Here is a 72,089-nt window from a genome sequence, read left to right as displayed (position 1 = left end):
CTGTGCTCTTTAACCTGATAGTGAGGGAAATGTTCCATTTGGGAATAGCAGATGATACTGTTAATCCCGAAATATTCAGAGATCCACATTCAGAATAGATGATAATCACGAAAGCCTCTGTGGACACACAAGAGTGGGCTGTACCCCACATAGCGTTCTTGAATTCCAAGTCCCTATCCTGGGGCTTCCCTGCACTAGGGACTCTTAGGGATGAGCCTCCCACCCCTACTCATTCTGCATTCTCCTTTCCCCTGCTCTCAGTGCCAAGCAAGGAACTTCTTTTGTCCTTTGGGAGTTTGGGGGGAAGGAGCACCCCTTGATGTTGGAGTTTTGACATTTGAATAATAAATGTTAAAACTTATCAAAGGCTTACTATGTGTTGCCACTGTTCTAAATGCTTTTAATTCATTCATTCAACAAGAATTTATTGAGTGCTTCCTATGTGCCAACCACTACTAAGTCTAGTCATTCATTCATCCCATGCTTGACCTCTTCTGTGTCTAGTATTATTGTAAAAGCTTTTCGTTCATGCATTTTATTCACTCATTCATGAACAACTATGTACTGTGAGCCTCTAGCATGCCAGGCACTAATCTAGGCTCTGTAGAGGTGAGCCAAACAGAGCCTCTGCCTTTATGGAGATGCACTTTATTGGGGACTTCCAGGCAATGCACAAATAAATAAACAAGAAAACATATAGTTTATCAGATAGTATTAAGTCCTGTGGAGAGAAGGAAAGCACAGTGCAAGCAGTAGGTATTGCTAGATTTAGGTCTCACTGATGGCATGGCATTTGAGCAGAAACCTGAAGAAAGTGAGTGAGCTAGCTGTGACAAAATCAATCAGAGGAAACAACAGCTCATAGAACCTGAGCTGTGAGCATGCTTGGCATACCTGAGAAAAAGCAATGGAGGGGAGAGAGGTGTGAACAAGAGAGAGGGTGATGGGATGGGGTCAGAGGTAGCTGGGAGAGAAACCACGTAGGGCCTCCCAGGGCTCCGAGTTGGAGGAACACACTAGAGAGCTTTGACCATAGGAATGGTGTATTAAAAGCTTCCTCCAGCTGTAGCGTTAAAAATAGACTATAGGGCATCAAGTGAAAGTCTGAGGACCAATTAAATGTCTAGTGCAAAGATCCAGGCCAGAGGGGATGGTGGCTCTGGTCTGTGGTAATAACAGCAAAGGTGGTGAGAAGAGGTCAGTAGCTGGTTAGATTTTAAAGGTAGAGCCACAGAATTTGCTGATGGATTGGATGTGGTATGTGAGAAGAAGAGAAGAGTTATAAATTATTCCAAGGATTTTGTCTTGAGCAACTAGAAGGATAGAGTGGACATTTATGGAAATGGGGAAATTGCCAGAGGAGCTATTTGGGGGAAGAGGTAGAATGGAGAGTTCTGTTCCAGATACACATTTCCCCCACTATCAGAAAATGCTCACTATAGAGCATTTCTGTGAAACCTTTGGAAGCCAAAATGCCCCAGCATATAGTAGGCACTTGAGTTTTTGTTGATTGAATGCCAATGTTGTGTGCTAAACCAATATACTGATGATACATTTAAATTAAAAAAAAAAAGACTTTTTCTGCTGTATTAAGCTAGAATTAATAAGTTAAAATGTAACAGGAATAAATGTATAGCCATTTATTCAGTTTCCAAATAATGAACAAGGACAAGAGGGAAGATACTTGTTTTAACGGAAGTTCAAATGAGAAAAACTTGGGAGCTTTAGTTTACAACTCGATAAGAGCCAAAGGAAGCATGTAGTAAAGAGTCGGTACGAAATTAGACTGTTTTAATTTCAGTAGCTTCTAGATCGAGGCTGGGCATCATTACATTCTGCTCTTAGGTGATTAAACCTCACCTGGAGTATTGGAGTTGATAATTAGGTGTCACATTTTAAGAGGGACATTAATATCCTAGACCGTGCTCAGAGGATAGAGGACATGAAGGGCTAGAAGTCTAAATGCCATGGTATATTATGACTTTAAAGAACTCAGAATGTTTAGCTAAAAGAATCAGTCAAAAGTGACACCAAGATTGATCAGATGATGCTTTGACATCATCAAAATTTTATGCCTATGAAGCAATGTCATAATGTACTACCAAAGGACGTGAAATAGTCAAAGTTGGTATCCCAGGCATGGAAGTCCCTAACCCCATCACCAGAAAGGATTTAGGGTGTAAATTAGAATGCTCGGCATACTATTGCTCTTCATAAACAAGGGGTTTAAGTGTATCCTTACCCAAAAATGAAGACCATACATATGCTATTTTCCCAAATAATCATGGTCTGGTCAAATGTTAGTTAATTCCACCCATAGATCCATTGATTTTTTTTTTTTTTTGCTATTGCTCCAAATAATTAACAAAAATTTTGACTACAATAAAAGCAATAAATAAATAATTTATTCTCGCTTGACAATGTTTTACAAATATCCACTCACAGAGCAACTTATTCTCTTTGGGTACAAGGTCTTTAATCATGTATGAATTTACCAAACCATATTTCACTCGATTACCATATTTTTCCATGTATAAGACACCCCCATGTATAAGACGCCCCCTCCCCCACTTTTCCAACCCCAAATTAAGAAATCAATATTTTAAACATAAAATAGAACACATTTTTATTTAGTAATTACCGCAGGTAATGTTTACATACCAGTACTATGATATTATGAGCATATCACTTTATTCAGCCTCTGTTGTATCACTGCTCTCTTCTTCATAACTATTAGTTCAGACATATCAATTTCTTCAACTTCTATTGTATCACTGCTGTCTTCTGAGTCACTGTCTATATATGTGAGATCATCCTCATAATGGTGGCATTTTCTGAGCTAACTTTGTTCGTGTTCTCATGGCCAACCCTTCTCTCCTCATGAAATTGAAGCACCATTTTGCCTTTCCTGTAAAATCAACAATGTTCATTTTGCTTGCAAACATTCTTGCCTGACATTGAATAAGCTTGGTTGATACACATAAGCCACTCTGGCGCTGCTCCATAATCCAAGTCTTAAGCCTCTGCTCCAAGTTTGCCCATTTTGATGGTTTTCCTGTTAAGCCTTCTTCATTTTTGGCATCTTAAGGAGTTGTTTTTCCTGTTTTCTCCACTGTCTGATCATACACTCAGTGGGAGGAGGTCCAAATTGTCTCTCTGCAGCTCTATTGCCATGCTCTTTTGCATAGCTGATTACATTCAGTTTGAATTTTGCAGAGTAAGACAATCGCTTACCAGTATTTATCTTTTTACTTTTTGACATCTTCTTGGGCTCAGAATGCTCAGGTCCCTGTTGCATCTGTGCACTCTCCATCTCCACCTCCACCTCCAATTATGGCATCAGCTGACATCAGTAACAATAAGGCTCCTGATTGGAGGAAGCCTGTTTGACAAGGTATGGGCAGCTACGCACCCGCTAGGCTCCCTTCTTAGCATCATTGAATTCCATGTATAAGATGCCCCTCGATTTTCAGTCTAAAGATTTTAGGAAAAGATAGCATCTTCTACACGGAAAATACGGTAATATATTTCTATATCTGTTAAAGGAACCTTATCAAATGCTTTACCCTACTTAGGAATTTCCCTTACACACTGGGTTACTAAAACTCTGAAAAAATAATGAGGTTATTAGTATTGTACGACTTGCTCTTGTGAACCCTCAGATCCTTATTTTCTAAAAAACCTCACTGTTTAATATTCAATATTATAATTTTACCAGGAAACAACAATCCTCCAGTTTCCACACTTGGAGTGCACTTTTTGGTATTTGGGAGATCCTATTCCCCATAATCTCAAAGAGTGTGACCAGGTTCTGGGACCCGCCTCTAAGTTCTTTCCCAGCTTTGTGATGTCACATCTGGAATGCAGAGGGGAAAACCAATGCAGAAGAGGCAGCTTCGTGGGGGCAGACAGGTCCAGCTGGTGGTGGTTGCTAGGGGTAGAATTCCTGAACCTTGTCCAGGCTCAGCAAGAAGTTGTGCCACCATGAAGTGGCGATGTCTATCCTTGGCCAACGAGAAGAGTGGCTGTGTGGTAACTCAGAATTTCTGAACTAGAGCTATGTGTTTTCTTACTCTTTCTTTACCATCCCGAGCTACATATGCCTTCTCTATTTTATCCCTTGCATTTTGAAGACTTTTTGCATTGTAAAATTGAAGGGAAATTAGATATGATTACTTCTATTGGGTATTAGTGGTGTCACTTTGGACAAGTCGTTTAACCCCATTTTATAGAGTTCAATGTCCTCAGGTGTAAAATTTTTGCTAAGACTAAATTTACATAATTGTGACTATTTATACCATTTTAGTCCCCTTAATAGTTCTCTTCCTGTCTATGGATTTAAACAAAGGCACTTATTACTCTTTTTTTTAAATAATTGTATTGCCATAGCTTGTTTTCCCCCAGTTTTTTTGAGATATAATTGACATATAACATTGTGTTAATCAATATGTAACATAATGATTTGACATATGTATATGTTGTGATATGATTGCTACAGTAGGTTTAGTTAACATCAGTCACCTCACATAGACAACAAGAGTGGCGATGTGGAGAAAAGGGAACCCTTGTGCACTGATGGTGGGAATGTAAATTGGTGCTGCCACTATAGAAACCAGTATGGGGGATCCTCAAAAAAAATAAAAATAGCAACACCACATGATCCAGCAACCCCACTTCTGGGTATATATTTAAACAAACAAAAGCACTCTCTGGCAGTACATGGGCACCCTCATGTTTACTGCAGCTTTGCTCACAATAAGTGTCCTTCCACAGATGAATGGCTACTCTTTTTTTTTTTTTAAATGTAAAGTCCCTTCCTTTAAAAATCCCTCCAGACTCACACTCACAATGCTGTACAGCCAACACTTGACTTCAGATCAGACTCTGGCCCCGCCTTGGCCCCTGGACTTGAAACCTGAGGTTGTCCTCTGGCTCCCGGACATCTTTGGCCCGGAACGTGGTGGGAGTTCCCTGCGCTTTCTGCCCACAGTCTGAAGCCAATCCCTGTTCACCCTGTCCTGTCACCCCACCCAGGCCGGACAACGAAACTTCCTAGAGCAGGAAGGTCACAGAGTGACATTCAACTGGCAATCACATGAGAGAAAGCTCTTTAAAAACCTGGAAACAGCTCTGTCATTGCAAAATATTCTCAATCCTAAAATGCAATCTATTTTAAGGCAGCATAAATTCAAAAAGAACGTTTTCAGGGGAAAAAATATAATAAATATGCACTTGGATTTACAAGGTATTGGATTTCAGAAACATTAAAATGTTCTGGGTTTCTTTAGCGTGTGTTAGATTTGGGGAAAAGCAGTGTTAGATGTGTGTGTTTCGCTGCCCACCCGACACTTAGTAACTGGTTAGTGAACAGGCTGGATCGGGTGGGGTGAAATCAAGAAGTAGCTTTGTGTTTCTCCCACCACAGCCACCCACACATGCTGGGTGTCATCTTGGGCAGATCTGACAGCACTCTGGTCATTTTCAAGTATTAGAAAGTCCAGCATAATCCAAATAAAAACTTCACTCTCACATCCGACAGAAGGGTCTCCCTTCTCTCCCACCCCCCTACCCCAGGTCAGGTCAGATGTGCTCCTCCTTCTACCCTCTCCCCCCCCCCCCCCCCGCCCTCTGCTGTTCTGGTTTACCCAGGGCCAAGGCCAGGGCCAAGGGCAGGGAATGGGGCCTGGGTTCTGTGCTTTTCTCTGAGCTTTGTGATGCACACCCATTGCCGACATGCACACATTGGAAAATTCTTATGGGATCCTTTGTAGGCTTATTATGTACACCTCCCACCACCATCGCTCCCCCAGTAACCCCCCAACACACTCTCCCAGACGCATGAGAACTCTACACTATTCCCAAACAAGGGCCATGCACTCTTAGGTGGCCCTTCCTCTCGAGGTTTGCTAGGGGCTCCTTTCACCCAGGCAGGCCGCCCTCCAGGCTGTGGTCCTCTCCAAACTGGGGTTTGCAGGGCATTCCTACTCCTGCCATCTCCCCTCTCCCCGCCATCAGGGGGAGCTTCGGCCAGCCCCCTGCCTTCAGGCTACCTCAGGGGGCAGTCAAGCCCCCATCTCATGACCAGGAAACCCCAGGCCACCTTTCAAGCTCTCCTTCCTGTGCCCGTCCAGCCACAGCGATAGGAAGGCAGGCAGGCGAGAGAGTTTGGTAGATGAGCCAGGACCTGGCCAGCAGGTGAGGTGTCAGCTTCCCTTTCTAAAAATAACTCTAACCTCCCCGCTGCGGTTCTCTAGGGCCCTTCTCCACTTATCTGGCATGGCTGTGGAGAGGTGGGGAGGGGGGTGGGGGGAGCTACAATGCTCTCTAGTCCTACACATTCTCTTCAAGGGAATCTTTGTTCTGTCCTAGGAGCCACACGCCTCTGCATATGCACAGGGGTTGCTGGGCACGCTTGGCTTCCTCTAAGTTCAAGGTGGATGTGGCCAGCCCCTTTATTCAAAATGTGAACGGTTCTTATCATCCATTATCCTCGGTTTGGAGGCGTTGGCAAAAATAGAACAGAGAAAGAGTCTCGTTCTACTTGTCACACTTGTTCCATTCAACAAGCTGGGAGTGTGTGCTATGTGCCAGACACTGAGCTAAATGCTGGGATTACACAGGTGAGCAAAACCTAATCCACGGCCTCAAAGGGGCACAGCTCCTGGCAGAGCTCAACCTGGATGAACTAAAGGTCGGAGGTGGGGGGTATGTGGAGGGCACAGGCTCAGAAGCCTGGATGCCTGGTTTGAATTCCCATTTAGCCACTTATTAGCTGTCTGACTTCGGACATGTTGTCTTAACTCTCTGCACCTCCATTTCCCCACCTGTAGAATGGGATGACAATAATATCTAGTTGTTGTGCTGATCAAACAAGTTCAAATACAAGTGCACAGAGCAGAGCCCAGCCTGGAGAGGCGTCTATTTGCACTTAACACAAGACCTGGTGCTGTCCTTGCTGTTTGACACACTTCAGCTCGGCCTGGCCTTTGCCTTTCCTTCGGGTCCAGGCTCCTGCTCTGCACGTGCCTCTGGACAAGGTCCTCTCCTTCCGGCGTATGATCATGTCATCCTACCGCTCACGCAACCGAGTCCGCCCTGCGATCACATAGCTTCCCTGAGAGACCTCCTTGTCTCTTCCACCAGAGCATTTGCATCATTCTGATGTGCAGAGTGCCTCACATCCATCTTCCCTTTCAGCGTCTCACGTGGGTACATTTGAAATGCACACACACCCCCATTTGAAGTCTCCTTTCTAAAAATATAAGGGACATGTCTAATTATATCCAGCGTTCCCTTTACAACACTTACAACAGGTTCAGGGCTGTAGACCTTGTGTTGCTTCCTCCCCCTCCTAAGAAATAAATTCAGGAGTAAAATCAAATAAAAATTTAGCACAATTCGATTTCTAGAAGTTCTCCTATTAAAAATGACCTTTCAGTACTCTGCTACCTTTATGACAATTTCCTAAGTAGTAACTGTAATGGGATATTAGCATGACATGCCTCCTGTATTGAAATTTGGGTGAGGCCCCGGAGCTGAGAGCTACCCTAAAGGGGGTGCTAGATCATCTGTGTAGGGGTGACAAAGGGGTGGCCCAAAGCTTGTTCTGTCACCCAGCCCAACAGTTGGAAAGAGGAGACAAGGAATTTCTTAGGAGGTTGAGGCAGCCAGTGGCAAGGATGCGGTTGAAGAGAGTTGGCAGTGGCTGGGCTTTCCCACCACTCCCGCCCTCACTCCAGCCCACCTGGCCTGGGAGGAGGGGAGTGGTGTCTCCCTAAGGCAAAGCGAGAGAGACTGCAGACCCACTCAGAGAGCTTCACCTGTGTGGCCAGAATTGCGTGGGTGCAGGCTGGCATCCACCTCCCATCTGAGAGAAAAGACTGTGGCTGGAGTGGCCCTGCCAGGGAGCAGAGGGAAGACACGGGGCTTGAGAGGGGATGGGACCATGCCATGGGTGTACCAGGGGCTATGGGTAGGAGGGTGAGGCCAGCTGGAATGACTTTGACTTATTTCAAAGAACTGGGGGTTGGAGGGCCTGTGATGTTAAGCGAGGTGCCAAGGGAAGACCCACAAAAGTGCGGCACAGGAGAAAGGATCCGCCTTCACCCACATTGCAGGGGTGGCCCCTGACCCTTGAAGGAGCCCCCCGACTCCTTCCCTGCCTTCTACCTCCGTCCCACTCTGGGGGAGTCTGAACTGGGGGGAAGGAGTGAAAACAGTGATGAGCAGCCACGACTGCCGGCCTCACGACTGGCTCCTCGCCGTGTATCAGGCCCCATCTGGCGGGAAGAAAGGCGTTTAAATTGCATGACAAAGCTGAACTCTGGATTGAACTGGACATTTTTATTGCCTGAAAAATGAGGCTATTTGTTAATTCCATAAGAGCTGACAGATTTCTTACGCAAGAAGCATTTGACTTAACACAGAAAAAGTGATGTGATAGTTTTCTGCCTCCCTCATCTGAGTCCAGATCGTGTAATGAAACAGTGACTCGCTAATAAGAAAGTGCATCCAATGTCCACCGTGGAGCTGGCCTGCAGACACACGCGATGATCTGGTTGCAGTGTGGGGAGCACGCTTCTTGCACTTAGAGGTTCCTGTACAGGAGGAAACCACCCCCTGGAGTGAGGGCCTTTGAATCCTGTCTCCTCCTAGGTTCACCCGCATGCTTGGTCATTCACCATCAGGAGTAACAGAGCTGCAGGCCCAAGGTGAATTCCTCAGCCAATAGCTGAGCACGTGGAGACAACAGACCTGGCAAATATTTGACAGAGACTGAACCCAGGAAGTGAGAGGGAAGCTTAGCTGTTCCAGGGGGAGTGGATCCCTACAGTGGGGGCCACGGAGGCAAGTAGGTGAGCAGGCGCTCAAGGGGCGGGGCTCCTGGGGTGGAGGTGGAGTCTGTGCAGGAAGGAGGTCTGAAAACTGAGAGGGGCTCTGGTGTAGGGTTGAATGAAAATACGAGACACCTAGTTCTTTGTTATGTCTGGTCACCCTCCTCTAGAAGGGCTGCTGGACCAGGGAATGAGGAACAGTATCTTGAGCCGTGTTGCTGGTAGTGTCACTCAACATTAAAGAGAACGAAGCCGTGTGGAAATAGATTGTTCTCTACGTGAATATGAGAGAGAGGAAACCTTACAAATACTAAGATGTATCAATGACTATCCCCAGAAAACAAAGTTATGTGGAAGAAATACTGCATGCTTTGGTGATGAAAAGGAACTAGAGGTGGCAAATTTACATTACCTGCTGTAAAGACTTATGGCTTAGATATAAATGAGTCTGAGGGAAGTCATATAACAATGTAAAGCCTATTAAAAAGTAAGTGCATTCGGTCTTTAATTTAATTCTGAGTCAAATAACCAGTTTAAATTTATTCCTCGTGCGACACGTAATTTTAACATTTTATTATACACAGCTGACAATTCCATTTACATGGTAAGAGTCTGTTTGGCACAATTAATTTTAATGATATTTATTATTTGTCATGTACTCCTACAAGGTGGAACATCTTGAAAAATGTGTTCAAGTTATTTCAAACCACTTTCAGAGCCTTGTTAGAGGCAAGAGCCAAGCTCGCATCAATGGGGCCTTTTGGAAAAGGGACAGACACAGAGCTGATCTGCATCAGGAGCATGGTTTTCATGTCAACAAATTCATGAGCAAGAGAGGGGTCTTGCTGTCCTCTACAGAGCCCCCATCAAGGGCCCCTTCCAGCCTTAGCCACGTAATGATGGCCCGCGCCAGACATGTTCTTAGAGCAAAAGAAAGCCACCTCCACCTCCCCAATATTTAATGGTCTAAGAGCTGGGGTTTGAGCACGAAGTGCTTCAGTTGCTCCCATCCTCTCCCACTCCACCCCCAGTCAGATGAGCTGCCAGCATCTTGAGAAATGATGCTGAACATCTTCAGTATAACAGGTAATGGGCATCGATGAATCAATCAAGAAACATTTCCGAATGCAAACACACATGCTGCTGGAGTTCAGGAGACAGCTGACATGAATCTTGAAGACCTAAACAACGCAGATCCCAGGTGGATAAAGGGGTTTACTCAAGACCAACGAGACAGAGAGATGATCCTGGGACCTGGATTGGAAATAGTGCAAAAGGAATACAATAAACATTGTCTTCCATCCTTGTCCCCCCACAAAAGTTCCCTTCTAAGGGCCAACCACTGATACCAGTTTCTAGAGTATATCTTTCCAGAGATATTGTATGTGGAGACCAGCAAAAGTAGCTACATGTGTACTCCACAGATGCAGCATACGAGGCACTTACTGCACCTTGCTATTTCAGGCATACTCCTTCTAAAACACCATCCTGCAAAAAAAAAAAAAAAAAAAACACAAAAAAAAACAACAACAACAAAAAAACAACTTTAATAGATTCCAGTGTCTGCAGAACAAGGCCCAGCCTCTTCCAGGTGTAGAACCCCCTAACTTCACAAATGAGCATCCTGCTTGGCAGTGCTCCCCTCCCCTACTCCCGCCTCCTGCTCACCCCACCCAGGCCTCCACCTCAGCAGGTCTCCAGACCCATGGGTCTCACTCCTGCTGATTTCTTGGTCTGAAGACACTTGCTTCCCTCTTCTGCTTGTCAAAATCGTCCTCATCTTCAAAGACTTGATTCCGCATGTCACTTCTTCTGTGAAGCCTTCTCCAAATTTCTCTGTCACGTTGACTGTTTGTCCTCTCTAAGAACCCTCCTTGGCAAGTTCAATATCCCTCTGTGGGTGGTTCATTTATTTTATGAGCACCCTTGAAATAGCACATGGGGTGTGGTAAGGACCAGTGAGACCACAAGAAACCACAGTCTCCGCCCTCAAAGAACTTTGGGTCCAGGAGGGGAAAGTAATGCATTCGACAGTCGTGGGTGATGAGTACAAGGTGCTGTGACACACAGAAAAGGGCCCTTCGTGCTGAGTGGGCGGGACCCACAGGGGAGGTTCCTAGAGGAGGCGGAACCTAAGCCACTGCCAGAAGGTCTAGAAGGATGAGCCATACCAGGAGTTATGGAGAATGGAGATGTCCCCAAGGAGCCAAGAGAAACACATGTGCAAAGTTCAGAAGCACCAGAGCTCCGTCAATAAGGCAGGAAGCGAGAGCTGTGAGGGCAGAGTCAGGTAACGAACATGAGACAAAGTCTTCTGTAAATTATAAAGTGCCCGTCAAACAATGGGTGTAGGAGGGTAAAACCAATGAACGTGTACTTGTAAGTTTTGTAAATTTAAAATAACAGATAATCCTCATTCACTTATAAAAGTGTCACTATAAATTTTTTTAATTGAGTGTTTTACACTGAACTTTCAAGTTCTTATTAAAAGTGGCAAGGCAAGTTGTAAATTAGAAACAGAAAACAACAGGTGTAGGAGTGAGTGATTCAACAAATCTGGCAACCGGAGGGTCATAATTTTTGACTCCCAAGGTGCAGTGGCCTCTGAAGATTTACAGATAATGTGGGGGAGGCCAAGGAGTGGCACTCAACATGTTTGCCCTTGGTTGTGGATATTTATAAGGGGCTGCCAGGAAATTTTTGCAGGTTAGCACTTTAGTGAAGCCCTCTGTAAATCCAGGTTCTAATCAAGAATACTCAGAAGATAGGGATTAGCCTGTATTAAGGTCTTACTCTGCTTCCAATTTATCGTAAGTGCTTTACACGTTAGAATCTATTGAATCCCAACCACTTAAGGGGTGGGTATACTATTACTATGCCCATTTTATAGGAGAGGAAACTGAGGCACTGAGAGGGTAAGAGGCTTTCCTAGCACCATAGCACCTGCTCATTGTAAAGCCAGAGTTAGAATGTCAGCATCTCGTCAGAGCCCATATTCCTCACCCCTGGGACCGCTGCCTCTTCCAGCTGCAGTGGGCAGGCATTTGGCAAACAGGCTCCCAGACCTGAGAACCCAAGGCTCACATTCCAGAGACAGAGTCCTGGAAATCGAGGACAGACGGACAGTAGGCGGAGTACAGGTGGGCTGGCCTTGTCACCCACCCCGAGGCAGCCACTGTCCGGAAAGAACAATTTGGGGAGTTTAATTAACAGCTCACTTGCAGGGGTGCCAGGAAAAGAGGAAGCCCATGAGTGAATGACTTGGGGGTGAAAATCAGGATTGAGGTGCCTTCGGTGCCATCTTTCAAGCTGCTGTGAATAGCAACAGGCAGAGCTGAACTTGCCGGCTCTTGACAGGAGAGCAGCCAAGATTAATTACACAGATGGATCGCTTTGCTCAGAAAAAGTCGGTGGATGGTTTGATGCAGTGGCTTCTGCAACCATAAAATCTGGAGATGTATGGCTCTCTCTGCTGAAAGGGGCCCTGACGAGACTGACCTCACATATAAAGTGAAAATGATATCCGTGCATTTCACCAGGTGGGGGCAACTCCTCGTGATACTTGCAAATAGTGATTTGATGCCCATGATGCTGGATTCAAAAGTCAAACTGGAAACGTTTTATTGAAAAAAAAAAAAAAAAAAAGCCCAGGGAACTGAATGTTGGAGAAGCACTGGATTCTGACATGAAGAAGATTAGAATTCGGTGTTTGTGTCTTGAAAAGATCCCTGATTACATGAGCTTTAAGGAGGTGGGAGCTTGGGGTTCCAGTTATTGTATAGTCAAGATATGTCTTCAGAGTAAATGCATGTCCAGGCTGTCACCCCAGCTGAAAACTTGGTGACCTCTTCCTCCCAGGGAGGGGGAGAGCGAGGCCTGTTGGGGTTTGCGGGTCAAGCTGTTGTCCTCTGGCCAGCACCCCGACTGCCTCGTCAGGCCTCCTCACTGGTCCTATGTGTGGGCTGATTTTCTGCGAGGCTCACGGTTTTAGGGAGGTTGCTGCAGGAGCTGGAAAAGCACCACTTTGAGTGTGAAGAAAAGTGTGGAAGTCACAGCTCTGCTACTGGCCAATGATATGATGTTGGGTGAGTCAATGTTTCTGTGCCTCAGTTTATTCATTGGTGAAATGGGATATTATCCCCCACAGAGATGTAGTGAGGATTGAGATGGTGATTTATGAGAGTGTATATACATTGTAGGAATGCTGGCTTCTCTAGTTAGCAGTGTTTGTGGCATAATTTACTTGATATCCTTTTAACCCCTGGTCCTTCATGTACCCTTTTTGTTTTGTTTTACTATTTTTATTGCACCAAAATATACACACATAACATTACCATTTTTAAGTGTATAATTCAGGGACATTAAATATATTCACAATGTGTACAACCATCACCACTACCTATTTCCAGAACTTTTCATCATCCCAAACTGAGACTCTGTGCCCATCCTAATATATAAAAACCCAGGGTCCGTAATGTCCAAAATGACTGAAGGCTTGACCGAATGCCAGGCTGCGTGTGCAGCAGGCTCTGGTGGGTGGGGACTGGTGAACGGGCTGAACTGCTGACCTCTTGGTGTTAGAGAGAGGTGGGTCTGATCAGTGACTACCGTGGCTGCTAGTGAGGTCCAGAGAGAGTGCTTCTCTCTCTCTCTCCAGACCCAAGGCTGCAGATCAAACCCTGCTTCTCTCTCTCTCCAGGCCTCACCAGCAGCTGTGCCTCTCTGTCTCCAAGAGAACAGCAGTTCAGCCTGCTCGCCAGCAGCCTGGGGTGGCTACTGATCAGCCCCGCCTCTCTGATCAGGCCTAGAGATAGGCCCGGAGATGCTGACTGGCATAGAAACTGACCAATCAGAACCAAATCTGGGGGGGGGGGGGGGACTGCGAGGAGCCAATGGCTGCCTAGGAGGCGGAGGTTCTGATGCTGACTGGCATAGAAACCAACCAGTCAGAACCTAATCTGAGTGAACTGCGAAGGCAGAACCTAAGGTGGGGGCTGAGGAGGGGTTTTAAGGGCAACAGCTGTTTGATGTAAGGCAGTGGTCAGCAAACTGCGGCTCTCAGTTTGCCACTCTGTTGACTAATGAGTTTGCCAACCACTGCCTTAGGGAAAAACACTTAAAAAACATTTTAATAATGTACTAATATCTTTAACCTGAAGTCAAAACTTCTGGGTAAGGGGTAATAATGCCTTACGCAGTGGTCAGCAAACTCATTAGTCAACAGAGTGGCAAACCATGGCTCGCGAGCCGCATGTGGCTCTCAAGCTGCAGTTTGCCGACCACTGGTGTAAGGTATAAGAAAGCAGTTCAAATTTTTAATAACCAGTTTGGCAGTATAGTGCATATGGCTGGCTATCAGTCCAGATATAGGGATTATGTATTTTTGTCTGCCAAGAGCATCTCCTCCTGCTGAAAAAGGGTTTTTCCCCCATTTAAGCAATCCTATCCTGTATAATCTATCTATACTGATAAAAGGGTAATATGCTAATTAGACTGGGTCAACTAGAACTGGAATTAACTTTTTGGAGGAACCACCAAACTGCTTTCCATCTTCCAGATGTCCGACTTCCTTCTGGACAAAGCCATGGTGGTGGGGGCCAAGGCAGAGGCCGCTAGGGGCGATTAGGCCAGCAGGGGAGGGCAATTGGGGGTTAAATCAGGCCAGCAGGGGCGGGCAGTTGGGGGCAAGATCAGGCTGGCAGGGGAGGGCAGTTAGGGATGATTAGGCAGGCAGAGGCAGTTAAGGGTGAGATCAGGCCAGCAGGAGAGGGCAGTTGGGGGTGAGATCAGGCCGGCAGGGGAGGGCAGTTGGGGGCAACCAGGCTGGCAGGAGAGGGCAGTTAGGGGTGATCAGGCAGGCAGGCAGAGAGGTTAGGGGAGATCAGGCAGGCAGGCAGGCAGGTGAGCGGTTAGGAGCCAGCGGTCCCAGATTGTGAGAGGAATGTCTGATTGGAGAGGGTGTGGGCTGGGCTGAGGGAACCCCCCCACCATGAACGAATTTTGTGCACCAGGCCACTAGTCTATATATAAAAAAGCCTACGCGACTGTTACGACCTAATGACCAGAACAACTGGTTGACCAGTCACTATGATGCACACTGACCACCAGGGGGCAGACACTCAATGCAGGAGCTGCCCCCTGGTGGTCAGTGTGCTCCCACAGCCAACCTTCTGCGGCTCCTCCCCCTAGGCCCCAATCAGGGGGTGGAGAGCTGGCAGGCCTACCTCCGGAGGTCCCTCCCTGCTGCAGCTGGTCCCCTGATAGGCCTCGATTGCAGGCCAGGCCGAGGGACCCCACCCATGAACGAATTCATGCACCGGGCCTCTAGTTAAATAATAACTTCCCATAATCCCCTCCTCTCCACTCCTGGTAACCTCTATTCTACTTTCTGTCTCTATGAATTTGCCTGTTCTAGATATTTCATGTAAGTGGAATCATATAACATTTATTGTTTTATGTTTGGCTTATTTCACTTAGCATAATATTTTTAAAGATATGTTGTAGCATGTGTCAGAATTTCCTTCCGTTTAAGGCTGAATAATATTCTATTGTATGTGTATACCACATTTTGTTTATGTATTATTCATCTGTTGGTTGTTGTTTCCGCCTTTGGACAATTGTGAACAATGCTGCTATGAACATGTGTGTACAAGTATCTGCTTGAGTTCCTGCTTCAATCCTTTTGGTTGTATACCTCACAGTGGAATTGCTGGGTCATATGGGAATTAACTTTTTGGAGGAACCACCAAACTGCTTTCCAGCTACGCCATTTCATATTCCCATCAGCAATGTATTTGGGTTCTAATTTCTCCACATCCTCGCCAACACTTGTTATTTCCCATTTTTATACAATAACCATCCTATTAGGTGGAAGTGGTATTTTTTTCAATGGGTATCAGTTACATCTCCATGTAATGAGAAATCCCAGGGTAGGTAAGGTTGCCTGCCTCCCAGTGGAGGGACGGGGACATATCTGGTGCCCAGAGTCCTTTTTTGTTGTTGGTGTTGTTTGTAAGAGATTTTATCCAAAGCAAAATGGTTTTCCAGGGAGGAACTGGGAGAAGGACTTGTGATCACAGTCACTTGACAATTGTGTCCATTTGTTCATTTATTCATCCATTCATTCTTTCATTTATTTATGCTAGAAATATTTATTGAACGCCCATTTTGTAGAGAGCATGGAAGAATTGTGCTTAATGCCATGGCCATTAGATTTTAGAATCCACAAAAACCAAAAATTGGCAGGGATCTTAAGAATCATCAAACACCAACCCCATTCAGGAATGTTTCCTAAAACGAGACTGATAGGAATAGGGTACAGGTTTCCAAGTTGGTGATCCGCCAGGGACAATGTAGCCCAAACCATGAGGCAGCACTCTTCCAACTTGCGGGAGAATGGGTTTGAAACAAGGGCAGGCATTTGTAAGAAGCTGTCTTTGTTCAGGTCACTGAATAGCATAGTTACTTGATCAGCCCGTGAGATTTGAAGGCAACAAAACAAGTGTCAAGAAAACCTGATTAGAGAAGCCCCGAGTACTCACACGGTCCTTACACTGTGATAACCTCCCACAGAAATGTCCCGTGCAGGCTGTGTGTGACGGCAGACACTGCTGACTTGAAATTTGAGAACCAGGCAGGAGTGTGAGCATTTGATTTCAATCTGAGAAAATTCCAGACGACTAAATTCAGAGGATTTGCGAACACCATCGTATCCATACAATTGGATTTCATCAACAAAGTCAGACTTATTTTCTAGCCCAAACTGGGTCATTCCAACTATATTAAAGGGCAGAGAGAAATAGATGGAAATGGTGGTTAGAATGCAATTCAGAGATACAGTTTCCACGTACATGTTTATTTTACGCTGGTTAATGCTCAAGCCTCAGGAGTCCAAAACCAAACTGGACTCGTGAACAGTATCGCTTCCTAAAGCCACGTTCTCTTCCATATCCTGTATACCCTCCAAAGCCACACAAAAAAGCAAGACCACCTCACGTACTTCCACCAGGGACAGAGCATGTTTTCTAAGGTTGGGGTGACGAGTTGCAGCAGGAGCTCCCCAATCTTCATGAACATCACCACAGTGTCTGAGATGATGGCTAGAAAATAAGTTCAAATACTATTAAACTTTCTATAACTTGGGGCCCAATGAACCTCGTTTCCATTCTGTCTATATTCTTTTTTAAAAAAGAGTTTTTTAAAACATATTTTATTGATTTTTCACAGAGAGGAAGGGTGAGGGATAGAGAGTTAGAAACATCGATGAGAGAGAAACATCGATCAGCTGCCTCCTGCACACCTCCCCCTGGGGATGTGCCTGCAACCAAGGTACATGCCCTTGACCAGAATCGAACCTGGGACTCTTCAGTCCACAGGTCGACGCTCTATCTACTGAGCCAAACCAGTTAGGGCTCTGTCTATATTCCTGGTGCTCTACTACATTTAATATTTAACTATTATTGTTATGTACATGGAAGTACTTCACAGAATTATTTAATGTCTTAAATATATGTAACGTCTGTCCATGTAGGGACTGTTAGGTTCAGAAAGATCCTATTGGGACCTGCAAGCACCTTAGTTATGTCCAGGTTCCTGTGCAAATACAGCAAGATGCCAGGATCTTACAAGGAAGCAGAAGGCTGAAGACTAATGGTCACCCTGCAACCCAGGTAAGGAAAGAGGATTCATTTGGTGCTTGAGCCATTGACTCTGGGTCTTCATGGGAAACTGTTTCCAACTCTGACATCTTCTCTCCTTGCCCAGGGCTCAGCAACCTGGAGCTGCAATTCCACACTCTCACCCTGGGTCCTGCTGTAACCTCACCAACAAGTGAATATTCAACCCCGTCCCATCAGCCTAGTCCTGTCTCAGATGAATCCCCCCTCAGTGGCTCAGCAAGGAGAACCTAACTCCTTCAGCATCTTTCAGAGCGATCTGTAATATCACAGGCACTTAAAGGAAGGAGCAAGGCATCAGTGAAGCTTAAAATGAAATTAAACACAATCCTGCCACAAAGCACCCAGCTCGTTGAGATCGCAGTCCAAAAACTAATACGGGACCCAGTGCAGTTGCTAAAGGAGGTGCTGGGAAGCAGAAGCTATGCAAACAACTACCCAAAAGGGATTGTGGAGGGAATTTTTTAAAAATTGTCACAGTTTTATTGATATATAATTGATATAGAACATTGTATTTGCCTTAGGTGTACTAAACTGATTTATGTATATATTACTACAAAATGATCACCACCGTAAGTTTAGTTAACATCCATCACTTCATACAGTTACAGTTTCTTCTCTTGTGATGAGAACTTTTAAGAGCTACTCTCTTGGCAACTTTCAGGTAAATAGTACATACAGTATTGCTAACTATGACCACATCCCAGGACTTATTTATCATATATATATATTATATATATATAGTTGATATATATATATATGTGTGTGTGTGTGTGTGTGTGTGTGTGTGTGTGTGTGTGTGTGTGTATAATTGATTTTTTACAGAGAAGAAGGGAGAGGGATAGAGTTAGAAACATCGATGAGAGAGAAACATAGATCAGCTGCCTCCTGCACACCTCCTACTGGGGATGTGGCTGCAACCAAGGTACATGCCCTTGACCAGAATCGAACCTGGGACCCTTCAGTCCCCAGGCCAATGCTCTATCCACTGAGCCAAACAGGTTAGGGCAAGGACTTACTTATCTTATAACTAGAAGTTTGCACCTTTGACCCCTTCACTCAATTTTCCTCCTCCCCACCCGCAGCCTTTTTGAGGGAACTTTTCAGGGGGTAGGAGATTGGACAAGGTGACCTTCCAACTGTGGGATTTAATAATCACAGACCGGGTCCAGCCTGGCGCCCAGTGCCTGCCGAGGGCCCGGCCCTGTGGGGAGGGCCTGCCGAGCTCTGTCCGTGCGGGTATTTCAGAGGCGAAGGGTCAGCACAGCCCTGAGGCTGCAGATCCACAACCACACTCACTAGGCAGCTTATTTGTTAGAGCGATCTCCAACTGTTGACTGTCTGCATCTTTCTCTCTACAAATTCTGAATTCAGGTGGAGAAACTGGGTGTTATATATGAGCCCCGCAATTCCCAAGCTTTAGCATTTAGAGGAAATCCTTTACCCTCCTTTATTCTAACCACTTCCAATCCAACACAAGCACACACACACACACACACACACACACACACACACACACACATTCCCCCTCGTGTTTTAAAGTGTCCAACCTCTGCTCGCTTCCTCTCGAGGTCCCAGGCACCTTTTAACACATCAAGCTGGATTATCTGGCCTGGAAGGGCTCCTGGCTGCCTTCCACTGAGGGGAGACGTATCATTGATGAGGTGCCAGGGATCCTGTCCTGGCTCAGATAATGTGGGGGTGTCTCTCCTGCCATGTGGACAGATAGACGTCACGGAGCCCATCCTCTGTGGAAGATCCCAGGGCTCTCAGAAGCCACCTGCTCTTTGTCAGGCCTGTCCTCACTTCCCTTCAGGATTCCTCAACCTTGACACCAGGAGCCTGGCTCTGCCCAGTGGGATTGGCTGGTCATTTATAACACAGAACCATTTTCTAGCACAAAACTGCCACTGAGGAAACAAGACTGTCTCCAAAGCCAGGTCAATGTCAGGTCAGATAAACACAGCCTGGAATGTCCAAGTATGTGCAATGGCTGGTCCCGCAATCTCATCTCTTTCGTGTGCAAGGCTGGGCGCACTGATGATTTCCTGACAGGTGCCAGAAGCCGGGGCTCTGCTGCAGATAGGAGGGAATGCTGAGTATGTCCACGTGATGGTGGTGGAGGAGAATCCACTCCCGTGAACACGTGGTTCCTGATCCAGTGACTGCTCTCATTCAGCTGCCAGAGCTCAAGGGGGCCCAGAAAGGGGCCCTAACTTAGCTCTTCAAGTTCTCCAACACTGAGAATTGCTGAAGGCCTTCCAAATATACTTATTGACGTTTACATGGAAACTCAGTTAAGGGGTCACCCAGGGTTACCAGGTGCACTTGTGTAGGGTGTGGATGATAACACCCCAGGGCTGTGCAGTGCCCAACCATTGAGACTCGTGGCTGACTGCATGTCCCCACAGAGTGGCCTTATGGGGCTCTTTTGCCACAGGCTGGGTTTGGTCACCAGTTTCAGAGGTTTGGCCATCTCACTTGTGAAGAGACTAGAGACCTGTCAGGAAAATCAGTGTGAGCCAAAGTGGTTGAGGAAGGTTTTTGGAGGAAGGGGATTTGAGATGCATAGACAATACGGTGATCTCCAGAGAATCAAAGAAGTATTTAATATGCACCTTCTTATCCAGTGCCTCCAAATGTTCTCAATGTGCTGGATTCAATGGTGGAGGCTGGAGAAATATGAAGTACATTCTCTAGTCTTAAATGGCTTAGAGTCTAGTTGGTGAAGTAGAACATACAGGAAGAGAAAGTGATCAATACTAGCCAATATCCAGTTAGGGGTTAAATTATGTCCCATTATCTTTCAGTGCCATAGACTCTCAGAGGACGGGAGATCAGTAATGGGTAGGGTGGTCAGGAAAGGCTTCCTGCAGGAGGTGGGACTTGAGGTGTCCCTTGGAGGATGCAGGGGTCAGATGGAGGTTATACCATCAGTAAATGTGTAAATGGGGAGAGGACATGGTGTGTTCAAGGGTTGGGAAAAGTGGAGCACACACAGATGCTGGCCAGCCTCAGTAGCACCTTCATATTTGGGAGTTGGTATAAGCTAGGTCCCTCGAAGCTACCCAAAGACTTTGGAATTAAGGTTGCTACTCTGTGAGTAAAATTGTAAAACTTATTCACAAGATCTGCAAACTCATCTAAGAGAGACGGCCTCCAGCCCTGCAGGACTCAGTAATACCAGGGGCTTGGAAATGTTGTTTCTTCACCTAAAGATACTGCCTTTGAGGAAGGGATAGTCGGCCACAGAACTAGGAGCACCATGAGGGGAGTGTCTCCTATGCCTATCTCAGCATCGTCCAGGGAGAATGTGCCCCAACCCAGGTTGCCCACTCTGAGGGGCTGGTGTAGGTCTCATTTGAATCACAGAATCCTATGTGAGCACGGCTAAGGTGGGTTGTTCTCCTGCCTTCTTGACCACCCATTATTGTCTGAGCCATGCATTTTGTCACTCAGTTCTGTCCCATCTGAATGTACACTCTGTCTTAAACTCTGAGAGTTCTGTCTGCACACCTGCAGCCAGGGTCTGGGTGATGCTAGATCCAGGCTGGGGTGGCACCTGGCAAGACAAGGTCTCAGCCATTGTTTGTGGTTGCATTGAAGGTCACCTTTCCCACCAATGGAAAGTCACCCTCCCAACCTTGCAATTGTTGTCTATCGAGAGGCAGGCAGGCTTTCGCATAAGGTAGACCTGGGCATGAATTCTGGAGCTGTCACTTATGAGGTGTCCCTGTAGGCAACACCTCCCCTAAGCTTTCTAGGCCTCCATTTCCTCATCTATAAATTAGGGGGTGTTAGACCTTCCACCATACAGAGCTATTGTGAGTCTTAAGTGCCATCATCCATTGAAAATGCAAAGCACGTAGAATAGGAGTTATAAGCAGGGTTTTGGAATCAGACCATGTGACCTTGACCAGTTTAATTCTCTAAACTGCAGTTTGCTTTTCTGAATAATAGAGATAATCATGTGAACCTCATGAGCTCCTTGTGGGGATTATGCCAGATGATATTAGGTGCTTATATGTTATTATTAACATTAGTAGTGTGTTAATAGTAGTAATTTTAAAATATTGTTATCACAGTAACTGGTGCATGGAGAGTACTCAGTGACTGTCACCTTCCACAAGGCCATGGCTTAAGGCCCTCTTCTTTCTCTCCCAGGTATCAGGCTAGGTCCTTTGTACCTTTGTCCACATCTACCATCTACAAAACTCAAAGTAGGGTTTGCAGCCTCGTCAAATCAACCAACTGAAGATGGAAAATATTTGGGGGGAAATGTTACATTGTTGCTGACGTGTACTATATAGTTAGGCCCAGGATGGCTGCGTTTGTACTGAACTTGTACAGACTTTTTTGGTCATTATTTCCTAAACAATACAGTATAACAGCTCCTTACATAGCATTTACATTCTATTAAATATTATAAGTAATCTGGAGATGATTTAAAGTATAGGGGAAGATGTACATGGTGATATGCAAATACTACAGCAGTTTGTATAAGGGACTTGAGCATCAGTGGATTTCGGTATCCACCGGAGGTTCTGGAACCCACCCGCCAGATACCGAGGGAGGACTGTCCTATCTACCAAGGCAGCCAGAGGCCTCAGCATCTCCAGTTGCATCCCTTTCTCTCAGCCCCACCACAAGGGTCATCCTGACCTCTAATTCCTTAATCCTGCCGAAGACCTGTGGTACATTCTTACTCTCGGGTGGCATTTAACAACTTGCAACACACAAGAAAATTTGCAAGACTCTCCCATTAGCAGATATTTTGACAACAGTTCTTTTCCCAAAGGACAGTTCAGAGGATGCCTACGTTAGCGGAAGTAGCTCTCCAGGAGAAAAATCACTCTACACCGCACAACCTATCAGACGATCAGCATTTCCAGGAGCTTGGCTTAGCGTGTTCAATCCTGCGGCCACCGACTGTTTCACGTGCAGGCTGTCAGCCCCCTCGTTTGTGCGGATGGTCCAGGTAACTCCTCAGAGGACGGCGACCTCCCACCCACCCTTTGTGAACTGATGCTCGAATGCTCTCCGACCTCTCAGGCCTTTATCATGTGCAGCCATCACTGGAATCTGCAAAGTAAGGCTCTGCGCTCGGAGCCCCCGCCAAGTTGAGATCTGTAGTACATTTAACTTCTGAAATTCTCCCTTTGGTTCCCGCCACCTATATCATTCAGTTACTCTCTTTCCCTTTTAGGTAGTGATTTTAATGCAACTAAACAGGTGCCATAATTTACTCCTCCCAGGGGGCTGCCTTTCTGTGATGATGAGAACCACTGTATTCCCACTTCATCATGTTAGCTGGGATGTGGGGCAGCCCCCAGGTGAAAGGAGAAGGTAGACATATGCAGCGTTGCTCTTGTTCCTTTTGCCTGTAGCTCATTCTTGCCCGTTTAGATTTCAGGAAATCAAGACTGTTTAATGGCGTCAAGGGCACAGCGGGAAAACTGGAGAGAGGCTATACTGACTTAGGGGGCAAAAACAAGTCCAGATGGAACAAGGGATGATTTTAGAAGCTTCCCCTTCGTTAGACAAAATGTGCTACAGACCCAGGAGAAAGACCAATGGCGAAAAACAGCACAAAGATAGTAAAGCCACGATCTGCTGATAAAGGAAAGGAGGGATAAAGAGAATATTAAAACCCTGATAAGTCTAAAATGAATTTACATTTGTCTATGAAATAGTCATGCCCAGAAGCACATCCCTCGGTCCCCAGAGTCACAGAGTAACATTCGTTGCTTCAAGAGCCTCCCTGCCGACTGGGAACATGTCACTGACCGAGGATCAGGCTTGGTAGAGCTGTGGAGGAGACGGATGCAGGAGGTCTGCATTTTAACAGACACCCAAGGAGGTTCCGAGGCAGGTGGTTTGTAGACCACACTTGGAGAAACTCTGAAGTAGATGACTCCGGGATTTTTCAGCTGTGAATAATATACACACTATCCCCAAACCTTCAATTCTTTGTATATCTTAGACTTCATAGCCTCCGTGGACACATGCAGGGAGAGACTGCACCATCTGTTTCTCCCCTATATATATGGATCCCACATGTGCCTCATTTACAATAGAACAACTGAATATATACGTTTTCAGTAAAATCAAATAAATACAGAGTATGGATCTGAGTATTTTCTTTCCTTCCTTGGCCCAGAAGAAGAACGTAATTTATCAAGGATGACCTGAACCACAAACACAGCTCCACATCTTGAGAACTAAACACAGAAGTGTCCGTGTGTTTGATTTCAGGTTCCATTTCAAACAAACTTGGGGATCTTGTCCTTGCTGTTCTGAAGGCTTCTCTGTTCTCTCAGCCTCAAACCTGAGTTTGACCTCCAAAGTCTGATGTCTTGGGGAGGTCTCTGAAACCCGGCCATCATTATTGCTGAGCTCTGCCCTGCCCTGCCTACGTGGAAATTAACTTTTTTCTTCTGTTAACCTTTCCCCTTCAGGGATGGCAAGTAAATTTCAACTCATGAGCCGATGGTGAGCATTTGGCAGAGGCTGACTGAAGGAGTGGGTAGAGCAGGATTCTGAGGCTCTGTAGGGACTCCAAATAAAGAAGGGTGATCTGGGTCCTTATGGGGGAGGATGGCACCACTTTTGTACCATGTATTTGCCAGTCTAGCCTGGGCTTTCTCTTTCAAAGAACTACTCTTTTGTATATATAATGTAGAACTGGAAGAGAACTTGTTCTTTTTTTCTCTTGTTCTTTTTTAGATCCCACATGTAAGGTAATACCATGCAGTGTTTTATTTTGCTGTCCAGCTAATTTCACTTAGCATAATGCCCTCCAGCATCATTCATGCTATTGCAACTGGTGGGATTTTCTTTAAAATTTTATTATATATATACTAGTAGCCCATTTGCAGGAAGAATCCTGCAAGTGGCCACTGCGGCCGCGTGCGCTGCCGCTGCTGCCACCTTTGCAGCCACTGCGCCTGCACCCACTCGCCACTGCCGCCCGCCCCACTCCGCCCCGCCCCGCCCGGGCTTTCCCTTTGGCAGCCACCTTGCTTTCCGATTTTCCTCCCTCTTCCTTCTAAGTTGTCTTCAGTCTTCACTCCTCCCTCCCTCAGCATATGCAAATTAGCCGCCATCTTTGTTGGGTAATTTGCATACTCACACTGATTGGCTGGTGGGTGTGGCTTTGGCTGGTGGGCGTGGTTTTGGCGTAGCGAAGGTGCAGTCAATTTGCATATTACTATTTTATTAGGTAGGATCACATTTTCTTTATCCACTCATCTATAGATGGATACTTAGGTATCCATTTTGGTGAATGATGTATAAATGCCATTCTCAAGGTTTTGGTAGCTTATCAGAGATGTCCTACTTTACCTGGATTCTTTCACCTTCTAATCAATGTATAGATTTGTCAAGTTTGCTGATATGAATAGTGCTTCAATGTACATGGGAGTGCAGATATCTCTTCAAGATAGTGATTTCATTTCCTTTGGATATATACCTAGAAGTTGGGTTGCTAGGTCATATGATAGTTCTATTTTTAATTTTTTGAGGAATCTCTATACTGTTTTCCATAGTGGCTGTACCAGTTTACATTCATACCAAGAGTGTATAAGGATTCCTTTCCTTCACATTTATCATCTCTTCTTTTTTTTTTATAGTAGCTATCCTAACAGGTATGAGGTGATATCTTATTGAGGTTTTGATTTACATTTCTTTGATAATTAGTGCTGTTGAGCACCTACCTTTTCATGCATCTGTTGGACATTTGTATATTTTCTTTAGAAAAATGTATATTCAGGTCCTTTGCCCATTTTTAAATCAGATTATTATTATTATTATTATTATTATTATTATTATTATTATTACTAGAGGCCCAGTGCACAAAATTAGTGCACTGATAGGGTCCCTAGGCCTGGCAGGCAATCAGGGCCTATCTGGGCCTTCCAGCTGCTGGCTAGGGCCTCCCTTCCAAGGCTGCTGGCTGCCTGCTGGGGCCTTCATTTGTTCCACACTGCCACCTGGTGGTCATACCACATAATAGCAAGCAACCGGTCTCCTGGTTGAACTCCCATGGGGAAAATTTGCATATTAGACTATATATATATATTGCTATTGAGTTATATGAGTTCCTTATATAGTTTAGATAATAGTCCCTTATCAAATATATGGTTGGCAATATATTTTCATTTTATTACTTGTTTTCTTTGCTGTGCAGAAGCTTTTCAGTTTGATATAGTCCCACTTGTTTATTTCTGCTTTTGTTGCCTATACTTTTGGTATCATATTAAAAAAATCATTGCCATGACCAATGTCAAAGAGCTTTTTCTTTATGTTTTCTCTAGGAGTTTTATTAGGAGTATTTTTCCAGGTCTTACATTTAAGTCTTTAATCCATTTCAAGTTAATTTTTGTGAATGATGTAAATGGTATTCTCCAGACTTTGATAGCTTATCAGAGATGCCCTACTCTGTCTGGATTCTTTCACCTTCTAATCAATAGATTTGTCAGGTTTGCTGATTCTAAAGTTATATATACTTATAAATCAACATACAAAAAACACCTTTACCCCCATGTAGTGTATGCCTCGTCCTTCAATTGGGAGGGAACCCAATGGAAACTGTTTTTCCAAAGCTTGCTGTGCACTATTATAATTCATTGGCTTTATTTTGGGGGTGGGTGGGGAGAAGAGAGAGCTTTAGTAAAATGAAAATAAATATTATGCACATCCAGCATTCAACTTCTTTGATTTCAGGCAGGCTGATTTAGTGGTCAGAATTCAGGTAATAGGAGTGGAGGGTAGCAAGAAAGACAGAAAGGAAGGGAAGATAGTTATAAGTGGGTGAAGCTGAGAGAAGCGATGAGTTATTGGATAGTAATACTGTTCTCATAACATTTCTGTTGCATTGTTTTATTGTAAAGAAGAATCAATAAAAAGATGATGCTCAAGGTTTTTAACTTAGTGAATTTCATCTAGGACCAAATACATCAGACAGCAGCCTGCCTTTTAAAAATGCAAACACTATGCTCAGATTTATTAATTTTCATGTTATGAATATTTAAATAAGGCTATCCCTCTGGAATCACTTTACATTGAGCTAATGCACTTACATTTTTAATGAAATGAGTAGTCAACCATTAAAAATAAAATATTGATGTGAATTGTTAGACTAATTGATTGGGGAAGAAAATTATTGTGTAAGCAATCAGAGATTTAAGAAAAATGAATAGAAATCGAACCACTCAATTATTGTTAGCCGTTGGCATTAAGGAAGACTCTGTCCAATCTATCTCTTTGCTTTATGAACAATCATGTTGTTTTTAAGTCTAAAGAAAATTATCATTGTAAATGAAGCCTCAGGTAGGAAATGTGAGTCAAGAAGTAATGTGATCTTCAGCAGCAGTACTTAACTGTTTAGTTCTGTTAGTGTAGGTAGCTAGACATTAATAAAGGAAGGAAGCAAAGGGGACCAGACATTATTACCCATGATCAACTAGGGAACATAAGCCTGCTTACTTCCCTAGGAAGTTACAGCCTCACACTCCCCAGGGAACTGCCCATCAGTTCCCCTGCAGATCGCTGTGGGCAGGGATAGAATGATAAAGAGGGAGGTAAGCACATGCGCAGTAAGAGCCATGATGGGGACCACAGAGGCTTATCAGTTTAGCCTGGGGGAAGAATGGATTGGTTAAGGAGTGGACTCTTCAGAAGCCCTAGAAAGCTTGGGAAGTTGATTGGTTAGTATAAAAAAGTGCCTAGTCCTTACTAAGCCCCAGATAGTATAATTCCAGCTAACAAAGCCCTTTATCTCTCCTCCTCCCCATAACATGTGCTCTCCTGGTTCTTCCCATGTTCTCTTCATAGCAGCTATGTGGGGCTAGCAGCACCTGAAGTCCCGGCAGCCACAGGGACTCCAAATGTAGGGCCCCAGCCGAGGCACAGCTGGGAAAATAACCTAAGCTAGCTGGACAGTGAGAAAGGCTGGACTGGACTAACCTTGGAATGCCACAATGTCTGGACACTGGCCCTATTCCTGGGCCTGGTGAAGGCGAGATTGGACTTTTCCATGGTAGGACAGACAGAGATGGGATACTGGAAACCCAGGGGAACTCCTTTGATTTTGCATCTGGTGCCACAAATACATTTTATCACCAGACCTCATCCTCCCTTGTGGGTCTCCTGGAATGCTTTCCTTGTGACCCCACAAGAAACCCACTTCTACAGGCAACACTTCCTGCTACAAAATATGGGGGTGGGGAAGAGAGGTAATTTGTTTTGTAATTCAGGCTCCAGACCTGTCCCCCACCCCCTCCCTGGATTCAACATAAAATACAGTACTCAAACTGAAGATGTCTCCCCTGAATTTCAAGATGCCTGAGCTCTTATCAAGATGTGAATAAATGTAATTTTAAGTCACTTTAAGATTAGTAGTTTAAAAACCTTTTGAAGAATTTTTTTAAATGGAAGAATTATTATGTAAAGCAAACATTGGCATTCCTTCTAAGTATAATTTTCTGTGTTTGATTGTTTTAAAGTGAGGCATACCTTTCTTTGAGTTAAAGGTTTAGGCTTAACTACTGAAGACTGCTCAGTTTTCACATTCTTTTTAGCAGCTGAATCTATAAATGAAGAGCACAGATTCACTGCCACCCCACATTCAGTTAGGAGAGAGTTGATAAACAGAAAAGGCAAAAAGAGTTATAACTCATTCAAGAGAAGATTGAGTTCAGATTTCTTGCTGAAGACTTCTCACTTAGCTCTTTTATGAGGAAGGCATGTATGAGCTCAACAAAACACGAGGCCCAGCATGGTAGGTCCCAGGGCCTCAAAAAACAACAACAAAAAATGGAGAAAGTGAATTGTTGGTATTCTGTAGACAGAAATAGAGACTAGAGGAGTGAGAGCATTAAGGGTATTGGAAAGAGGGTTAAAATGATGCACTAGGGAGGGGAAGCACAGGGAGTGGGGGACGTGGGAAGAGCCAGGTATAGGAGAAGCAAAAACAGTGGACCAAGTGAGGAAGCAAAGACCCAGAATTTGGCAATTAGTGTCATTTAGTGCAGTGCTTTTCACACATATAAATCCCCTGGAGAGCTTGTTAAAATGCAGATTTTGAGTCAGTTCTGCATTTCTACCCAGCTCCCAGAAGATGCCCAGGCCTATCTGGGATGAGTTTGGCTGTTGATCCTAACCTAATGCAGATTGGCTACTCTGATCTTTGTGGTAAGGAAAATGGAGAATCAGCCACCTGTGTGGCTCTTAAGGATGGGCTAACGCTGGGGTCCGGGCCCTCAGACAAAGCTTTAGATGGGAGATCACAGGTTTCCACACCACATGTTGGCAATGTTTGCTGCCCCAACTGCCTTACCTGAAGCTGCCAGAAAGGCTATGGAAGTTTCAACAGAGCCACAGGAAAGTCACTAAGCAAAGGCTAATGGACCTCTCAAACAAAAACAAACTTCTCTGTCAAAAGGATGACCAAGACGACCATTAAAGCATAAAGCTCTGTTCCTGCTTTGGATGACACCTATCCAGAAATAGGAAAATTCTTTCCCTTCAATCCTCTAGATTTTGAGAGTGTTGGCCAACTGAAGAGCAGCAGGCTCCTCCCCTTGAATGGAGTGCCTCTCATGCTTCTCAGTAAGGAGAGGGAACTTGAAATGCTATTACACCTGCCCCCACCCCGTTCACCTCTAAAGACTTGCCCTCTTCACCGTGGGAGTCTAGTCAGTTGCCAGCTCCTTCAAGCATCCTGTCCATTCTGGTTGTTGAATTGCCACCAGTTTGCTATGACTTAGATATTTAAATTTCTTAACACTTTGTAGTTTGTGTGTGTGTATTAGCAGTTTGTATTAAGCAATTCTTTATTTAAAAAAAAAAATCAACGCTGCTGATCTAGGTTACAGATTGAGTAGCAAGATTAGAAGATCCCATTGCATCTGTTGGAATGTGAAGAATGTCTGTGCCAAAGAATGAATTATTTATTAAGTGCCTGTTGTGTACCTAGCAATCTGCTAAGTACTCTGAAGAGTTTAAAAGAAGATGAGAACTGCCTTGTACAGGAGCTTAGAGTCTTATGGAGGAGATAAGACATGCAAACACAAACCCACTAGAGTAAAACAGAAGAGACTGTGTTTTAGAGCGCCTACCTGCCGGAAGGCTACAGGAAGACAGAGAGGTCTGTCTAGGCATGGTGGAGCTTAGGCAGGCAGAAAGGAGGGGGTGGGACATTAAATTGAAATGATAACAGAGGGGAAGAGTGTGGAATGAAGGTGCAAGAACCTACAGAGACCTCTGTGGGGCCATAATATTCTATTGCGACCCCATACTGGGACAATCTTTGGGGTTGAAAAGGCTAAGTGTTGTGGCTGGATCTGAGTTCAAATGAAAAGGCAGGTGTGTCTCCTAGGCATGCAGCATATGACTGGCACAGTAATGGTCATGCAGTACTAGTAAGTGACTAACTCAATGAACCACAGAGCAGCTACTGTGCATATACTAACATGCCTTGCTGTAGGCATTCAGGTTCTAAAAATGAGGGAAAAAATGGATTCCCATTTTTAACAGTGGGAGAAAAGCATAAATAATGTTTGTGACTTGATAATCCACTTAAAATCTTCATGTCTTATTTGCTGCTGAATGAAACAAAGAAAATATTAAGGATAACATTTTCCTTCTCACTCTCCTTTTTGAGAACAACCATGTATCTTCAAACTCAGACTCTCTGGGTGTTCAAGGCCTTGAGAAGAAAACCTTGCCTAGCTTTGGGAAGATTTGACCCACTTCAGGTTATGCTGGTGTTGCCAGAAGAGGAGGATGTCCTGTACCCACAGGTCCTGAAGCTAAATCACATGGCAACACTGTGCAAAGTGGTGATTAACAGTGGTGTCTCAGTAACTCACCCAGGGCCATGAGCAATCAGTGTGTCTGGAAAGAGGAGAAGGCTTCGCCCAGGAAGGATTGACATTTGGATGGGCCTTGAAGGACGAGGAGAAGCTGCCAGGTGGCACAGGGGTAAGGACCTCTAGAAGGAGTTGCGGCTCCAACAGAGCCATGGTTAAATCCCCGTGTTAGGAAAATGATGTGCCATAGATTTTAGTTGAAACCTGGGGCACATGAGGGGCTGTGACAGGAGGGAAACATGGGAAGGTAAACTGAGGCCAAACTAAGAGAAATCTTGAGCCTTAGGCAGAAGTTTTTAGATCCCATCCTTATTAGACAGAGGTATCCAATCATGACTTTCCCATCTTGCTTGGATAACATCTGATTGCAAACACATAACATTGGCAATTGGCTTTGGACTATGGTTAGACAAACATGACTACTCAACCTAAATTTCCATTAGAAATCCTTGTCCTCCATCAGCTGTTCCCTGAATTGTGTGGTGATGAAGGAGTACACAGAGGCAAGTAAACCACAGGTGATTTGTGATTTCATTACTAATATGCTGTGTAGTTTTTGGCAAGGGGAAACTTGCCTGAACCTCAGTTTCCCCTGCTGCACTAAGAGTAATGCTTATTTTGGAATCATAATCTTAGAGGTTCTTGCAATGATGGTCCCTGAGTGGTTCCTATGTGCCACTCACACGCATCTACCTGATCTTCCAACCACCTAATGAGGTGGGCTCTGTTATCAGTCCTTTTTTTAAAAAAATATTTTTTATTGATTTTTTACAGAGAGGAAGGGGAGGGATAGAGAGCTAGAAACATCGATGAGAGAGAAACGTCAACCAGCTGCCTCCTGCACACCCCTCACCGGGGATGTGCCCACAACCAATGTACATGCCCCTGACCGGAATCGAACCTGGGACCTTTCAGTCCGCAGACCGACGCTCTATCCACTGAGCCAAACCGGTTTCGGCTATCAGCCCTTTTACAGTTGAAGAAACCAAGGCTCAAAGTATTTAGGTCATTGGCATAAGGACACACGTGGCTAATAATTAGGGAAGCTTAATCCCAAGTCTGTCTGATCCTAAACTCTTAACCTATACCCAATTCTGCAATATCTCACACCTCCAAGATGGTCATTTTTAACATCACCATTTTAAAGAAAACCTCCAACTCAAAATTGTTTCAAAGTACTTTTAGGACATTTTGCCTCATAATCCATACGCTGCTGGGAAGGAACACAGAATCACCTGATGCTGACTCTTAAGACTTTAGCATACACTTGGTTCACTCTTCCTCTTTACACAAGAAAAGAGGTCAGCAGCCAGGCTGTGGACCCCGAGTCACAGTAATAGCTGGTCCTAGTAATAGCTGGTCCTGTTACATTTCAATGTGTTTCAAGTGCAGTGTATTGGAGATCTGAGTTTTTGCACTCACTCATTTCTATTTCTTTACAGTCAAGAGCTATTTTCTGGTTCCCTTTATAATCGCACATTTCAGAGTGACATTTGAAAATACATATCCTGGGGGCTTGGAGAGGCAGGGTCAGGCAGATATCTTGAAGCTGATTGACAGTTGCCAACTATGATCTGGATTCTGATGTTTCCTGGGAGGAGGTTTGGGCATGTGTTGCTTCACAGAAAGTGCTAGAAAACTGTTTTCTCATTATTAAAATGAATATAATATTCTTTAAGAGAAAAAAAATGTGATATTAAGTCATAAAATGCTCTTGAAAACTTAAGACCAAGATACTATCAAGAGTCTTAAAACTATATTCATACTCTTTAATTTAGTAACTCATTTCTACAAATGTATTTTAAGGGAAAAATCTGAAATTCACCAAGATATGTAGATGTGAATGTTCATCTCATCAATACTCATTCATTTTCTTTAAAAAAGAATAAAACTAAAACAACCTAACTGGTCAACCTCAGAGCAATACCCACAACACAGAATATTATGAAGCCATTAAGTATTATTCATAAATGAATTCAATGACATGACTAAATGCTTATTATACAACCTTAAGTGGGAAAAAAGGATGGAGAAAACAATATGAATAGCATGACCTCAAAATGTAAAAAAAAAAAAAGCATAGAAAGTGGAGAATGCACTAAAATGCTAATGGAGTTTCCCAATGGGAGGGGTAAAATTATAGGATTAAGAATGATTTTGTTTTTCTGTAAACTTATCATAGTTTTCCAAATTTTATACAAGAGAATGAGTTTCTTTTATAATTAAGGAAAAAAAGAGGCACAGAAAATCTTGTATAAATAGCAAAGATGATCTCTTTAAACACCTGCTTTGTTTTCCATTTAGAGCTGTCATCCTACATTGACATAAAGCTGCATATTGACTCAGAATAGACAAGAGTAGTTTCAGCAACACTGAGAACTGGTGAAGAAGGCCCTTTCCAGGGTTGTGGCTCAGAAAAGGAGACCTGTCTTCTGAGAGACTGGATGGAAGAGAGGCAGGCCACAAGCGGGTATCTTGCCTAAAGATTGAAGTGATTTTCTCTGGAGAGATAAAAGATCTTCAGACAACTAGTCAACTCCCTCATCCCCCTGCCTCCCAGTTTTATTGAGATACTAGAAGCCTGGTGCACGAAATTCGTGCACGGTGGGGGGTTGTCCCTCAGCCCAGCCTGTACCCTCTCCAATCTGGGACCCCTCAAGGGATGTCCGACTGCCCGTTTAGGCCCGATCCCATCAGGCCTAAACGGGCAGTCGGACATCCCTCTCACAATCCAGGACTGCTGGCTCCCAACTGCTTGCCTGCCTGCCTTCCTGATTGCCCCTAACCGCTTCTGCCTGCCAGCCTGATCACCCCCTAACCACTCTGCTGCCAGCCTGGTTGATGCTTAACTGCTCCCCTGCCAGCCTGTTTGCCCCCAACTTCCCTCCTCTGCCAGCCTGGTTACCCCTAACTGCCCTCTCCTGCAGGGTTGATCACCTCCAACTGCCCTCCATTGCAAGCCTGGTCCCTCTCAACTGCCCTCCCTTGCAGGCCTGGTCCCTCTCAACTGCCCTCTCCTGCTGGCCATCTTGTGGTGGCCATCTTGTGTCCACATGGGGGCAGGATCTTTGACCACATGGGGGCAGACATATTGTGTGTTGGAGTGATGGTCAATCTGCATATTACTTTTTTATTAGATAGGATAGAGGCCTGGTGCAGGGGTGGAGGCCAGCTGGTTTGCCCTGAAGGGTGTCCCAGATCAGGGTGAGGGTTCTCTTGGGGCATGGGGCGGCCTGAGCGAGGGGCCTGTGGTGGTTTGCAGGCCGGCCACGCCCCCTGGCAACCCAAGCGGAGGCCCTGGTATCTGGAATTTATTTTCCTTCTACAATTGAAACTTTGTAGCCTGGAGCAGAGCCAAACCTGCTGCTCCCTCCGCCACCAGCAGCCATTTCTGTGGCAGTTAATTCACCTTCTATAATTGAAACTTTGTAGCCTTAAGCGGAGGCTGGGCCCAGCCAGGGTGTGCGAAAAGCTTTGCTTCCCCTGTTGCCGCCGGCAACCCTGGCTTGCTCTCTCAAGTTCCGTTCTGCCGCCATTTCTGTTTGAATTTGTTTACCTTCTATAATTGAAACTTTGTAGCTTGAGTGGAGGCTTAGGCCTGCAACAGCTCTCGGAAAGCTTGGCTTGCTCTGTTACCTGGGAAACCTTGTTCTCTGTGGCTGTAGCCATCTTGATTGGGTTAATTTGCATACTTGCTCTGATTGGCTTGTGGGCGTGGCTTATGGGTGTGGCTTATGGGTGTGTCGATGGTACGGTCAATTTGCATATTACCTTTTTATTAGGTAGGATACTTGATATAATCTGCGTTAAGTTTAAGGTGCACTGCATGTTGATTTGATACATTTACATATTATAAAAAGATTACCACCATTGCCTTGGCTAACATCCCATCAACCCCCTCTTGTTACCGATAAGAAAACTGAGCCCAAGGATACAGTGAATGACCAAGACTCCAGCTCCTGGTTGAGTTTGGTTCCACTGTCCCAGCTGCCTCCCTAGCTTTGAAATAAATGTCTGGGTGCTTTAAATAAGGCATCTGCAGTTTATTATTATAATGGAAACTGTGAGCTTTCACTGTTCCTCTGCGTAGCCCCAGCAACAATAATAGGATACCAAACACTGCCAGTCCCCATAGAGAGCACACCCCTGCTACTCTCGGCTGTCTTATTTCTGAAATGTTTAGATCCTGGTCCAGAAGTTGGCAGGCTGCCAGGATCTGTGGAGGTAATCTGCATTTCTGGAATTCTTGAAGGTGAAAGGGAGAACAGTATCCAATGGACATACCATTTTCAGAAACTTGGATCAGCTCCCTGGTATAGTGGGAATATTCTTAGCCCACTTTGCAGAAATTACGCAACTCTTTCTTGGCCATGGGAATAGCCAAGAGAACAGTCAAGGAGGTGGCTGCACTTGAAAATGTAAGGAAAATTCGGGATGTCTGATGATAGCAAGGAGCAGAACAAACCTCTAGACACAATGCAGAGAATCCCATTAGGATGGAAATGTTGGGTGTGGCAATCAGTGGGAAAATGGGCTCGGGATGGAATCTAACTGGGGCAAAGGGAAACCTCATCTGATTGGTACATTTGAGTACCCATGCCACTCTTTCTAGGGAAGTGGGTGCCTTAAGCTTTCAAAACTGGGCACACATCTGGGACTGGTGGGCTCAGTATCTCAGATGCTTGCACTTTCAGCACCGAACCCTGCCCCGCCATGTCTTATTGCTTGATGTGCCTACTTCATTCTATTTCCTTTGGTACCTGAGATCCCAAAGCAACAGTGGCAATGCTGGAAGCGACATCATGTTGGTGCAGACAGAGCACAGATGTGTCGACAGCAACCAAAAGGATGAACAATCAGGGAGGGGGGAAGAGTCTTTTCCAAGGTTCGAATACAGAGCAACCTATTGGTGACAATGAGGTCACCAGTGTTTTCAGCTACCACAAGGAGAATTTGTAAGTTTCCTTTATGTTCTGTCTGAGGAACAGAAAAGAACAAGACAATGAGGACTGAAATAATTATACTGGAAAATACTTGCAATATAACTAACTGGGATTTGCAAGAATTCATTAAAGTAAGAAAAATTAATTCAGTGTGTATTACATGGTACATGTAATATGGACTACATGCTAGAGGGTTCAACATTGTATAAAAAAAGATAAGGTGTCTGCCCGCAGGGGCTTTCACTCCAAGGAAAAACAGAGTATAAACAATCCTATATAATAAAAGGCTAATATGCAAATTGTCCCCTCAACCAGGAGTTTGACCAGGGGGCGGGGCCAGCCAGCCAACCACCTGCATCTCCTCCCCCCAGCCAGCCCAGCCTGATGAGCCCCGATTGGGGCGGGCCAGCTTGACCTCACCCTGGCACAAATTTGTGCACCGGGCCTCTAGTCTATATATATAAAAGCCTAAGCAACCATCCAACTGTGTGGCCGTCTGACCGATAGCTATGATGCACAATAACAACCAGGGGCAAACGCTCAATGCAGGAGCTGCCAAGCTGCGGTGACTTGGAAGCTGTGGTTCTCAGGTGACACACCTGGAACCAGAGAGGAGGGGACTCAATTTGGGGGTGCATCACCTGAGAACCACCCTCTCACAATCCAGGACCCCTCAGGGGATGTCAGAGAGCCGGTTTTGGCCCAATCCCTGCAGGCCAGGCCTAGGGACCCTACCGGTGCAAGAATCCGTGCACCAGGCCTCTAGTTATGTATAAGCCTTCTAGGTACTGCAGTGGGGAAGTACAAGATACTGTGAGATCATATAACAATATACACAAACTTAGGGTGCAGATCCAGATTAAATGAGATGGTCTGCATAAAGTGCTTAGTATGGTTCCTGGCACTTAGTAAGTGCTCAGTAAATTGTAGCTTTTATTTTTGTTACTATTCATGGCCTGAAAAACATGCTTCAAGGGGGCAACACCTTCTTCAGACATGTGAACTTGAAAAGGAAGTCTATGACCCACATGCCATTCATTCATTCATTCATTCAGTTATATGTTCATTAATATACTTCTTTATAGCTTATATGTATAAGGCACTGTACTCACTGATAGAGATATACAAAGATAGATAAGAATCCCTACCCTGAAGGGGCTAGAATTTTAATAAGGAAGAATAATATAAACAAATAATTGCAAAATAGTACAATAAGATATACATTATTAGTCCAAAGACCAGCAAGTTCAATTCTGCCTTGCAGGGTCCAAGAAGCCTACACTGAATAAAAGGGGGTAAGGGAGGGAGTTGAGTCTAGAAGGACAAGTGGCTGTTCTCCAGAGGTCCTTGTTTTATTTCTGTTTATTCCCCGGGTGTGGAGGGCTTGACAAGATGACTTATTTTTATGCTCCTATTTCCATATTTGATCTCTCAGTTCAATCACCTGAGGCATTGCCAAAAACACACACATACACACAAAAAAAAGTTGGAAAGAGTTCATTGCCCGGCTCTAGCTACAGAATTTTTTGGCTATGAGAACAAACTCCGAACAGGCTTATCTCTTAACCATAAAATGGTCCCTCTCCACAAGGACCGTGACTCAAAAGATAAAATGTGATGTGATCAAAATTTCAAAGAACACTCCAATTATCTGTGTATCCAAGGAGGTGAGAGATTTCTGGCTCCTGGTCCCTGGGATAGTCATGAAATGCTTGTGAGAGAATGAGGCCTGGTTTCCAGAGTGCCATTTTCCAAGCTGCCACCCTCGGGCAGAATCCTGCCCTCTCTGTCCCCTGACTGCTGGGCACAGAGCCTCAGCATCCTGGCAGCAGAATTGTCTAAAATTTCTCACGTGGGGGTGAAGAAGAAAAGAATAAAAAGTTGAGGGACGTTCCAAAGGCCTCCTCAGAGAGGGGCTGCGATGGTTTTGTTCCTTTAAGCCTGTCTGTGACTGAGAGACTGAGGCTGTCTCCACTCTGTGGCCTTTTCTCTGCCAGGAACTTGGGCCAAGAAGCGAAGCCCAGACTCAGGGAGTTGACTGATGGCCCAGAGAAGTGTGGAGCCATCTGATGCCTTCACGTGGGTGCCTGCATGGCCTCCTCGTGTGCAGAACAGAGTACTTGGGTCTGCCAGGCCCACACCCTGGAGACTCCTCTCGTCTCTGACCCTGTGGGTCACCCACACAGCAGAAGGCAAAGTCAGTTCCTGCTGACGCTGGCTGGTGCAGCCATCAATTGGAGAAGAATCAAACTTGTCCCTTTTCTAATTCGTGTCCAAAGCAAGCAAGCAAACAAACACAGCTCTAGCAAAATAGGAAAAAAAAGAGTTTGTTCCTAAAAGGAAGAAGGGTGTGGAGGATAGCTACCCCTGGGTACTCCTCTCTAAGCTTCATTAATCTTGACAACCTGCCCATGCCTTCTCCATTCTACCCCAGAACCTGTACATTCAGAGAGAAAGCCTATTCACCAGGAAAAGGAGACTAATGGGCAATGTGGGGTTTTTAAATCACAAGAATATTTATGAGTGTAATGTGAATTTCATCAACCAATACATCTGATTTTTTCATTTGCCACACTCTAACCAGAGAAAGAAGAATCCAAAAGAGTCTGTTTCAAAAAGTTCCTCTCTGCAAAGGGACTCAGATGCTTAGGGACTGCAATGTCTCTACCGTAAGTTGGAAAGTCAGAAGCAGGAAAGGTAGAGAAGGAGGAACACTTCAGGGTTTAAAAAATCGAGGCTGCTTCTCGGAACATGATGAGTATTCCCCTTTGGCTTCATGGCTCCTCCAAGGAGTGAAGACTCAGAGAGAAAAGTACAGGCAAAGTCCCCCTGGAAATTCCACACAGAGTGGAAAGGCTGGTGGATTCAGGAAGGATTTCCATCAAGATGTTAACAGTGGTTGTCTCCACGTCGCAGGAGTTTATGGAGTTTTCCTGTCCTTTTTATATTTTTCTTGACTGTTTGAACTTTTCTTCATAATAAATCTGAGCAATTTTATAACCAGGAAAGAAATAAAATACTCATATGACCCTGGTTTTCTCCTTCCAGAGACCTCAGTAAAATTAAAAAGGGAATAAACTCATAACAGTCAAGATAATTGAAGGAGACAGTGAAGGTGAGATTCCAACACGCTTTCTGAAGATGTAAAGAAAATCAAATCAGGGAAGCCATATTCCAGAGTGATGGGGCGGGGCAAAAGGGGAGGGGGGCACTGCAGAGGAGAAAATTCAAATCCTACACTCTCCTCACCCATCTCTGAGTTTGGAGCTTTGGCAGCCAAACCCTGGGCAAAAATATGAGCTCCCTTCTCTACAGAGGTTGACATTCTTTCTGAGAACTAGGGCTTCTAGACCCCTGGGTAGCCACCCCCAGCTTTTGACATTTGACAGCTTCCTAGCCAGACTCCTCTTTCTGCTCACACAAAAGTGAAGCCTGCCCTCAATGAGTCTCACCAAAGGGTGCCATGGTATTGGAACACCGTCAAAGTGTAATGAATGGAATCCATTTAACCTGAGGGCACAGCCCATGCTTCATGATATTGGACCCATAGTATAATTCTAGCTCAGAGCCTGCCTCCATATTTATAGAAAGAATTCATTAATTTATTAATACTTTTAGTTTACATTAACATAAAGTTCATTAGTTTCCAACCTGCGAACCAGCCTAATGGAACACAGAAGACTTAAATATGGCTGTAGAAAAAAATGTAATATGATCAACCTTGACAGTCTAAAAACAAATTCCATATGTCAGGAAATGAGAAGGATATGGGGAGAAGGGTGGAGTACTCATATCTTAATCGAATTTAGTTGGGAATCAAGAAGCACTTTCTATGTAAATTGGTACAGCCATTATGGAAAATAGTATGGAAGTTCCTCAAAAATTAAAAATAGAACTACCATATGATCCAGTAATCCCAGAAGGAAGAAAGGGAGGAAGGAGGGAAGGAAGGAAGGAAGGATGGGAAGAGGGAGGGAGGGAATGCCAAATGCCATCAGGAGGTTACCTCTGCTATATCTAACCACTGATGTTCTGTCAATATCAACCAGCACAAGGTTTCAGATGGTATAAAATCAGTCTGATTGCTTGGGTGGATTTTCTGTCTCTTTCTGAAAACCATTTGACTCTCTGACAGTCATTGCTTTTGAGTTTGAGGCATGAAATACAGTAGCCCCTAAGTACATTGAGGTCTTGTGCCCTGGACTGGCTCACTGCCTCTCCTAGTCATTGACTGTCAGCCGCTTCTTGACTCTGCCTCCTACAGATTCACCCAGCGTGGACCCAGGATTCTGCCTGGACCTTCAGTTTCTGGCCTTGTTTATCTCCACACCAGTCTCTTCATCATGGCCTTGTTTTTCCTCCTTCAGGCCTCCAACCCAGTCCACCCAAGGTTGATCTATGGCTGCCAGGTCCATTGAGCATAAGAGACAGAATATCTTTGCTTAGCTTGGACTGCTCAGGAGATAGGTGACCTAAGAAAATTCACTAGCAAGGAAGGCTCTGCACTAGAACCAAGAATCATGCAGTGTGTAGAGGATACAACATGGGCTTTGGGGCCAAACCAAGCTGCTCAAACCCTAGATCTATTGCTAATTTTGTCACCTTGGTTAGAATAATTAACTTCTCTGAGCTTCTTTTATCTGTAAAGTGAGGATAATGGCATCTCCCAGAAACATGGTTTTATTAGAAAGATTAAATGAGGCCTCCCATACTTCTGACTTGCAGAAGGTACATAAGGTTAGATCCCCTCTCACCTCCAGTTTTCCTATCCTTCGTCTTCCCTTTACCTTATGTGAAGTGAAAAACAATGAAATGTTTTGCAGATGATCACATGTAAGGTTAAGTAATGCTAGGACTGATAATCTTGCTGCTTTGCTGTGAGTCTTTATTATAATGTCGGGTACACATTCACTCTTTTGGGGGAAAAGTCCTTCTTCAAGGCAGCTTGCCTTGAAGGTAGGGAAGGCATCTGGGGACCACAAGGGTACATTAGGACTTAGGGTCATAACTTTTAAAAAATATTTTTTTTTATTGATTTCAGAGAGGAAGGGAGAGGGAGAGAGAGATAGATGCAGCAATTAGGACAGAGAATCATTGATCAGCTGCCTCCTGCATGTCCCACACTGGGGATCAAGCCTGCAACCTGGGCATGTGCCCTGACTGGTTCATAGGCCAATGCTCAACCACTGAGCCATGCTGGCCACGTCATTTTTAAATATTAAAATTAGAAGGAACTTAGAGGTATCCAGCTGTCGTTTATGAAGGAGGAATTTGACACCCATGGAAGTTAAGTTCCCTGACTCAATGTCACATACCAGATCTATGCACTTCCTTAAATAAATAAAAAATTTAAAAAATCGCAGGCATTTTAAAAGTATTTTTTTTAATGTGAAAAAATTGAATGACACTGTAGTTAAATGCCACTACATGTTAAGAGAAAACTTTGCCTAGGCGTCACAACTACTTGTAGCCCTGGCTGGTGTGGGTCAGCTAGCTGAGCATAGTCTGGTGCACTGAAAGGTCACAGGCTCAATTCTTGGTCAATACTAATACCCGGGGTGTGGGTTCAATCCCTGGTCAGGGTGCATACAGGGGTGTAGCCAATGAATGTTTCTCTCTCACATTGATGTTTCTCTCTCTCACCCTCTTCCTTCTTCTCTCTCTAAAATCAATAAAAACACATTTTTTTTAAAAAGCTACTTGTAGATGGTGAGTTTATAAAAGAGTATCTATTAAATGTAGGAGACATGATATATTCCAAACAGAAACAACCAGAAATCCTGTTGCTTAGTATTTTGTAAAGATGACTAAAAATACACAGCACAAGTTATATAAGAAATTTAAATAAGTTCTAATGTTTTCTTATATCTGATGAGTTAGTATATTAAATACACTATATAGTATATATATATTTTTGTGGAGTTTATTAGGATTGATGAAATAGAAAAATATTAGGATACGATACTATATGACAAACATAATATCAGGAAGTGATTTATTTTTGGATGCCAGAGAGTTTGATAGTTTGAACACTGACTGGTCAGTATTAGTCAGCATGGTCACAGGCTATGATTTGTGATCTAGTTTGTGTTAATGTCAAACTTTTTAGGAAACTTAGTGAGGTGACATTTATAAGGGCGTAAATTTATGCCTGTTTGTTTCATTATTTGCCAGCAATTGGTTAGGAGTAAAAGGTTAGGATTGTGAAATGTCAGAGATGTAGTAGATAACACTGGCACCAGATATGCTTATGTAGCTTGAACTCCTGATAGTGATACTCTAAAGCGGGGGTACCATTTTCTGCTGTATTTCGTGGGCTTTGGGTGAATCCGCTTAGGTGCTTTTGAGTTGGGGATGGTTTTTGAATTGTTGGAAGAAATTGACTTGTTTATATGATCCAAGGAAAAATCTCCGTGACAACTCACAAAAAACTAGACTTGGAATCTTTCCTTTCAAGAGTGTCCATGAGTTAGGTAGGTATCTACACACTGTAGTTAAAAAAATGTAAGAGTCAATTCACTCATTTCTAAAAAAATTTTCTGGGCATGATCTGGCTCAACTAACTATACTGGAATGAGTTTTCCAGAAAGGAAAGTTAAAGCCTGAACTTCATTCTCAAAATTGTAGATTTGAAGACTGGATTCCAAAAAGTGTATTTTAAACTTAATGCAAATGAAGTAAACATTGTTCAGTTTGCTTAATCTTAAGGAATAAAGGAAGCACTATAAATTGATATTATTAAATTCTAGGGCAAAATAGTACTGGAAACTAAATGAGGCAATATTGAAGTAACAGAATTCTAACTGTGCCAATATTCTGTTCATGTTCAGAACACAAAATGGAAGACTAGACATTGACATTTAGTATAGAAGGAAAGGTGTCAGGTTTCCAGATTCATATGAGAGGAGAAATGAATTATAAAAAGGAACATTTGATTTATTATTAAACATTTTTGCTCTCAATTTGCATTTTCATAAATATCAAATGTAACTGATATTACACATATTTATATGTAAGCTGCATACATTAAAGTTCAATAACAATACAGCCTGTGTGCTGATTTTTCTTGATTCCAGTCCACTTCACTCATTTCTGTTACCTGCCTGCTGTGCAGGTATGCATCTTTCAACCCGGACCTGAGGGTCCCTGAAGCTGAGGGAATGCTGGTTTCTGCACAGCATGTGGCTTATGCTGGAGATGAGGTCTCTGAGTTCAAAAGCAGAGCATTACTTGGCCGGGGCAGCGATTCAGGGCCTTGTCACTGCACAGGCAAGCATCTGTGAAGTGAAGCACATGAAGCCTTGTCTGTAATACTGTGTGGCATGGACATTCAGAGACTTCAGTTGACCACTAAGAGCTGTCAGTTCCCTCTGTGCTTGGCCTTGGAGCCAGGACTGAGCATCAGCACTAAGGACTGAGCTAGCCTGAGATATAGGGATATTTTTGAATGAGGAATGGAGGCTGTCAAGAAGGAGATACTTGATTTCCTATTAATAGGACCAGTTGGGGCCTAAGTGATAGATTGACACAATAAAGGATAGATTAATTTACATTTTTGTTTTCGGTGTATCTTGAATACATAGAATGAAATTAACCATAATTCTTGATTTGCAACACTCTCATCATTGGCCCATGCATGGTCTTCTTTTAGTGTCTGAGTGAGCACAGTGTTAATTTAATTATTCAGAGCTAGGAATGCATTCATACTCCAAGTTCCATAGTGAAGAACACTGAGCCTCACAATGGACCCTACTCATATGAAATCTCAGAGAAGGGAGTGCAGACAGGACAGCCAACATTTACTGGGCATCTTCTCCTTGCCAGGCACTATGCTGAACCCTTTGCAAACATTACCTATTTAATTCCCCCAAAGGTGTCCCTGGCAAGCAGAGCAAGCCAATGGCTCCTCATCCTTCCTGCCCACGGTTCTTTCCCACTACTGTAAACTGGCTGGTCAGAAATAGAATCCCTGTGAGCGACAAGAACATTGCAGTGCAATATCCGCAGGTGGTTGGGTGATTTGATGTTGGGTGACTTTCAATTTTCACAGCTGAACTTTAAAATCTCATTAAAACAGCTTTTTTGTTGCTATTTGCTGAGTTTAAACCGGCAGTGATTCAACAAACAAGCAGACACAGCAGGTTGCCTCTCTTGGCAGGTATAATGAGGGCCCTGCAAAGTCTACAGCTGAGACCGAAAAAAGGTGGCTTCAGAGTGAGAGCATTGTGAGCCCCTTTGTAAGGAGTGTCTTCTGCAAATCGTAACTGATCTTTCTATGTGAATGACTTTGAAAGAAAAAGGAGATTCTTTCTTCTCCCCCACGGTTGGCACTGTTTGCACTGGCAGAAATATCGGATGGGTGGATTACTAAGAGGTTTGGAAATGTCTGTTAGTGTCTGATGCAACCTGATGTCCTGAATAACATTAATTAAAAAAAAAAAAAAAGTTCTGGACCAGGAAGGCTCTCTCTTAGATTTAGAGCTGCTCTAAACCCTCTAGCTGGCCCTTACCTAAGGTTTTAAAAGTTTTTCTTAGCATCTGGCTGGAAGAATCACGAGAAAGACTGCAGTGGCTCCATATTTATTGCACGTCTACTATGGGCAACGGACTGTACTTGGCCTGCTGAGTCAGACAGGGCCCCTCCCTGAAGTGGCTCTCGGTCCAATGATGGAAGTAGAAAAGGGCTCTGGAAATTGTAATTCAAGGTCAAGAGAAAGAAGGGCCATAGGAAGCACAAGGCAGGGACAAGTCCTGCAAAAGGGGCTAAAGATCAACGTGCTCCTTCCAGTGAGACTTGCAGATCTGGAACTAGATGTGCAAAGGGATCTCTATGACAATGAAGGAGGGAAGATGGGGTAGCCGCTGGGGTGGAGATGGTGACTTGCATGAGGACGCATGGAGAAGACTTCCTTAGGTTGGAGCCACTATGCAAAGAGGAAATATGGGGGGAAAGGGGATCAAAGCCAGATATAAGGAGATCAAGACCGTCCCCGTGCTGGCCCCTCAGCACTATGGCCTCACCCTGACCTTGTCCTTCTTCCCCATCCTCCGTGCTCTCAGGTCTAACTTAGCAGGAGCTCAACTCTGCCTGTCTTCTTCCTTGTCCCCTCTGTTCTCCTTAGTAGCCAGATCACTGGCTAAATGACCAAATGACCAAAATGACGACTGATTTGCCCCCGAGAGGCCAATCCCTAGGAGTGACACCGTCACTCCACAGCAGGCCGGTGAGAAGGTATTCAAGGACTTGGAATTGTAAGTTCTTAGAAGCACTCCTACCGTTGGTATCAAGACTTCCTAACCATCCCTGACATCAGGGGAGACAGGCCTGCAGCTCAGCAGCCCCACTCCCTGCTGCCTGTAGGTGACTCAGAGACCAATCACATGCGTGACTTTATTTCAGGTCCCTACGTTGGTAGCATTCAAGAGGATTAAGGTCCGAATTAAAGGTACAAAGCCCCTCTTCAGCCCTAAAGTAGCTGGGGGGTCCCAGTGTCCGGTATGACCTTGCCAGGGTGCGGCCAGGAGAACAAGCCGCTACTCAGCTTGGCCAGCTGTTTACGTGGGGACCCAGGCGCTCCGCACCAGCTGCTGCCCGGGGTCTGTGGCTGCTGACAGGCTGTGGTGGATAAAGTGGGCATTCATTTCCTCCAGCGGCTCCTCGCAGGGCACGCTCACCAGGGCAGCGCCAGTGAATGAGACGGGAGTGCAGAAAGCAGGAGGGAGAGGCAGCCATGTGGGGGAGCCCAGTGCAACTGCAAGGCCACAGTCAGCGCAGGGTTGAGACATTGGCTGCAGGGAACGTGAACTCTTGTTGCTTGACCCGCCCGAGTCTGAGGCTAGTTAAACATTTCTAGCACAACGTCCCCCCAATGAGCTGCCTGCTAAGAAAAGGTGGACAGACCCAACACTCTCAAATCAGTTTGGCCGCAGTTCAGTCTTTTTGCTCCTCTGTGAAGATGAGCTGGGTCAGTTCTCTCTGTGATCTGCTGATAAGAGTCCTGGATGCGGAATTAGACCTTGGGTCTATTCCCAGCCTGACCACCATGTCCATGACCTCGGAGTTATGTAACTGTTCCCGGCTTCTGTGTCCCCCCCTTTAAAACGGACATCATACCACTGTCCTACCTACTCACAGGGTGGCCAAGAGGATCAAATGAGAAAACAACCACAAGTCATGTTATGCATGAGTGGGAAGTAGGTCCTCCAGACTGGTGTGGGCAAGCCTTTCTGCAAAGGGCCACATAATTAATACTTTAGGCTTTGTGTATCACGTAAGGTCTCTGTTGCATGTTCTTCTTTGTGGGTGTTTTGTTTTGTTTTTTGTTTTTGCAACCCCTTAAAAATGTAAAAATCCTTTTTAGCTCTTGGGTCACACTAAAACAGGCCCTGGGCTGGATTTTGCCAACTTCTGCTTGAGACAAACCATGGGAAAGGGCTGCAGGTAGGCTCAGGTGTTGTGATAAATCTAAATAAACATATTAGTAAGTAAATAAAGTGTGGGTAGTGTATGAATGTACAAATCCATGGCATTTTCTGACTGGTGGCCCCACTAGTGACATGAACCCCCGCTCACGGGCCATCTTGTTCAAGATCTCCTAGAATAGCCCAGCCGGCATGGCTCGGAGGCTGATTGTTGACCTATGAACCAGAAGGTCATGGTTCGATTCTTGGTCAGGGCACATGCCCGGATTGTGGGTTCAGTCTTCAGTGTGGGGTGTGCAGGAGGCAGATGATCAATGATCCTCTCTTATCATTGATGTTTCTATCTCTCTCTTCTTCTCCCTTTATCTCTGAAATCAATAAAAATATATTAAAAATCTAGAACACTTTGCCATTCACTGAACACCTCACTGCCTGGACTACAGCATCCACGCTGACCGGCTTAGGAGTTTCAGACTGGAGGCCCAATCTCAGCCTCTGTTCAGCTCAAGAAGTTCATTGAACCCCATGTTAATGAAACCCTGAGCGGACCATCTGCCTCCCTAGCCAGTGTAGCCTGGGCATAGCTCCTACAGGGAGAATGGAGTGAAGGCTTTTATTTGGAGGTCACTACTGTTCATGTAAGAGTAACAATTAATATTACTTGTGACAGGGCACAGACAGTACTTTGTGGACAACGTGTTTTTAAGCTTTGTCATTATTTCTCCTGGAACACCCGAATGAGATAAGCTGGTTTTGGCACAGTCATTTGCAAAGAGGGAAATTGTGTTGATGAATATTTACATAGTACTCAAGACACTAAAGTCAACTTTCATGATTGGGGCAATGCTTTCTGGTTTCTTCCATCTCTGATGAGGAGTTGGGTCCCTGCTTTCCCTTGCATGTCAGTTTCTTCTTTCCTTATCCTCACTCCTTGGTTGAAGATATTAGAAGACATGCAAAATGAAGCATGGATGAGAATAGCAGAGGGCAAAGAAGGTTTGCTCTATTCCCTTCCCTTCCAAAGTATTTTCATAGAGAGATGGTAGATCAGTAACATTTAGACTAGAATAAAGAAGCAGCCAGATTTCAGCTATCCCCATGTAAGAGATTGTGCCAACGAGTAAATCTTGCTTTTGTTGGTGCTATGTGAAAATACAATTAAATAAATGCAACATTTACAACCAGTTCTTAGTGTCAAAACCACCTCGTACCTTCTTTTCACAGAGGGTACTATGGAGGACCAGAAAGGGTGTAAGCTTTTCAAGAAGATGACTGGTGTTCAGAGCCGAAACCAGCATGGCAGTTTCTGACTCTGGTCCAGTCCACTGTCTGCTGCACCTGCTGGCTCCCAGGTGTCAGCTGTCCTGATGGTCACATCCCCACATAGCTACACTTCATGCTTGTCATTTTATTTTTATGACATCAAGAAGTCTTTCCCCACTCCAGATGAAGTTCTCTAACATTTCTAATTCAATACAATGTTCTCTGCATGATTTCACGTTGTTAGCACTTTGAAAGGTCAACTCTACTCTTACAGCACCACACAGAGTTAAAGTTCCATTCTGCAGAGGAAACTTCTAGTCTTTCAGACACAGACCACCTCAAACATGGACCAAGCATCTTATAAATGCCTGACCCTGGTCACAAGAGGAAAATTGTAAGAGGCTCAGGGAAAGTCTAGCATCTTCCCAGGTAAAATAATCCTAAGTACCCATCATAGAGATGATGGTCATCTGAGCCATTTTCACGTATGAAGGAAAGTACTTTAGAAATAAATACCTAGCCAAGGACAATGCCTGGCAACCACTAGGCACATGAAAAAGGTTAATTAAATGAATGAAATCTCCTCTTAAAAGATTTTGAAGGTAAAGCTTCTTAGGAGAACTGGTTATCCTAATGAACTTAAAAGTTGACTGGCTTATTTGAGAACCCTGTACACAAACATCAACTTCTTAATAAAGCATAATAAAGAGAGAAGATAGATGGCAGTGTCTTCCACACAGAAAACTATGGAGATAAAAAAATAAATAATTCTTACTCTCCAATTTTGGTTTCATTACACTACATGCATCTGTCACTGTGTTATATTTCAAAACTGTGAATTTTTACTAAAATTTGGGTTGATTGATCCCAAATAGTAATCTCTCAGTACCTGAGAGATTATGTCCTCATCTAAGCACAAAATTTCCCAATGACCATTAATCCCATATGTGGAATGTGAGTCCTTGTTAGCTTTAGTCTTAACACTGGAATTCTTGAACATGTCTTTAGATTTTAGGGAAGGGGCATCCTGCTGTCTGGAGGCTGAGACCCTTGATATAGGGCCTCCTGAGTGACACTGGCCATCAGCTTCATCAGAGCCCTGAGAAGGGAGAGATGTCTATGAGTAACATATTCAGGGAAGGGAAGGTATGCCAGACCCACCCTGAGGAACTGCTGATTTTATTCTTCCCACTTCTTATTCCACTATTCCTATGGGGAAGACAGGTAAAAACACACTTGGGAGAGAATGTCATTTTTCAAAACATCCCATGACTCCCACTAACTTCAGGATAAAACAAACTTATTGGTATGGTAGACAAGAACTTCCATGATTTGACTTCAACCTTCCTTTCTAATCCTCATCTTCTGTCACTCCCCTCATACTCCATCAGCCTCTGTGAACTCCTGTCCCTTCTCAAATGTACCATATTCTTTTTTACCTTGTGCCTTTGCCTATGCTAATCCCTGGGCCTGAAAGGCCCTTTTTCCTTTCTGTGCTTACATATCCTTCAAGACCTAGTTCAAATAGTCCTCATGAAGCCTTTCCTGACTATCACAGGCAAAGGTATTTCTTTTCTCTGTTCACCCTTAAGGTCTTATGCAATTTTCTAGGATGATGATACATATGGCTCTTCAAGAATTCTTTACTTATATGTTTATCTCCTCCACTAGTCTGTGAGCTTCTGATATATAGGGACTGTAACTGCTTATTATTACCCCCAGAGCCTAACCTAGTACCTGACCATAGTAGTCTCTAAGAAATGTTGAGTGAATGATCTGGAAATAGATCTTAGAAGGCTTTGATGGCCCAGCAAATTGATTCAGTCTCAGCTCTCCTCAGTAGTGTTACTCTGTGGGCTATTAAAAATGATCCAGCAGGGTACAGGGAGGAAATATTGTAACTCCTGCTTATATTTGTTTGTCAAAAATTAACAATCAATGTCATATGAATTGATATCACATGTATTTAATTTATAAATAAAAATACATACATTAAAAATATTATAGGCTACGTTATAAGCAATGGGAAGTCACTGGAAATTCAAAACACAGAAAAACATGAAAAAAGCAAGTGTGTAGGAAAATTGATCTTGTAGACTGGATGGAGGTATGTCAATCAATATGGGAAGCACTACAGTGGTCCATGCACAAGAGGTGAAAGACTAGACAAGTATAGGTGCCATAGGAATGGTGGAAAAGGAAGAACTACTGAAGAATTACTATCATTATTTTCATTATTATCATTACATCAGTGGGACCAGGTGACATTTTGGCTAGTAGTAAGCAGAAAAAGTGAGATCCACATTGAGACCCTCAAATGCAGTCATAACCTGGGAGGCCAGGTAGAACTCAAAGGTGAAAGTAGAATACTTTGCTCCAGGCTTAGATTCTATAAACAAGACTTAAGCAAAACTTCCCACTTATTTGAGGAGTCAGCAAATAAGAGTCACCTATCAGGCCTTCCAATCCTCGATGAGGTTTCTTAATAAAGACTATTCATAGCCTCAGGTAATTGCAGCAATACTATGCAATAATCACTATGTGGGGACATAGGATGGGGATCTGGTCACTATTGGGTGAGTGACCATCTTCTGGCTGCTTCCTGTTGGCTTAGGAAAGAACAGAAGGTGGATTTGTTTATCAGTTGAGCAACCTGGCATTGCCCTACCTTTGCCTGGCTTTTTCCCTTTAAATATTAACCATTTCTTAAAACATTTTGGATTTGTGCCCAAGGCCAAGAAAGAGGAGGAAAGTATAGGAGAAGAGAAGGGAGGGCAAGAGAGGAGGATTCTCTACATCAACAGTTTTATTCATTCCACAAACATTTATGAAGTATCTGTGGTGACCCATGCATGGCCAAGACCCAGGGTTTGAATGTTCAATAGAAGAAGATACCCATCATTAGAGGTTCACAGTATAACAGAGGAGACAGACCAGTAAGCCCAAAACCAATGGGAAAGATAAGCTCTACCCTGTCACTGTGCCTTCTCCTGGCATTTCCAGTCACCAAAGAAGGTTGGATGGAAGAGATGGAGGAAGAGATCAAAGACTTAAAAGTTTCCAGGGTCTCTGTCCTAAGGGCAGTGATTTTCAAACTTCAATGGGCAAAAAGTTGACCAGCAACAGTTGTTTAAAAACAGCTTCTAGTTCAGCAAGTCTGTTTCCGTGGGTCTGGAGTGAAGCCCAGGGCTCTGCAGTAGTCCAGCTCTCTGACTGAATTCAGATTTAGATGGTCTGTGACAACAAGGAGGTTTCCCCCTTCTAGGCAAAAGCCTGGGCCTGGAGCTACTGGCCATGACGCTAGTCCACTACAGGCTGATGCAAGATATTGGAAGAATGGAAGAGGGAGACTTACTAGTAGAGATGATTAAGGACAGAAAAAAATGGAAAAAGAGAAAATCCAGGGTGTGTAAGAGAAAAGGAATGGCTCTCTAAGGATCAGTGAGCAAATATTACCAGAATCCCTGGAGCCACTCAGCTGATTGGTGTCCATGTGTTAGCCATGTTTTTTTGTTGTTGTTGTTGTTTGTTTTTTGGTCTTTATGATATAAACTTGATGACTTACCTAAGCAAGCACATAGCAATAAACAGAAAGTAAACTGCTAGAACCTTGGACTTACATAGCACCCATGGAACCCAGCCTTCTCTTTGTCATACCTCTTGTCTTTCTCCCAGGTCCCCTGACTGTAACACATTGCTTATCTTCAAGTGTGTAGCTAAAATAGCCATGGGCTGTGGAAAGGGAAGCCGAGAGAGAGAGAGAGAGAGAGAGAGAGAGAGAGAGAGAGAGAGAGAGGATGCACTACCTTCACACTATCTTCAGTAGTTTCCCTGGTTCTTGGCAGCTCTGTCTAGCTGCACCCTCACCCTCCACAACCCCTCCCCCCCAGGCTGGTCTAATCCAGAGCAGCAGCCAGGTCACTTCCTGAGAAGGCAGTGGTGAACCAACTTACAAGAAGATTGAACTCTGATGACCACAGGCAATTTCTACCTATGATCTACAGCTCTTACTCTTCCTCCTGAGAGTCGAGATTGTTCTCTTTCTTAATCTGGTTTTAGGCCCAAATTTGAGCCCCTGGGGTATGATGGTCTGACCCTAGGACCCTTTGGTTTTTCTTCAGCAGATAGGATGCTCCTGTCTATCCTGGCCTGGGCCTAAAGTTCACTCCCCCCCCCCCCCCCCCCATCTCTCCAAATGGACATCCCTCCCTCATTCTTTAAGATTCTGTTCTGGTGTGACCTTCCCTGGGACTCTTCCTCAACCATCCCTTTTCCCATTTGGCATCCTTATCACATGGACTCTTTGTTCAGGTATGCAGCTCCCATTTGACTATAAATTTTAGGGGTCTAGTCTCATGGGAGTCTCTAAGCATAATAGTTAGGAATTCAGATTGACCTGAGTCAGAAGCTCAACATTGCCACCTACCAGCTCTGTGATCTCAGGCAAGTAACTTCACTGTTCCAAGTATCAGTTTCCTCACCTATACAATGGGCTAACAATCATACTTACTATTAAGGTTAAATGAGCTCATACTTGACCCAGTACCTGAAACATTGTAACCCTCAATAAATGTTCGATTTTCTCATTAATCATATTTATATCTGCAATTTACTCTTTCCCTGTGGATTTAGTACAGAGTAGATGGTCAGTGATATTTATCAAATTAGCAATAACATATGTAACCTTATCACTGGCTCAGCTCGTTAGTACATTTTAAGGAGTGGACAACTCAGTATTCCCCTTTAAGTCACCAATATTTTATGGTGTTTCCTGTGTACAAGGTTTTGTTTCAAGTGGAATTATCTACACAGACTCAGGCAGGCTCTTCTTAGTCACTCTTCTTCTGTGTCCATTGCTTTAGTGTACTTTTCTTCTGTTTCTCTCCTCACATTTGCTGTCTTGCGTCTGAAGGCATCGATCAGAAAATGGTGGCTATTTAAAAGTACCTTGATCTGCGTCAGAGTTCTCTGGAGGAAAATAGCTCCAGAATTCTATTAAGTCTTCTATAAACGTTTGAATTCCGCTTCCCCCACTGCTGACTTCCACCTGGTGAAATGAGATGGGAGGACTAAATGAGCTCTGAAGGCCCTTTTAATTGCAATGCTCTATGATGTCCTTGCTGCACAGCTGGATGCTTAGGCTCAAACACGTAAAGCAATTTTTGCAAACAAACATAATTTACTGACTAGTTCGGACTCCCTGAAAGGAATTATCTCAGAAAGAAAATAGGTGCCTCCTGTCCTGCCTGTTTACACTGTCTTCACCTCTTGGCTGGAATTACTAGAGCCTGTTTGCATGGTTTAGGTCCCTTGGAGTTCAGGAATTCTGCGGAGAGATAAGAAGGGTGGACCGAGCTCAGAATAAACCAGCTTTCCTTAAAAATCTTAATCAAATAATCAGAGGTTAAATATGAAGAGGAAACACTGTAAAAGTAGATGAAAAACCAGAAACAAATAACTCATTCGTTTTCTTTCCCCTCTGGGAAAGCTGACTTTGAGCCCCGTGTATCCCCAGCCCTGTGGTCCTTGAGCCAAGGAGCACCCTCACCCCCGAAGGTGGGCCTGGGTGCAGTACTTGGCTCTATCTCTTCCTCCCTCTCCCATCCACTGCCGCTCACTTTGAATGCATTCTTCCTCTGGGCCATTGTTTCTCATCCTTTTTTAATCCATTCTCCTTTGGGAAAGCATTTTTAAAAGTCTCCTACCCCAGGCTGGGGAGAGGGGGTGTCAAGTGAGGAAAAAGAGACATATGTAAAACTTTAGATAATAAATAAATAAATAAGTAAATAAATAAATAAATAAAAGTCTCCTACCCAGAGGTTGTGATAGGCGCCCACTGGACCCAGGCCTGTCCCACCCACACTGGGTGTGGCCACTGCCAGCTCTGGCTCCTCCCTCTCCCTGCTCTTCACTGATTGTTGGTGATTGCTCGTTAGGATGCTTTCTTGTCTTAAATCCAGAGATTCTGCAGTAAAGACAGTGCCTACGTGAGTCATCCATTCAGTGAATGTCTCTTGAGTATCACCCACATGCCATTAGGCACTGTGAGAGGCCTTGGGGTGCAGTGATGATGAAACAAAGTCCCCGCTTTCAGGAAGCTTCAGGAAGACACATGAGCAATTCCACAATGATCAGTGCTATCTAAAACTAGGCACAGAGGATTGTGGGACCCAGAGGAAGAAGCGACTAGCTCTGCCTTGGGATGCCTGGGAAGATTTTGCAGGCGGGGAAAGGAAAGGAGCATCAGGAACAGACACAGATGTAGAAGGGCAGGGGCTAGAGGAAGTGCAGCTTATCCGGCTTATCCGGGGTGGCCACAGGGAGCTGGAGCACAGTGTGGAGGGCTGGAGAGTGACCAGAGTTGATGTTGGAAAGCAGGGTCACTGTCCGATGTGAGGGAAAGCAAAGGCATTTGGACTCAATCCTGTTGAAAATGGTATAATCAGCAGATAACTTAGCAAAAAAAAAACACTAAAATTAATATGACTTTTAGGTCTTCCAATGTGAAATTACCTGTTCAGCCAGCATCCTAGGGTAGTCAAGTAGTTAGAGGTCAAACTTGAGGAAAGGTCAGAGGGACAACACCTCCAAAGCAGGCACTGGGTGTACTGGTGACCAGTGGAAGCTGCTAAAGAAAGTAGAAATATCATCATCCTAATTCTTTAACTTACTGATGGAAAGCCTCCACGAACCAAACTTGTTTGGCTTCACTCCTAGAATGGAATCAATCAGTTCAGCTTCCTACATGACATCACTATGTTACAGTGAGAGATAAGTAATCCAATTTCTGTAAAAGTGCTTTGTAACACACAGGGTGTTCAACAAATACACTGATAATTAGGTTTGCAGGTTTCCATGGGCATGCTCAGAAGTTCCAGCCAGGATAATACCTACTCAGATAGCCTCCTCGGAGATAGCTGTTTCCTTCCATTTAACAGGCAACTCTAAGGCAGAAACGTATGGCAGTGAGAGAAGATGGGCATAGCCAATCCGACCAGCCAGAGCAAATTTTATGATCATTAATTTTGTTCTTATTATTTAGAATAACCCTAAGGCAGCAAAGATAAAGCACATTTTGTGGATCTCTCTTGTTCCTTGGGGTTAATTAAACTGGTTTCTTTAACAGCAGTTCTTAGAATCTTATGTATGCTAATGAGCATTGTGAATTCAAAAGAAGTTTGAATTCAGAATCTCTCAAGTTGACTTGACGACCAACTCCCTGCCTATTTCTTGATCCACACTACCTGGAGAACCTACAAGAGCCTCAAGAAATACAGTAATGCCCCCTTCTCTACAAGGGATATACTCCAAGACCCTCAGTGGATGCCTGAAACTGTAGATAGTACCAAACTTCTATATACAATACATACATACATACTTATGATAAAGTTTAATTTATAAATTAGGCACACTAAGAAATTAACAACAATAACTAATAGACTAAAACAAATATAATAATATCCTATATAATAAAAGCCTAATATGCTAAGTGTCTGGTTGGCCGGTTGGCCGTTCAACCAATCAAAGTGTAATATGCTAATGACATGTTAAGGCTGCTCAACCACTTTATGATGTGCACTAACCACCAGGGGGCAGCTACTCTGACTGGGAGGTTAGCTTCCTGCTGGGGTCTGGCCAATCAGGACTGAGCAAGATGGGCCAAACATGCCCCAGAGCCCTCCTACAGTCCTTCCCCAGCTGGCCAGCCTATCTCGTCCCTCCCTGGCCCTGATTGTGCACTGGTGGGGTCCCTCAGCCTGGCCTGCGCCCTCTCGCAATTCAGGACCCCTCGGGGGATGTCAGAGAGCCAGTTTTGGCCCGATTCTGCAGGCCAGGCCGAGGGACCCCACTGGGACCCCACTGGTGCACAAATTCGTGCACTGGGCCTCTAGTACTGTAATAAAAGCTATGTGAATGTGATCTCTCTCTCTTATTGTGCTGTATTCACCTTTCTTCTTGCGATTATGTGAGATGATACAGTGCCTCTGTGATGAGATGAAGGGAGGTGAATGAGACATTAAATAAAATGAGGGTGATGTGAACCCAAGCTCTGCAATACCTCGACAGCCGATCTGATAATCCACACAGCTACTAAGTTACTTCAGGCAGGAAGCATCTAGAGATGCTGGACAAAGGGATGAGACACAAAGGTGGGACACACTTCTGTAGGCAGTTAGACAGACATGAGCAGAGCCGAGACCATGGGCCAGATACGGAAGGTCATGGGGTGGAAAGCCCCAGGCGCCTAGCAATGGACAATCAATTATAGGGTGAGACCTTGCTCCCTGGGTGACTTTTTCTCCCCTAGCACATCACTGGTCATGCGGTTTGGACCCCTGACATTTCCTCCCTAGAGATAACATCTAGACTTCAGTTGTATTTCAGCTCCAGGCACAGATAACCAATAAAACTAGCCATGGCTGACCTCAGGACCAGCTATACTGACTAAAGACCCCCTGCCCTGGTGCTAGCCAATCAGTCAGTGGAGACCACAACCCGAATGAACACACTTGGAAAACTTCTGAATATTCTACTGAGATCTTTCCCTGGGACCTCCCCTAAAATCTCCACCCTTAAAACCCTTAGGACACCAAGTGTGCTTTCCCTCCAGGGAGCACGCCCACCTCCCTTTCCCTTCCCTCTCCATTTCCCTTTTCCTTCCCTCTCGCCCGCCCCAGGCACGGTACCATTAGCTTCCTCACTCCCAAGCTCAAAGAGCCCTTCCTTTACCTCCAAAACTTGTCTGCTAAGCCCATTTCTTCTAGGAATTACTTTTTCCACCTCTGTAATTTACCCAATACATGTCCTCTTACAGTTTAGGTGTGGACTTTGAATTCTTTTCTAGCCAGAACCCATGTACCAAGGTTGCTGAACCCAGGTTTGGTCTGACCCCACAGGTCAGACAACTGGTATCATTCCTGCCACTGACAACAGAACAACACATGATTTAAAATCTAGGAATTGTTATTTATGGAATTCTTTATTTAATATTTTTGGACCGTAGTTGACCACAGGTAAACTGAAACTGCGATAGCAAAACCATGAATAAAAGGCAAATACTGTCATGCGGTTTGGACCCCTGCGGTTTACAGTCCTCTCTCTGTCCACTCTATGTTTCAAGAGGAAAATACCCGTTTTCGGGGGAAGCTGAAAATAACCTGTGAGGCAGGAATTGGTGGAAGAGCAGCAGTAGGGGCTCCAGCCACCTAAGGCCTTCAGTTCTTTGCTGCTGAACCTTACCCTGTAGCCTCTGGGTCTGACCTGAGGAGATTCCCTTCCTGTTCTCCACTGAGACCTGCCCTGCTTCCCATCTGCCTCACCCCGCATGACCATCTGCTTGCTACCAGCCCTGGCTGGTAGCCTCATCCCTGACTTCGAATTGCTTCCATTCCTTGATATTTTTAGCACTGGTCCAGAGCTTATTAAAATGTGGACGAAAGGGGCCACATGCTGACCTGACAAGCTCAGGGAAGGCCTACATGGCAGTCTTACAAACTCTGAGACCCAAAGTAACCACAAAGGGTGGTCTAAAATTAATCTTTAACTAAAAGCGGTTATGGTGGGCAGTTACATCCTAGGCTGGTATCTTCACTGACAAGGTCAACCTTTACCTTAACTGAGCTTATTATCTTTTTGCATCTATGATAACATATCCTTGAAATGTCCAGGTAACTTGTAACTTCCCTTTTTCTGGACCCCTTGGGAAACCTAATATGTCTGGGCACCAGGACAGATACCACAAATTCCTTCATTGTTATTGTTGTCATGTTAATTGTTGACTGTTAACTATCCTGCACTCACCTAAGTATATGTCTATCATTTTACTTATCCAATCCCAGAGGTTTCCCTGTTTTGCTTTCTCCTGCCTCTCTAATCTATCACCAATGGATTCATGTAACCCACCTATGTCCCCTCCTTTGATTGCAATGTATAAAAATAGATGAAAGCCGCCATTCTCTGGAGCATTACCCCAATCCATTGAGATACTGCTTCCTGGCAAATGTCGACAGTACGGCTCAAATAAACTCACAACAATTCTTTATAGGTTTAAATGTTTTGATGTTGACAAAAAGAACTCAGCAAGAAAGGCCCAAGACTGTGCCATGAATATTCTCTCATTGTTATAATACTGGCTTATGAAATATTACTCTCATTTCCTCACATTTTTAAGTTGCTATATTTTGGGGGGGAGCTGTCTTTTAAGACTCTTTTTGTTCTGTCTTCTATCTCACATAGTTAGTAAATTTTTTTGTTAGTTTTGTGTATGCTCTCAAAGGTTTGATCTGTTTTTAAAATTTATTGATTTTTAGAAAGAGAGGAAGGGAGAAGGAGAGAGAGAGGAACATTGATCTGATCCCACCAGGGATCAAGCCCACAACTCCAGCATGTGCCTGACTGGGAAATGAACCAGCAACTCTTCAGTGCATGCGATGAAGCCCAACCAACTTAGTCACACTGGCCAGGGCGGATCTGTTTTTTGATCTTTGTGTGTGTTGTTTTATTTTCTTCTCTGACGCTTTGGTTTCCTTGAAGGCAAGAAGAGACTTTCATTTGCTTTAGTTTTCATGTTAAGTATTAATAATATATTCTTATTTTGGTCGGTATAATTTTTTCAGAATAACATGTACAACGTGCTCTTCACTGGTGGTTCTGGTGAGGACAGTTGCATTGAATGGGAGCACTTTTCCTTTTTTATTGGGAAAAACTGTTTTCTCCTGATTTGGCCTTTTGAGTTTTAGTCTCTGGGTCTTTTGCCCCTCTAAGGATACTCAGATTCTCTTTGTAAAACAAAAAGATGTCTGATGTCTGAAACCACATGATCAATTTTAAAACTTAAATCCCAGACTCTCTGTTTGAATAAGAAACTATCCTCCAGCTTCAAGTTTTCTCTCAATCACTGTTGGTTTTATTCTAGTTAAAAATGTCCTCTTGGTTCCCTCCCTTCCCACTAAAATTCATAGTTACTTTTAAGAGCCCCATTTTACTAAAATAATACAATTTCACTCCTTCTCTTGTACCCGGGGCTTATTTCCATCTGTTTATGGAAAATCTCTCTCTATGGAGGGCCTGTGAGCTTGTCAAATTCAGCCTGTCCAGAGGGAAAGCACCTCACCCTTCTCCAACCTGTCCCCTCCTAGCTGTCCTTAGTCAAGACACACAACAGCCTCCACATAGCTGAACAAGCTCAGATCTCCCATGCTGAGAACCAATACCAGCATGTAATAATTACAAGAGTTCCTTCAAAAGGTTGATGGGACTTGGGGGGCTCAACAAGGGTAGTTTACCTGTTGGAAATGGCTAAACGGCACTTCCCCCAAATCTGAATAGGATTGTTAGCTGCCAGACAGCTCAGGGCATTTTATTGCCTCCTGTTGGCCAAACACCTGAATAGCTGTAGGCTATTCCCCAAACTGATAATGCTTCTATACTCTACCCTTTGATACCATACCCTTTGAAGTGTATATTTCCACCTTGCCTTAGGATAAATCGTGTTGAATGAAAGCACAGGTACTTGGTCAAGGAAGAGTTCCTTTTAGCTGAAGCTCCTCTGACCCCTAATGCCTTTCAAAAATATATTTTGTCCTTGGACTCCTCCTTAATCATGTATGCGCAGCCCCTTTCTCCAGAATACTGAACTTTTTGTAAGGCTGGGAAAAGAACCTCAGCATTATGAAGCCCTAACGAGGGACACCAACACTCCCGGTCCTCATGGTGTCTCCCTTCTTCCCCGTTCCATCATCTTATCTGACCTATTTGAATTTTCTCAATTTTGAAGCAGTCATTTCTCTTGCATGAATCTCTTTCTCCTCTTCTCTTCTGCCATTGCCAGCTCTTCGCCTCTCTTTTCTGCACAGCTGAATAATCCTCTTGGTGGTCTTATGAGAATTTCCCCTCCTCTAAATCCACCTTCTACTCAGGAAGAAGAAAAAAGGCTTAATCAGCAATAAGTACTCCCTACCCCACCTAGAACCCACCTCCAGTATCTGGCAGCAGGTCCTCAGCAGTACATCAATGTACACCTGCAACAGCACATACCTTTCAGAGAAGGACTGTAGGTTATTGTGTACCTGAACCAAGTGACTAACTGCTCCTTCACCTACTCACCTCAAATTAGAAGGGCCTCTACAAAGGGCCCACGGCCATGTTCCCATGGCTCTGGGAATTTCTCCAGGCTCTCAGTCTGGCCTGGTTTCTCCACTTTATAATCTGTGCTTTATACTAAGATATTCCTATGCTGTCTGTCCTCCAATAAGTAGTGGCCCAGTTGGACTCTGATGAATTTTGGAGGTGCTTCTTGGATCATCCTTGGTATCATGGTCTACGAGCCACAGGCAAGCTCCACACAGTCCAGGTGACAGGGATGCTGCAAACCAGCCCAGGTCCAGCACTGTGGCCTTCCACTGTTTGAGCAGAGGGTCCAGAAAGGACTCCCAATGACAATTCTAAAGACTATGAGGTTTGAAAGATGAAGTTCACTGGAAACCTCTTGGAGTTCATAACAAATATTTCTAGTTTGTTCATTCATTGATTAATTTAATAAACCACCAAGTGCCAGATGCATTATATAGCATTGAGGATAAAGCATAGAGGATGTCAGATGAGGTCCCTGCTTGTGGGATCTCTATTCTAGTGTTAGAGAGACAGATATAAAATTCATGTCAGCTCATACATAGCATCAATAACTGTCAATGGTTTTAAAAGTCTGAAGACAATTAAGCTGTATAATATGCAAGCAACTCAGTGGGAGGGCTATTCTACAAGATGCTGAAGGAATTAACTTCTGAGAAATGACACTTAAGCAAAGATCTGAATGATAAGAAGTGAACATGCCAATTTTGGTGAGCAGAGTGTTCTAGGAAGAGGACCAGCAAAAGCACAAAGCCCTAAAATGGGAATAATCTTGGATGAGTCTGAGGAACAGAAAGGAGAACAGTGTGGCCAGGCTTGATGATCAAAGAGGTGAATGAGAGAACATGAGGTCAAACAGGAAGACAGATCAGACAGTGAAAGGCCTTGGTAAGTTTGCATTTCCCTCGGAGAGCAAAGGGAAGCAGACCCAGGAAAAAGAGCAATACTAGAAATCATAGGGATGGAGTCTCCATCTAGGTTCCTGCCGATCACACAGGGAGTAGAGTCAGCTCCCAGGGAATGAGTGACTAATGAGTTTCTTAGATGTCCACAGTCCACACCTGACTTCTGTGGTGTGGAGTTCAAAGAAGGAGACTAAATGAATCCACGAGGGAATAAGCAGAGACCTGATATTCTTTCAGTAAGTCTTATAGAAAGAAAGAGGTTGAGGAAGTCGATAGAATATAGGGTCCAGGACTCCAGGAGGCTAGAGCTGTGAGCTCTGAGACAACGCTATTGCAGCCTCAAGACAGATGCAAGGTTACAGGTTGCAATAGTAGAGCCATGTTAGAGAAGCAAAAATACACTAAACCCTAGCTAGCCCTGGACATACCATACTGTTCATTTTCAGCTCTGCTCTCCCTCTTCTGTACAGTGGATGCCCTGAAACAACACACGCAGGTCTAAAAATACATGTGAAAATGGCACCCTGATATTTATGTAGGGTGGGCCCCAGAAATGTCCAATATGCTAATAGTATAAATCCCAACTCCAGGCAAAATGGCCTCCTTGACCTTTGTAATGGCCTAATAAGCAGATATCCTTTGAGAAGGGCCTCCTCCTTTTATGATTGTTCTTTTCCTTGCATGGCAGATTTGCCTTTGCTAATATGCAATGGTAAAGAAAAAAGAAAAAAGCAACCCTACCAAATAGAAGGTACTTTGAAAGTGCTAAGACTGCCCTGTTCTCTGACAAATCCTGCTGCCTTGGCCAACAGTGAGGCTTTGGAATAAAATTAGGACTGTATGAAGGATGAATGGGCCCAGTCTCTCTCCTGCAGAGCTCTGCAGTGCGGATGGGGCCAGAGTCCTCACTTGGTTTATAAGCTTTAATAGAGCGTCTTTCATTCAAAGATCCCAGGACACTTCACAGCTGCTAAAATGATCCTAAGTAAATATTTGTAGCCACACAGTACAGGTGGGAATACGGAGGCACCGAGAAGAAAAAGGACTGACCAAAGCCCCCAAGAGTCAACTCGGAGGTAGAACCAGAATCCAGGACCTGAGCCAGTTCCTCTATCTGCAGGATCAGGCCTGGGAAAGCACAGGCAGGACCTTGTGACTGAGACCGTCATGATCAAACACATTCGGGGGTTCACAAAAGCAGCCAGTGTGGGCCTGTTGTGTCCTAATCTGATGCCGCTCAGGCACATGTGCGTGGTGACTTGGCCACCTGCAGCTCTAAGTGGTTGGGCACTTTAATAATTAAAGCCCTCTGATTAGATGGATGGTGTGTCAGAGTGAGCATATGCAGTCGAGTGTTTTCTGTGTTCCCGACAAATTCACTTAATAGCTTCAATTAAACCCATTTCCTGTGTGCTGGGGCCAAAGAGGCCAATGTACAGAACAACCATACTGCCGAGATAAGGGTGGACACAATACTATCCATCTGAGCAGGCTGGGCTCTGAGCCAGAGGGCCAGCGTGAAGACTAAAGAGTGCCATGGTCTGAATGTTTGTGTCCCCCCAAATTCATATGTTCAAATCCTACCCCCCAAAGCTGCTGGTATTAGGAGGTGTGGCCTCTGGGAGGTGATTAGGTCATGAGGGTGGAGCCTTCATGAGTGGGGTTAGGGTTCTTATAAAAGAGCTCCCACAGAGCTTCCTATCCCTTTCTGACATGTGAGGTTACAGTGGAAAGTCTTTACAGTGGAAGAGGGCCCTCATCTAGGATGCTGGCACCCTGGTCTCGAACTTCCTGTCTCCAGAACTGTGAGAAATACATATCTGTTGTTAATAAGCCAACCAGTCTGTTATTTTGTTACAGCAGCCTGAACGGAGTAAGACCAAGATTTTATTTTAACATGGTCCTTCAGGATGGACACTGCCGACCTTAAAATAATCCAAACTCCTACACAACGTAGAGTTACGACTTAAGATCCTCAGGCCTCCTGTCAATTGGCTGCACTGGAATTGATTAGTTGAATGACAGACAAGGCCAGAAGGATTTGGGACAGAGGATAGGAAAGAGAAAATAAGGAGGCTTAAACCTCACGATGGGCTGCCACCAATGGTACTTCCTACCCCATTTGATCTTCAGAGGCTGCTTTGTTCTGGGGCTTTCTCCAAGGGTCAGACCTCGGTCGAGGCCTGTCTAGATGCCAGGAACTTGGTGGAGCTTCAGGGCCCCTCGCAAATCTCCAGCTTGGCCATGAATGGTCAGGAGCCATTTTGACACTATGGAGCAGTAGTTACGAAGTCAAATTTAGGACGCCTCCATTTACTACTTGTAGGATCTTGTGCAAGTCACATCATCTCTTTGTGCCTCGTTTTTATGGGCACAAATAGTATGTACTTGGCAGGGTTGTAATGTAAGAAGTCAATATAGTGAAGCACTTAGAACAGAGCTTGGTCTGGAGTAAGAACTCACTAAACGCCAGCCATTATTGTTAGTTTTATGTCGCAAACCCAGGGTACCCCAGATCTTACTAGATTTCTGGTTCCTCTTCCATGCAAATAAAATTCACTCTTGGGTCCTGTATAACTCGGGAGTTACGTGTAAGACTTGATTTCCAAATTAAACGACTTTGGTCAAAAGACCACTTTTGTTGGCAGGTGAGGAAGGAAATCAGGCCATGCTGAGTAGCCACTCATCACTGCCATTTCACTCAGCATCAGCCAAGGCTGCCCCTGGTTAAGACCGAGAAACAGGCCAAATTTGCTTCCATGGAGCTGCTCCCCTCCACCGTGCCACAACCCCAGGCCCACCCAGGATCTATGACCCTGGAAACCCCAATGCAGGGCATCAGTGGCAGCCTGCCACCATCAATCAGTCGGCAGACTTGCAGTGAATTGGGGAACAAGGGCCAGTTGAGGCGAGTATAGCCATGGCTTGGGGCTGGTGGGGAGCAGCCAGGGAGAGAACCAGAAAGAAGGGGGTGGAACTCAATGCTAGGATTCATCTGAGCAGGTCTTGGGCAGTGGAAAAGTATGTTGTATGCTATAAAGGGCCACCCAAATGTTTAGGGGTGTTATTATATAATTGTTGCTACTTTTCATTAAAAACCCAGTTATTTAGTATCCACCTAGCAGGCAGCAGAGCAAAGAAAGCCGAAGAGATCTGGGTGTGTATGATCTCGGTGGCTGAGACGTGTGACCTCAGGCAAGTACCACCACCACCTTTCAGAGCCCAAGTTTCCCCTCTGATGGCCCAAGAGAACAGGATCTGAACTGAAAGTGATAATGCAGAGTGCCCATAGCAGACAAAGGCAACAACCAAGGTTGCTTTTTCTTTCTCTCTGGTGAGAACACTGGGTACCTTTTTTAAACATAGAAATATAACTTTATAAAACTAGAAAACAAGACAGCAGCCCCAGGGAAGGCTTCAGTAGTGAAATATTTTCAAAGCATTCTGTCTCTGTTCAAAGACCAGGCAAAGAGGGAATATCTATTTCAGTGTGCTTCAGACTTCAGCAGCGGCTCACAAAACGTGGGGTTGGGGAATGTTTTCAGTCTGCAGAGCTCTTTTGCTGACCTGGGTCCTATCTCTACAGACTCCACCCAGCAGGAGCCTCCAGGTGTGTGCTGAACGAGCAGAAGGCAGAGGCAGCGTGCCAACGAAGCGCAGGGCTCCGGGGCCTCAGCGCCAGGCTTTGTGTGCTGGTTGGAATGCTTCCCGCAGCGATCCCTGACCACAGAAGACAATTCCCACAGGCCGTGGAAGTGGAGAGGTGTCAGGGACCTTGGGAGCATGCTACTCAAGTCCACCTGACACAGCCACGTTCCTCATGGCTCCCCACATGCCCCCTTGCCTGGGCTGCTTCCAAACCTCCAATCAGGCTGGTCTAAGAGCTGGGAAGCTCTGCAAAATCCCCTCCATCCTGGAGGCCACGGCTGTGCATTTGTCAAACGTGGGGATGGGAGTCTGTGGAGGTCACAGGGATTTATTATTCCACCATCAACTTGATTGGCACCTTTCTATGCCCTGACCATATTACCCTGTGCTTCAGTTGTACTTACATCACCACCTCATGGACAGACCTGCTCACTGCAGATAGATGGCGTTGATTTTTGTTGTCCTTAAATCAGTACTTTCCTCCTGGAAATGAATTCTTCTTGTCACATCCACTTCAACCTTCTGGGCCTGTGGGGAGGCCAAAAAGGAAGTACAGACCAAAAAAAATATTCATAAGGAGTGTGAGCAGATTAGACCCATAGTCCCAGATTATATGTGTGTGTGTATATATATATATATATATATATATATATATATATATATATATACTAGAGGCCCAGTGCATGATTGAATCATGCAGGTGTAGGGTCCCCTACACGCTTTCGCTTTCGATCGCGGTGGAGCTGGGTGCCTGTCCGCTGGTGCACCAGACCTTTTGGAAGCCTCTGGCACAGCGGAGGCTTCTGAAAGGCCTGGTGCTGGAGCAGACAGGCACCCAGCTCCCCTGCTTTTGATGGCCCGCGGCAGGACGTGAGCTCGCTGCCCCAGAGGCCCCTTCTGTTCCGCAGCACAGCCATGGCGCAGATGCTGAGCTCGCACCGCCACTGGCGATGCGAGCTCAGCGTTCTGCCGGCCCAATCGGCTACCCCAGCCACCCCGAGTCCCGCCCCCTGCGCCTCCCTCTGGCCCAATCGTGGGCATAGCGGAGTGATGGTGATTTACATATTACCATTTTATTAGGTAGGATATCCAGGCTGTTTAAATATATGCATACAAATGAGATATGAGATATATGTATATACTGATATTTATGAGTTTTTGTGTTGTGTGTATGAGCTCCAACTAATCGACATCCAACACATCTATTTTTATTTACTTAAACTATATAAGTAAATCTTTATTTAAATGTGTAATATAAATGTTACATATTTATTCCTGAGCCATCTTTAGGTCAACCTTGACATGCTCCTTTCTGCCTCTCACATACCTCTCAGGCTTCATACCAGATGATTTCTTCTCTATCCAGATATATACTTTTACATGATTTCTCTGGGATAAAAATTACTCAGCCTCTAGTTCAAATTAGTTAATAATAATGATAATCCTACTAGAGTTGTTAGAACAATGACACAAATCCAAAACAGCAGAGTATATTTATGTTCGATTCAGAAATTCAGATTGACTATCATATGTGTGATTCCAGTATCGGTTGTTTTGCAGAGAACTAAGTGAGTCTGAGGCACTAATGATGAATGCTGATAGTAGTTTGCATTTTATGATCACTAGTGGTGGTCAGCCAAGAGAGGACAGATTCTGCACCTCAGAGAATAGAAGGAGTCAGCACTGGTTTGACAATTAGCACCGCCCCAACCCTGAGAGACAGCACTTCCCACATTGAGTGTGTATTCCACTCTCTGGGCATCTTAAGGTACAAATTCTGGTGGTTCAGTAGGTCTGAGGTGGAGCCAAAGATTCTGCATTTCTAACATGCTCCCACAGGAAATCATGTGTGTGTGTGTGTGTGTGTGTGCGTGTGTGTGTGTGTGCACGTGCGTGCCTGTGTGTGTAGAAAACTAGATGCCATACAAGATCTTCTGCTGGTTGCTGAGTGAGGGATCCAGATTTTAAATCACTTGTGGTTCAGAAGATGTGGGCAGCCCCAAATATTAAAAAAGGAGACATAGCTTTCTTAGAAGAAGAGATGAACCAGCCTGAGGATAGAGTGTTGCTGTGGATAAATGCTTGTGGATAACTGAGAACTAACTGGAAAGGAGGGAGAGAAAAGAAGGGGTTTTACAGGCGTCTGGAACTGAGTGTTATGCTGACTGCAGTGCTATTAAGATGCATTGATGGTTCTGAAACACAGAGACCCTCATCTCACGCATGGCTCTGGCCCTTCTGTCCTTTGAATTGAGGTTTGCCTTTGACTTAATGGAACAATTTTCTTCTGGTGCCACAACAGCCATTTCATTCCAAGATGGATTGCACTGTGAACCGATCTTTTTCCATTTCATGTCCCAAACCGCAGCACAATTAGTTTCTAAATAAATGTCAATGGCTTCTGGGGGAGGCTCTGAATGCAGGGCTGGAATAATAGTGGCCAGCCACAAGAGCATCCACATTGACTGTGCCCCTAAAAGGGCTCAGAGGTTCTGATTGCACCCACTGTACTTAGACCCTGTATTTCCTGACTGGCACCAATGCTGACGAGCCCTTGTTGGACATTTTGATGCAAAGTGATTTAAAAGAAGATGGAGTTTGTTTTGAAGGTCGACACATGTTTTAAGGTAAACACAGATCAGTTCTGCCACTAAACAACTCTGTGTGCTCTTGTAAACTCACGATTTTTGTCTAGACAGACTCCAGTCACATGTAGAGATAATGCCCCTCTTCACCCCACCTTCGGATCTAAGTGAGGACAGATGTCATGGTTGAATTGTGTCCCCCCCCCCCAAATCCATACGTTGAAGTTCTAACCGCAGTACTCAGAATGTGGCCTTGTTTGGAAATAGGGTCATTGGAGATGTAATATTAGTTAAGATGAGGTCATACTGGAGTAGGGTAGACCCTAATCTAATATGACTGATGTCCTTAAACAAAGGGCAAATTTGGACACAGACACACCCATAGAGAGAATGCCATGTGAAGGTGAAGGCAGATGTTAGGATGATACACCATCAACCAGCCAAAGAACTCCAAAGATTGACATCAAAACACCAGAAGCTAGAGAAGCGGCAAAGAAGAGATTTCCCCCTCACGGCCCTAGGAGTCAACCCTGGTAACATCTTGATCGCAGGCTTTAAGTCTCTAGGACTGTGGGACAATACATTTCTGTTGTTTGAGCCACTTGGTTTGAAGAGCTTTGTCATGGCAGCCCTAGAACACTAATACAACAAATGGATAATAAGATTAGGTATCAATAAAATTAAAATTAGGCCTTATTAAAATTAGGAAAACATCTTTTCCTCTGAGAAATGAGGAAATTGGAGCAAATGGTTAATGAGATCCCTTGCATTCCAGGGAGGTAAAGCATTCTGTGATTCTCCAAGATTCTGATATATTGATCAATCTAATGCCATTTTTGTGGATAACACCTGGCAAGTGAGAGCTGAGCAACAACAGCTGCATCCAGAGAGAGCTGAGTACAAGTGGAAGAGACACAACTCAACCAACCAAGTTACCAGGCAGAACCTTAGTGCTATAGGGACTTCAGATGCTAAACAGAGACGACCTTGCCTGCCTGAGGGCGGCCCTGGTAGCAGAGGGCAATCTTTGGAGGAAGCTAGTGTGACCTCCGAAAGGCTCACTGCGGCCTCAGGCTCCTCCTCCTGCAGGCAGGGCAGTCTAGAAGCAGCAGTTAGTATTCAGACTAAGAACGCTGCCTGACTTTCTGACTCCAGAGTTGGCAGTCAGCAAAGAGCTAGGAGGACCAGTTCACAAACCACAGTGGGCAACCTCATGGCTGTTCAGGAATATTTGTTGAAGGAAACACTTGGTAAGTTGGCGGGTAGGAATCCAGAGTCATCAAAATTTGGGTGTCCAGAGGAAATGTGACCTCATGTTGTAGTTACTGGCAGGTGGCAGGTGGGCATTTGGGTTACATGTGAACAAGTCAGGGCAGGGACCATTCTGTGCTGTTCATTACTGGTTTTTCTAGTCACTGCCTTGCACATTGTAAACCTTCAATTTCTTGCATGAAAGAAGGACAATGAAGTAGGAATTTGTTCCAGGAAGAGGGAAAATAATTGACCAATTTAGTAATTAGGACCATGCTACCTTCTAGACGCAACTTTAATTAGCTATTTATTTGAATTAATTTTGCTGTCATTACATTGATTATATTATTTAGTGCCTCTTGGTAAAGAATAATATGTGTGACCACAAAGGTTAGCTTAGCAATTGAAGGATTTGAATTGGTGAGGCAGAGTTCAGTTTTCCCATGTTATCAGTCAATAAATATTAACTGGCTTTTTGATATGTGCAAAGCACAGTGCTAGATAATTGTAATCAAGGTTCATGATCACATATAAAGTGTTCAAAGATTATTCTTTAAAATAGTACAGTAAGCAGAATCCCATGTTCCCTGAACAAACCCTATTTTCTCTCTCGGTTTTAATACCCAGGTTCTCTCCCTTCCCCCACCCTCCCTCTGCCCAGCAAATATCTCTCATCTTCTAGGCCTACCTCTCAAATTGCTTTATCTACCTGGTTCCTGTAGATCTGCTAAATTAGAATAATCCTTCCTCTATATACCCGTTAACTCATTGCAAGTCTCTCATGGCACTTATGTTCTACCTTGTATTCTAGCTAATAGTTATTTGTCTTCTCCATCTTACTAAATTATATGTTCCCTGATGTGATCAGTTGACTAGTGCCTCCCTCCCCCAAATCCATGTCCACCTGGAACCTCAGAATGTGACCTTATTTAGAAATAGGGTCAATTAGTTACGAATCTTGAGATGAGATCATCCTGGATTTAGGGATGGCCCCAAGTCTAATGATTGATGTCTTCTAAGAGAAAGGAGAGGGAGATTTGGAGAGAGAGACACACAGAGAGAAGAAGTCCATGTGAAGATGGAGGTAGGGATTAGAGTTACGCTGCCATGAACCAAGGAATGTCAGGAGCCACCAAAAGCTAAAGGAACCAGAGTTAAGAAAGGAGTCCCCCGACAGCCTTTGAGGGAGCATGGTCCTGCTGACACCTTGATTTCAGACTTCTGGCCTCCAGAACTATGAAAGAGTGAATTTCTATCGTTTTAAGCCATCCAGTTTATGGTAATTTGCTGTGGCAGCCCCAAGGAACTAATATACCTGAGCATAATTTATGATTTACCTTTGTATCTTCTCAAACTTGCTCATAAGGATTTGTGAAAGTACTACATTTGCAAGTCATTAATCTCAGCTTTTCTTAAAGCCACTGTGACTAAAACAGCACTTATAAAATAAAAATAAAAAGCATCAAGGACCAAACAGAGTCAAATTACATTAATTAGTTATATTTTCCCTGATGTGTGTCCTGGGAGGTACACATGCCTTTTGTGTGCAAAGGAACCAAGCAAGACAGCTTGGATGTGGCTATGAGGAGTGACCTGCTGAGTGCAAATATCTGACTGAGGCTTCTGACTGCTGGAAGGAGCCCCATGCTCACAGTGAGAGGAGCTTCCAGGACAGTCTAGAGCCACTCTCTGTGGCTCTGAGTGGCACAGAGAAACTAGATTCATGTGTGTGTGTGTGTGTAGAAAACTAGATGCCATACAAGTTTTGATTGAAGAGCCAAGGGCTGCTTTCTAAATGGTGGGTGGCATTTCCAGCCTACCCTGGAAACAACCACCTTGGGCATTTAGACAAGCCACACGAAGCACTGACCTTATGTCCAGGTGGATAAGGCTTTGTCATCATTTGAGGGTGCCTACGAGTTCTCCTCGGTGGACACAGGAGTTGGGAAGTCAGGCCTGGGTCATCATTTCTTTGGGTTAAGCATTGGCTCTCCAATGCTCCTTTGGGAGACCTGCTCAGAAACCCACTAATTGTCTAGTGGCTCCTGATTTATCAAATAAAACTTTTTGTCATAGCTAACATATATTGAGTGCCCACCCCATGCCAGGAACTGTATTACAAACATTTACACATTTTTTTATCATTAAATTCTCATGGCAACCCTACAAAGAAGGTATTTAAATCCCTATTTCACTGATAAGGAAAGTTGAACCTTCAGAAGTGAAATAACTTGCTCAAGGTCACACACCAGTCAGTAGTGCTGGACCTGAAGGGCCTATTGATCATTCTGCCTCCAAATCCCAGGCTGGTAGCCCAAACTACTATGGCTTTTCAAAGGGCCTCTCTGCCTCAGTGAAGACATGAGAGGCTTAATCACAGGAAGAGAAAGAGAAGACAAAGAGAGGGCAGCTGCCAAAGACCAGCTTCACAATTTCTTCCACACGAACACACCCCTGAACACCATGCACGAAGGCTGTTTAAAGCAGAGTTCTTTAGAAATTCAGCGGTAGCTGATCACATTAGCTAAATGAGCCCCCGAGGCACCTATTAACCCTGTTTCCTGCACTGAGAGCACATTATGCATGTCCTTAGATTTATGCACTGGAAGGAGAATGTGGCTTTTACCTTACTTCACTCTGATAAGCCTTTTCCTGGTGTTTTGGTCAACCATGATGATAATATTTTTGTACTTTGGAAGTTATATTCTCAGATGGAGGACAGAGGAGGCTCCATTTTGGTGATAACATGGGGAAGCATTCTTCCAGAGCCTTCTGTCATTTTGTTCATTCTGATTTAAATGTTTTGCCCTTGTCTGGCTCTTTCCCACTCATAACTGTTTGCGAAGTGGGGACAATGTTATCACTCTATTACTAGTCCCAAACCATGGGCAAGTCATTCTTGCAATTGACATTGCTTATAAATTATTACATCAACTGCTCTACAATTCCAAAGTAATGCCTTTCCCTAAGTCCCTCAAGAAAAAAAAAAAAAAAAAAAAAAAAAGCCCAGCACGATTTCAGTTCAGAACCCTCCAGCACAGCGCTGTTCCTCTGACTTCTTGCCTCAATGGCATTTCCTGGGGTTGAAAGTTATTTAATGTTCATATGGTGATAGTTGATCTTTCTTTCTATTGTCCCCAGTGGCCACTGGAGCTCTCTCATTCAAACACAAGCTCATGGGAAGCCAAAGAGAAGGCAGTTACGCTGCAGGGCACCACACAGCTGTGCTTTTTAGTATCTGCCTAAATGGCTTCCTAGGGTAACATTGATCACCAAAGTGCTCTGTTTTGAGTAAGCAAACTCCATTTTAACCACAAATTGCTGTAAGTGTTGTGGCCCTATACGTTATTCTAGAACAGTATCAAGGCACGCCTTTCTCAGCTTGGGCATCCAAGTCTGGGAGTGTGCACTCAGCAGCATGGATTACTGGTGGTTTTGTTGGCAAACCTAAGGCGGTTGTTTCCGGGGTAGGCTGGAAATGCCGTCCACCATTTAGAAAGAAGCCCTTGGCTCTTCAATCAAACAGTAACATGCATTGCTTTCTGGCAAACTGGGTCCTACTGGTGAACTTGGTCGCTTGCCTACTGCCAGCCTGTCCTTGGTCTGGAGGGTAGCACTTTGCTCCATCATGAGCATTACCAAGGATTTGGCAGCACTTGTTGAAAACTCCTGTGTTTTGGGAGTTTTGGTTCTGTGGCAACATATCCATATGGATCTGTAGAGTGTGCCCAGCTCCATCTCTACCTCATACCTGCTCTTGACTTCTTACACCAGAGCAATTCAGGAGAAACAAGAAGACTGAGGAAGAAACCAGCCTTCCTATACCAAGTTCCTGGTACCTCTTGAGTGTCTACTGCCTGAAAGGGAAGAACTGATAAGGGCCATAAAGGTCAAATGGGGATGAAGGTAAGAGAAAGCCAACCCCAGGTGAGTACGTCAATGATTCTACATCCCAACCTTGTCTGTGTTCTCTTGGGTGGGGGGATTGGCACTAGGTTGTAGTAGCAGATGGAAATCCAAGAGGACTGCACTAAGGTTGGCTCTCATTGGTGTCTGAGAGCACCAGGCTAGATGAGTCACCCACCCAGTGGCTCCCACTCCTCCAGGGACTATATCATGAGCGGCATGTCTCAGTGGGTGGTAAGATTTATGCCAGCTGATGATATCATGACCCAAAAGTTGTTAAAAGACGATGATGTTGAGCTGTTAATGGCCACATTCCCATTGTCCAATCCAATTAAAAGTTCTATTCTCACACATGAAACTCAAGAGTGTCCATAGAAGCAGTTATATGACTCAGACAAACAGTGGCCTGTAAGGATTTTCCAGGTGACCACAGACTGGTTTATCATATGATCCTTAGACCTGCTCATCATTCTGCATCATCAAAATCTGTTTTATTCCATTTTCATCCCCATTAACATATACACCTGCCTTGAAATAACGCATCTTAAAACAAACTTTCCCTTGACTTGATATTCTCATTCAACCACGGCCCATTTTTCTGCTTCTCCTTATAGTAAAACCCCTAGAAAGCTATGGAATATCACTGTCTATTTTCC

General features: G+C 44.4%; 1 long non-coding RNA gene and 1 pseudogene across 1 annotated transcript; one reads left to right on the top strand and one right to left on the bottom strand.

The window, feature by feature from the left end:
* Nucleotides 1-11,020: 11,020 nt before the first annotated feature.
* Nucleotides 11,021-29,285, top strand: LOC114233227 (securin-like; annotated as a pseudogene).
* Nucleotides 29,286-42,287: 13,002 nt separating this feature from the next.
* Nucleotides 42,288-54,083, bottom strand: LOC114233276 (uncharacterized). The gene is made up of 4 exons (XR_003619425.2): nt 53,904-54,083; nt 53,523-53,637; nt 51,762-52,335; nt 42,288-42,601 (listed from the first exon to the last, which is right to left on the bottom strand). It is a non-coding gene; the product is annotated as an uncharacterized LOC114233276 (long non-coding RNA).
* Nucleotides 54,084-72,089: the final 18,006 nt, after the last annotated feature.

This window comes from Eptesicus fuscus, chromosome 8 (assembly GCF_027574615.1).
Source record: "Eptesicus fuscus isolate TK198812 chromosome 8, DD_ASM_mEF_20220401, whole genome shotgun sequence".
Classification (NCBI taxonomy): domain Eukaryota; kingdom Metazoa; phylum Chordata; class Mammalia; order Chiroptera; family Vespertilionidae; genus Eptesicus; species Eptesicus fuscus.
Note: the sequence above shows the minus strand (reverse complement) of the source record. Positions and strands in the feature narration are given on the sequence as shown.